Source organism: Marmota marmota, unplaced genomic scaffold, assembly GCF_001458135.2.
Source record: "Marmota marmota marmota unplaced genomic scaffold, marMar, whole genome shotgun sequence".
NCBI classification, from domain to species: domain Eukaryota; kingdom Metazoa; phylum Chordata; class Mammalia; order Rodentia; family Sciuridae; genus Marmota; species Marmota marmota.
The window spans coordinates 283382-355152 of record NW_025999880.1 but is presented as its reverse complement, the minus strand read 5'-3'; the positions used below and the strand labels follow the sequence as shown (position 1 = coordinate 355152).

Genomic DNA, 71771 nt, shown 5'->3' with positions numbered 1-71771 from the left:
AAAATACTTCTGAGATTCCCTTTGCCTATTCCTACTAAGCCACTATCCTACCATCTCATCCCCACTTGCCCACAGACGGACAGACATATAGACACACACACACACACACACACACACAGCAGGAAGGTTCATTAGGATGCACAGATGAGAAACATGTTGTTCCATCTCTGTGTGGCTTCCTCAGCTAGTGTCCCAACTCAGCACATCTGGTGTCTAGGAAATACTTTCCTTTCTTTCTTAAAGAGGGAAACTGAGATCAAAAAGGAAACAGATACAAAGTTCCTAGGGGAAAATTGCTTTGGCAAGAGTTTAGGGATTTCTTTAGAAATAACATAGTGTGGTAGAAAGTGGTCATGGGTTCAACATTGAGTTCTGCCACTAACAGGCTATGGCCCTCACCTAGTCACTTAACCTCTCTAGGCTCAACTGATCCATCTGTTCAAAGGGAGACTTCTTGGGGCAGGAAGTAGCTCAGTGGCAGAGTGTACCTGGCATCACAAGGGCCTCAATGACTGTTAGCTGCCTTCCTGATGTGAGCCACTGGGAAGAGCTGAGGCATAGACATCCAAAAAATCTGGTCTCAGGTCCCACTTATTGGTTGTGGGCCCCTGTGGATGTGAATAACCTCTTTGAGCCTCAGTTTCCCCTTCCGATGACCACCCTGCCATTGTGAGGAAGAAATGGACAAGGTCTTCCCATTCTGGGTGACTTGGTCAATCCCTGCCACTAATTACATGCGACAGTAGCTAACAAGAAATATTCTCAGTACAGGGTTACATTTTTTAAAATTTGTTTTTGTTACTGTCAATAAACACTTTTCTCTTATTCAGACGCCAATTTCAGCCCTACCCAGGCTAAACTGTCATGAACAATCACCAGCAAGCAAAGGGGTTTGGGGGGTGACCCAGTGGTCGTGATGAAAGCAAGAAAGCTCCCGCGGAGGAATCATTGCAACTCACACTGAGCAGCTCAGATCCATTTTACAGAATGGGTTCTCTCACCATCCTTGGGGACTATATGTCTAAAGGACACTCCCCAGTAGAACACCTTGTAAATGGCTCCTCCCATGTACGAGAGAAGGGAGGTAAAAATCAAGCACACACAGGAACTGTGAAAGAAACCCAAAAGACCCAGAGGCTCTGCTCCTGTCCTAACTGCCCCAGCCCTTTACCCCCAAGAGGGCAGCTTCCTACTCTCTAGGAAAGACCCCGCCCTGAAGGTGAAGCTGAGGATGCCAGCAGAGGAAGAGTTTCCATGGCAGCACCCGGGCAAAGGGGGGTGAGCTCACTCTGGACCGCAGCGAGTGAGGTGTGGAAACAGAGACTCAAATTTCCGGAGGCTATTTCAGTTTTCTTTTCCGTTTTAAGCAACTTCACTTATGATATCAGCCAGGACTTGGCCACTATTTTGGAAACTCCCCCTTGGAGGCGGGGTGCTCCCTCTACTGGCCCTGAGTCCCTATAAAAGGCCTGAGCTGCAGAGGATCCTGAGACAGCACGTGCATCACCCACAGCCTCTGCCCACAGGTACCATGAAGGTCTCCGCAGCTGCCCTCGCTGTCATCCTCGCTGCTGCCGCCTTCTGCATTCCTGCCTCTGCCTCCCCATGTAAGTCTGGGGCCTGACACCACAACCCATAGAGTAGGTCCACCCACTGCCAAGAAGGCCCACCCCATCCTACTATCCCAGCCCTTGCCCTCTTTTCAACTATAGCATGTATACTGTCTGAATCCCATTGTTTACATTCTTAAAATTGTTTTAGCCAGATGCCCTGTTACCCCTGATAGATCTCTATGCCACTTCATGTCAGGGACCCCCAGTCAATTTTTCTGAGTCTCCAAGGTCCATAGCCCTTGAGTTTTGCAAGTGCTCACTGAGTGTGAACTGATGCTGAGGATATCGGTAGGCAGGGGTAGCTGGACTGACCTTGAAAAATGAATGACTCATCCTGTCACCAGCAGGATTTCTGAGAAACTTCTAAATTCTCAACAGAGCTCTCCTGAGATAGTCATGGTCTCTCATTTCACAGATGGGAAAAAAAATGGGGCTTATAAAAGAATAATTAAAGCTAACTAAAGGCCTACTATGGGTTAGGGATTGTGCTGTTTGCTTGACCTGTCATCCTATTGAATACAAATACTCTCTGAGTAGCTGTTCTAGACTTACAGATGGGGAAATAAAGGCCCAGGCAAATTAAATAACTTGCCTAAGGGCACATCCACCTAGGAAGTATTCAAACCCAGCCCCATCCGGCTGGGATAAATACTACTACTCTTCTGGGAAGAGACAACTGTGCTTCCTAACAGCATCTTGAATTAATTGACTAACAAGAGGTTCTCTATTCAAAGCCCTTCTCCCTATAGCCCAGCCAAGGGCTCCCAGGATGCAATATGCATCAGGCCCCACTTGGGATCCTGGCTGAGCCAAGAAGCCTTAGCTTTGGAACCAACTCTCCCCAAACCTACCCTATGCAAGTTTTGAATTCATCAGGGATTCTGGAAGGGCGAGAATGAGGGCAGAGAACCCATGACAGGGGATAAGGAGGCCCAGCATGACCTGAGAGCCAAGGGCAGTGGGTTATGATATAGAAGAAAGGATATAAGCTCAGCTCAAGGATCAATTGACGGGGAAGAGATACTTTCAGTCTTCTGTTGGAATTCCCATTCGGCTACTGTGTTCCATGACCAAGTGCCTTTACCTCTCTGAGCCTCAGTTCTTCCACGGTGGATAATAGTCTTTTCAAGATCAGTCATGTAAAATGCCCAGCACAGTGCCCAGTGTCCACTGGCAATGAATAAAGGGGGGTCTCCTTTCTTCATCCTTTCTCACAGATGCCTCGGACACCACACCCTGCTGCTTTGCCTTCATCTCCCGCCCAGTGCCCCGCAACCACATCAAGGAATATTTCTACACCAGTAGCAAGTGCTCCAACCTAGCAGTCGTGTGAGTCTCAATCCCACCGATTCCTCCAGGGGGGTGAGGAAGGGTTGACTTGGCTCCCAGAGTCAGTGACCCCACACACCAGGCACCCTCTAAGAGAGTGCCCCACCCACTCCCACTCATCCTCCAGCTACCCAAGTAGCCACAGTACTTTCATCTCTAGCCTCGGGGTTTCCAGCCACAATGTAAAAGAACTAGACGAGGTATCTTTGGAGGATGCTGCCCACCTCATGGGCTAGGTTCCTAGGACTCCACTTGCTGGTGCAACTTTTATTTGAAAAGAATTTGAAATGCCCCTGCATAGAGAAGATGGACTCCATCATCCCTTTTCACTGAAGAACCCTAGAGTCCCCCATATTTCACACCTAACCAAACCAACCTAAACCTCAAAGGAACTAGGGGAGGAGGTCTAAGGTCAGGGGCAAAACAAAACAAAATAACAACAACAAACTATTTATTTAAGAAGAAATTTTTTAAAAGATAGAGGGATTCACCTCTAAATATGCAAGCTAATACATTTGGGGAAATAGAATAGTCCCTACTGCATGGGAAGTGCCTACTGTGTGTCAATGCCTTATGTGCATCACTTCTAAATTTCACATAATGGCCCTGAGAGGTAAGCACAATTCTGGCTCTCAGATAATGAAACCGAGAGATTTATTGACTTCTCCAATATTGCACAGTGAGTCTGGAGCCTGTCTCTGGAATCTCCTTAGTTACTGAAGAAATAGAAAATGATAGAGACTGAAAATGGGGCTTGACCTAGTGGCACAGACCTCTAAACCCAGTGACTTGGGAAGCTGAGGCAGTAGAATCGGAAGTTCAAGGCCACCCTCTCTCAAAATTTTCAAAAAACACCCATATGTATAAAAGCCTGGAGACATAGTTCAGTGCTTGCCTTGCATATGCAAGGCCCTGAGTTCAATCCCCAGTACTTAGGGGGAGGGGGATAAAAATAGGTCTCTCATCAAATTTCCTATGAAAATTCAAAGTTTTTAATCCAAAAAATGTTCATGACATGGTAAATTTATAGGTATTCAAAAATGGAGTTGGTGAATGGTCCTGGTGAATCAAAATACACTGGTAATATTTTGTATCACTGATTTTATTTCTGAGAACAAATATTTTTCAAAAGGAAAAAAAAACTATTCCCTAAATATATCTTATGGGCAGAGATTAATAGAACCACCATCCCTGCTCTACAGGCTCACAATCTAATAAGAGATGAGACAGACACAGCAATGACTAGAGTACCCGGCAAAGAACATCACACAGGAAGACAGGGAATGTGTCTGGTTTCAGGGGTGAGGAGAGAGGATTTAGAGGAGGTTGTGGCAAAAGGCACTGTTTGGGGCATGATTGGGATGGCAGGGGAAAGCCTGTGGGATGGAGTTTATCAGACAGAGAGGATGCCTGCAGGGTTCGACTTTGGTTTGTGTAGGGACTCCATGTAGGGAAGCCCAGAGGGCCTTGAATGTCAAGAAAATCAACAACAAAAAAAAAGAGCTATCAAATGTAAAATGAGCTGGAAACTCAGCCTAGGAAACTGGGGTCCAGTTAAAGGCTACTGTAGCTACCCACGTGTGTAGTGCTGGAAGCAGAAGGAAAGGAGAGATGGGAGAGAGGAGGTGGAATTAGCCAGGGCCATGGACTTGAGGTCAGGGCCAAAGGGGAGGGAGAGGCTGACAATGTAGCTGAGACCTCAGCCTACATAGTTAGAGAAGAGTAGAACCCCCTTAAGTCTCAAGGACAAGCTGTCTAAAGAGGAAGGAGCCAAGACAACCCTGTGGAAACAGCTAAGAGATGGAGGGGAGGGGAGTGTAAACAAAGGGCTGGTAGCTGAGGACATTCTCTTCTAGGCGGAAGGGGCCTTCCAATAAAAACAAGGCAGGGTGGCACTGCCTTGGTGAGCACTGGCTCTAAAGCAGGTCTGCCATGTCGGAACCATGCATGCCACCTGGTAAGCTTAGGTCCCTCACTTAACCTTCTGAACCTCAATTCCTCCACCAAAATGGGATGATAAAAACACTTCCCTGGGGCTGGGTTGTGGCTCAGTGGTAGAGCGCTTACCTAGCACCTGTGAGGCATTGGGTTCAATCCCCAGCACCACATAAAAATAAATAAATAAACAAACAAAGAAAATATAGGTATTAAAGATATTAAAAAAATATGACACCATATTTTAAAAAAAAATACAGAGAGAAGTGCTTCCCTCCTTAGGTCACCATGAGAATAATAAAATGCTTAGACTATTCCCTGGCATCCATAAAATAATAGGTGAAATTTAAGAAATGAATGCAATTTATTTATCTCCTTGTTCATTCAATAAACATCTGTTAAGCACCCACTGTGTGCCAGGCCTCAGGGTCCAAGACTCGGGAAAGAACATAGAGAAAAGGACAGCAATTGAGAACGCCTGCTCTGAAGGGGCAGGTGGAAGGAGAGAAGTCAGACAAGTAGAAGGTCCTGAAAATGGGGGGAAGGGAGGGAAGAGTTGGCAAAAATGGTCTGTTCTTGGTATGGCGTGCTGCAAAGAGGAGGAAGTGGAGCCTGGGCAAGGCTCATCTCAGGTGTTGGTTTCCTGACCTTTTGACTTCCTGGCCACAGGCCAAGGGTGCTAAGAAGAGAGCACTGAATAAGGACAGGGTCTATATCTGAAGCTTCCACACTTTTCCAATAAGAAAATAAACAGTGAGAGGCAGAAGAGCCTAGAACACCCCTTCCCCTATTTTTCTCATCCGCTCTGCTCACCAGAGTAAGACACAGATGGTCAAGGGTCTTGGGTGAGCCTCAGAACAGCAGAAAAGTTGCTCAAAGAGCAAATATTATCCATGAGAGAGCCCAAAGAGCAACCAGGAAATTCTCATTCTCAAAACACACCTAAGCCTTCACTTTATCTGAAAATATTTGGGCTCACAAACATGCATAATATACTTAAAAATGATTAAGACAGGGTTGGGAGTGTTGCTCAGTGGTAGAGCATTTGCCTATAATGTATGAGATATATGAGGCCCAGGGTTCAATCCTGGGGTGGGGGGATTAAGATAATGTTATATGTTTTACCACAAATTTAAAAAAAAAAAGTTTCAATGATGTTATACATAGAATCAGAATTACACAAGGTTATTGACTTTGAAAGACATATGGATAGATGCCTATAGAAAGAATGAAATCAAACTAAAAAATGAATAAGATATTTAAACGAGGTAGGCACATTGTATATCAGAACATATTTGAGCATAATACTTTATTCCAGGGAATACATCAGTATTTTTTTATTTTAATAGTTGTAGATGGACAGTTTGACTTTATTTCTTTTTATGTAGTGCTAAGGATTGAACCCCGTGCCTCATACATGCTAGACAAGCACTCTGCCACTGAGCTACAGCCCCAGCCCCTACATCAATATTTTAAAAATAAAATAGTTATTGCAAAAACAGGCTGATTTACAATTTACCTTTATTATTTCTGACACATAATTAATTCCTTTGTTAGGCCATATAATAAAATGTCATACTGTGTGACTCAACAAAATTTTTAAAATAAACTTCCAGACAGCTGCATAATAATTAACTTTCTTCCTGTGAGAACCTTTAACATATTTAATCTTATATACTAACTTAAGTAAGACCATGTTCAAATCCCCCCCCCAAAATAATAGTAGTGTGTAGGAACACTTCCTAAAGGAGAAGCCAAAATTTAAAAAGTCAAGTAGACAAGGCTATTCCCAAAATATGTGTTAATGGGCAGCTGTTACCTAACCAATAGTCTACCCTACAGAAAACCAGGCCCCCCCAGACAGGCAAGGTGGCAGCTGGACTGACCCGTATGACTAGCAACTTTTATACTTCCAATTTATACCATCAACACCTGCAGAGATAAGGCCTCCAACCTTCACAATCTTTATATTCTGCTTGGTAATTTGGTAGAAGTGCTTTGGCACTGCCAATCTCAGGTCCCTCAACCTCTCTGGGCCATGGTCCAGGACCAGGACCTTGGTCTCATGTTGTTCCAATCCACCCTAAAGCAGAGGTCTCACAGCACTCTAATAACAATACCTATACATGCATGCTATTCTTGTATAGTATTTTTCAAAACTCATTATCTCATTTGAGATCCACGACAATTGTGCAAAGCAGGAATTATTTCTGTCCATATTTTAGAAGTTAGCAAATAGGCCCAGAGACCCTAAGTGATTTGTCTATAGTGATCCAACTACTAAGTAGTGCAACAAAAACTCAAGTTCATCTCCTTCTTTCATTCACCCACCTGTGCATAGATATATTCCTGGGTTCATTTGTTGAGTGTCTACTCTGTGCCAGGCACTGTGTTGTCTATAGTCAAATCATGTGTTCCTTTAGGCACTTTTCTTAAGCACATCCTGGAGGACATCTTTTTTCTCTCTGCATGGTGAACCCAGCACAGGGCTTGGGGAAGGGGAAGTGCAGAGAAAAAGCAAGTGGTTAGCCAGTTCAACCCTAGGCTCTGGAGTCTCCCTATCCCCTTAGCATTACAGGCTGCATGTATCTGGGTGGGGTTTACAATGCACACGACTTTGCTTCTGGCTTGGAGCCCTTAGATCCAACAGAGGAAGAAATGCCTCCTAAAAAGAAATAGCACCTCATGGCGCTCCAAAAAGAACCTACCCTAGTCCCAGCACCATTTCCTTTTATGTCTCAATCCACCTCATCCCCTAATCTGGCTGTCCCAGTGCTAAGAAGGTCTCACTCTCTTCTCTCCCACAGCTTTGTCACCCGAAGGAACCGCCAGGTGTGTGCCGACCCAGAGAAGAAATGGGTTCGGGAGTACATCAACTCTTTGGAGATGAGCTAGGATAAGCGGTACCTTGAACTTCAGCTGGTGTAAACTCGCCTGTTGCTATCTGCTGTCATCCTAACCACCTTGAGAAGCCTCTCCCCAGTCCCCCACTCCCATTCACCTGTTGGAGGGAAGGTTCTACCACATAGCAGCAATTAGAAAAGGCTCCCGACCTAAGCCTGGAAGCCTTACTAAGGCCCTGCCTTAGCAACAAGAAGTCTCTAGGCTCTGAATGTCAGGCCCCTTGGCTTTGCTATGGTTCTATGACTAGAGAAGGAAGTCAGCATGTTTCTCAAGGAAAGAAGGAAGACCAGGATCCTGAAGAAATCTCCCATGGCCAAAGTTGCCATCTCAGGCCCTCAGGAGGGCTGAAACTATCAAACATAAGAAATCAGCTATTTTTTTTCTCTCTTTTTTTTTTCTTTTCTTTTCTCCCCACCCCTCACCCCCAGCTCCCTAGTGCTAGGGATGGAACATGCTAGGCAAGCACTCTACCACTGAGCTAGACCCCAAGCCCTTTTAATTTTAGAGACAGGATCTCACTAAGTTACCCAGACTGACCTCAAACTTGTGATCCTCCTGCCTCAGTCTCCCGAGTAACTGGGATCATACCACTTGATCTGACAAAAAAAAAATCAGCTTTTCATTAAAATTTTTCAGTATAATTACAAAACTGGCTCCTGGATTGATTTCCTACGTGGGAACCCTCTTCCCCCATGTACATTAAGCAACAGGGGTCCAGGCTTGAACTTACCTGATGCCCACACTAGACTTGGGGGCCATGGCCCCACCCAGTGAGCAGGGCTGGGAGCAAAAGTGCTCTCTCACTCTCTCTCTCTATCTGTCTCTCTCAGAAGTGGGCACTGGCAGGCAGAGCAGGTAAAGTAACTAACAAGTGACTTGTCCACTGGGTAGGAAGGACAACAGTCACTATGTCCCAGCCCCAACCCCCAAGAATTTATCTGTCTCCCTGTCATAGTACCTCCCTGTTTCCTCAAACTTTGGTTGGCCCTTCCACCTTAGCCTACCCTCTACCTAATCCCCAGTGGGTTTCTTTACGACTCTTGCCCTTAGAACAGGATAGTGACAATCCTGAAGGTCTCCAGTCTTTCAAATAAGAAGAATGGGGGGCATTTTGTGGTTTTTACAACTCCACCAGTACCTCTAAAGTGAACTATTCCAACCTTCCCAACTATGTGTCCCTTCATATGAATATGTAATGACAACAGATATAGGTAACATTAATTGAGCACTCACTATGTGCCAACCATGGGCTCAGCCTCACATATTCATCATTCTTTTTATGGTAGGTATTATTGTTAGCCCTGTTTACAGTGAAGAAAACCCATGGCAAGAGAGGGAAATGATTTGCCCACAAAGCCCCACCCACAGCCAAAAAAAAAAAAAAAAAAATAAGGTCTAATGCCAAAGCCCATATATATTTTTTTGTTTTTCACCTTCAAATTGCAAATTTTCAAACTTACAGAAATTTGCAAGAATTCATTCATATGTTCTTCATCTGGATTCAAATATTAACATTTCACTACATTTTCTTACCCCGCCCTCTCTCCCTCGTATAGACGTTTTATCAGGACAATTTGAAAGTTGCAGAGATGATGTCACTTCACCCCTAAAAGTTTCATTGTATTTACCCTAAGAGTAAGAACATTCTACCTAATCATCAAAAGAGCAATACACTCAGGAAACTCATCAGTGACATAATATTATTTCCTAATATAGGATCCATCATCAGATTTCCCTTATTGTCTCAAATAATGTCCTTTTAGCTATTTTTAAAAAATATTTATTTTCTAGTCATAGTTGGACACAACACCTTTATTTTATTTATTTATTTTTATGTGGTGCTGAGGATCAAACCCAGGGCCTCATACATGCGAGGCGAGTACTCTACCGCTAAGCCATAACCTCAGCCCCTGTTTATAGCTATTTTTTAAGATTAAGGATCCAATACTAACACACCACAAGGAGCGGGAAGAATAGAAGTTCCGTGGATTAGACAAAGGAGAATGAAGGGAAGGGAGAGGGACAGGAATAGGAAAGACAACGGAACGAATCTGACATGACTTTCCCATGTACACATACGAATACAGTGAATTGCCGCATCATGTACAACCACAAGACTGGGATCCTAATTAGAAATAGATAATCTCCATGTATGTAAAAATGTGTCAAAATGTACTCTCCTGTCATGATAACTAAAAAGAACAAATTTTTGAAAAGAAAATTGCACTAATGGAAAAAAACTCAGGGTACAATGAAGTACACAGTGGGTTTAGGTTTCATGTCTTTTTGGTGTCTTTAAGCATAGTTTTTTCATTTTTTTTAAAAAAAATATTTTTTTAGTTGTCAGTGGACCTTTATTTTATTTATGTATATGTGGTGCTGAGAAACGAACCCAGTGCCTCACACATGCTAGGCAAGTGCTCTATCACTGAGCCACCATCCCAGCCCCCTATTTTTTTCATTTTTAAGATACTGATAGTTTCTAGTTCTCATCAGATTTTTTTTCCCAGTACTAAGGATTGAACTCAATGCCTTGTGCATACTAGACAAGCACTCTACTACTGAGCCACACCCCCGGTCCCAGATCAGATGTTTGTAGAATGTTTTTTAATTTGGGCTTGCCTGATTATTTCCTCATAATTAGATTGAGGTTAAAACATTTTTGGTAGGAATACCATGGGCGATGCTGTCTTTCTCAATATATTATATCAAAGTACTTCATGCCAGTTTTCTGGTGATATTAAGTCTGATAGCTTGGTGACCCATGTACTCTTGCTACAATGGGCTGCCTGCTGTATGCCAGGCACTGTGGTAGGCACTGAGGGTGGGATGGGGAGACCAGAATAAAGAGGTGCATAGTCACAAGTCACAATCTTCACCTTTAGGCAGATGGCAGTCCAGTGAGGGCTATGAACAAATTAAACATATGATAAACACAGAAAGAGAAGCAACTGTACAAAAGGCTGTGGTGACACTTAGGTGGAAGAATTACATCACTGAGTGGGTGGGGCCAGGAGCCAGGGGAGGAGACTTCAGAGATAACTTTTTTTTTTTTTAGTACTGAGGATTGAACCCACAGGCATGCTATCACTCAGATATGTCCCCAGCCCTTTTAATTTTTATTTATTTTTTTAATATTTATTTTTTAGAAGTTCAATACCTTTATTTTGTTTATTTATTTTTATGTGGTGCTGAGGATCAAACCCCGGGCCTCGCACGTGCTAGATGAGCGCTCTACCACTGAGCTACAATCCCAGCCCCTAATTTTAATTTTTAAATGCCTCAGTTCCCACACTCAGGTTTAAGTTGCCAAGGCTGGCCTTGAATTGGGCCTTGAATCCTCCTGCCTCAGCCTTCCAAGTACCTGGGATTACAGACATAGGTTATCATGCCTGCCTAAGATGAGGGAATGTTTATATGGAATTCGAAAGATTTAAGTAAAGTTTAACAGGTAGAAAGGAAGGGAAAGGACTGATAGGTAGTGGGAACAGCATATGCAAAAATGGGAGGCCAAAGACAGATCTTTGATATTCTTTTTGCTTGTTTGTTTGTTAATCAGACTTAATATCACCAGAAAACTGGGGAATGAACCCACTTTATCACTGGACCACATCCCCAGCAATTTTTTTTTTTTTTTTGGACTGGGGATTGAACCTAGGGGCACTTTACCACTAAGTTACATGCCCTGCCCTTTTTATTTTTTGAGACAGGGTCTCACTAAGTTGCTTAGAGCCTCGCTTAGTTGCTGAGGATGGCCTTGAACTTAGATCTCCTACCTCAGTCTCCTCAGTCAGTGGAATTATAGGTATGCACCACCACTCCCTGCTGGTACTATCTCTTGTAACCAAGGAAGGGAGTGTGTATATAAAAGGGGTTGTCCATCACCACATCTTCCTAATGGCATATCCTGAGAACAACCCCTGCCCCTAATGTGGACTTACTTGAGTCCAACAGTTCATCAAATGCTTTGATTTTCTTTTTTAATTTATGCCTTGCCACAGACCTGGTAGTTAACCAGACAAGCATAACTTTTCCACTTTTCAGATGAGGAAAGTTAAGCTCAGGTAGGTCAAGTAACCAGTTCAGTCCACAGGCCAAGAGATGCCAGGAGTGGGGCTCAAGAATGGAACTTGAGAGTTCTATTTACCAAGGCGATCTGGTTGCTAACACTTGGAAACTTCTACCTCCAAAATCTGGACACTCAATGATCCTTCTTGTTCCAGAGGATAGGTCTTCTCCAGTTGTGCCACCATTCCCCCACAGCCCTGAATTTCTGACTGCCCCCCAGGTTGCCTCTAACCCCACCAGGAGAAGAAGATGGCCTATGTAAAATCAGCTGATATCTCTGAAATCACCAGGTCAATGCTCAGGTGCCCATGGCTGAAGGATACATACTGTACCAAAGGTAAGGCTGGAATGAACAGGAATAGAGTCAGGGACAGGAGCCTGAAAAGGCAAGGTTACCTGGCTCCCAGTTCCAGGCAGGGCACTAAGTTCAGCAAATCCACTAGAAAGGTCAAGGCAGGCCCCTGGACATATTGATGGCTCCCCCACAGCCCTCAAGGTAAGTCTCTAGCTCTGCAGCAGGATTTACAGGATCCTCTTAATTTGGGACACCTGTGTGTCTCCCCAGCTTGTGCTCCCACGTCTGCACCCTACTCTCCACCTCAACTCTCACACCTCCAAGTCTTCACATAAGGTGTTCCCTGTGTCTAACGCTATTTCCCCTGCTCTATATGGCTAACTCTTACTTGTATGAAGATTGACTTGTGTATAATCTCCTCTGGAGACCTTCCCAGATCCTCCCAGCCAGGTTAGGTGAGATGCCTGTGGGTTTATCACATATATCTGTCTCCATACTTGTTTCTCTCTGTTAATGACTAAGAAACATTTCTGTTTCCTTCATTCTCAAAATGTGGTCCCAGGAGCAACAGCATCATCATCTTACTAGAAATGCCGATTATCAGAGCCCACCCGAAATCCAGTGAATCAGATACAAAGAGTCCCAGAAATTATACTAAACGTCCCAGAAATCTGGGTTTGAAAAAATCTCTCCAAGTGATTCTTGCACACATTTGTTTGAAAAACTGAAGGAGCCAATAGTTTTTACCCTTAACTGAATATTTGAATCATCTGGGGAGCATCCTAAAATGCCTAGGCCCTTTTCCCACAGTATCTGATTCAGTTAGTCTTATGTAGGGTCTAGCTATGCTCAAAGTCCCCCCCAAATAACTCTACTATGCAGCCAAGATTAAGAATACCCGGCTAGTTTCTTAAATTGCAGTTATATAGGAATCACCTAGAATCTTGTCAAAATGAAAATTCTGACTCAGCAGGTCGAAGGTGGAACCTGAGTTTGAGCAATTATGAGAAGCTCCCAGGTTTTGGCACTGCTGCCATTCCACAGACCACATGTTGAGTAGCACAGTACTGTGAGAGTAAGACTGTGAGCCCCCTTAAGGGCAGGAATTATGCCTTACTTATTTACCTTCCTGGTATCTGGCAAAATACCTGATGCTAGCATTCACTAAGTGCTTAATGAACAAATGCCTGAATGAATGATTCTTGAGTCCACTTTGCACCTGCTGTCTTATAAACCATGCACTCTCATCCTCTTGCCAGAACTCAAAGAAGCCATGACTCATGCTCTGCTGCCCTTGTCCTACTACCAGGTAAGACCTCTAATTTTTGCTACTCCAGGAGATGTGTCAAAGCACAGGGACAGCAAACTACTCCTTTCCATGCAAATCAGTTCACAGAAGCCTGACATTCTTAGATGAGTCACTTTCTTCTTTGAGCCTCAGTCACTTTCTTCTTTGAGCCTTCTTTGAGCCTCCTCTGTCACAGATCAGCCCCTGCGCACCTGTTGTAGAGTTGCTAAGACACAAAATCTATAAGGCCCGTGCTATGCAGGGAGTGCTTACTAATGGGAGTCTTTTTTATTGGTTAACATGGGGATTTTTTTTTATACAAAATGCCCAGTTAAGTTTAAATTTCAGATAAACAATTAATGGTTTTTAAGTATAAATATGTTCAAAATTTCCAAATATTTATTACCTGAAATCCAGGTTGAACTTGAGCTTGACATTTGGGTTTTTGTTGTTGCTTTTGTTTGTTTCGCTTATTCTTTGCTAAATCTGGATATCCTGCTCACCATAAGTCAGTGCTCCATTTTCTGAAATCATGACAATCAGTTAAAAACCTCTGACTGAAGTTTCCTTTCCCTGTTGCACAGAGAGATCTGTTGTAAATATAGGAGGGCTTGAGAAGAGACAAGGATGGATCCCAGACAAACCCTTGGAGAAAGTCCTTGCCCCACCCCAAAACCCCACTACAATGGAGCTAGAGTTACGGTTAAGAGCTGGGAGTGTGCTCAGTGGTAAGAGCACCTGTGTGGCATGCATGAGGCCCTGGGCTCCATCCCAGTACTGCAGGAATGCGTACCGTACACACACACACACACACACACACACACACACACACACACCAAAGTTAAGAGCTAGATTATCTGAAGGAAGTCTGCTTTCCTAACTAACCTATTATGTTCATGAAGGCAGGAAAGATAACCGCATCCCTAGCAGATAGCAGATATTCAATAAATATCTGAATGATCAGTAGTCTATCTTTTCCCCTCCTTTAATCCACTCAACCCCAACTCTTGCCCTTTCATGTCCCTGACCAAATGACCCTTTCAAAATGCTTCAAGATCCCCAAATAACCAAACTGTATTCAGATCAACTTATAGGTTGCTTTGCAATCTGGTCCTTCTTTGTTCTTCAAGACAACCTCAAGAGGGGAACAGAAGAACAAGGATTATTAGTTCCATTTTATACATGAGAGGTCTGAGACCTTGGCAGGGTGAAATAACTTGCCCAAGTCACGAAGCGGGTTAGGAGATAGCTGTAACTCCAGCCCAGGTGGGAGACTAGAGGGTGTCTCTCTCACCCCACCCTCTTCTCCTCTACTCTCCCCTTCCCAGACCCCCAGAACTCAAGTAAAAGTCTGGGGGGCCCCTCTGACTACTCTGCCACTTGCACCTCTCAGTCACCAAAGGAAGAGTTTCCCCTAAAACCGGAGTGCTGGAGGCAGCATCTGGGCAAGCTGAACTTAGTTCCTTCCTGCTACTCCAAGAAGTTTGAGATGTACACACACTGGCTCACCGTGTATGACCGGCGAAAGGAGCGGGAGAACGAGAAGATGCTACGGAAAATGAGAGACAACGCTAGGTGTGGGTTTTTTTGTTTGTTTGTTTTTTGTACTTTCCACATCTAGGAAAGAGAAGAAGGGCAAGTACAGGGTAGGCCTGGGGGTTAGGAGGCAGCAAATCTGCCTACAGATCCCAGAGAGGACCTGGGGTAGATATCACTGCCTTTCTCTGGTCTGAACTCTGAGCTGGACTGAGTCCCTGTAGCAGAGGTGGGGTTGTGACTTGAGGAAAGAGCAAGGAAACCAAGGATGCTTGTGCAATTTCTCATACAGGTATCTCAAAGAGGGCACCCACATCCCAAACTGCTATCCCCCCATGAGTAAGTTGGCTACAAGATACCAGGTGGGATCCAGACCCTTCGAACCTATCATTGACCCCCAGAAGTGGCAAAGATTAAAGGTTAGGACCCTTGTGGGAAGGAGAATGGGGAGACTCCCTCCTGGTGGGTGCCTTTACTTTGGGCTCACACAATCCTTTAGTCCTCAGTCCTTGCCTGCTTGTGCAGAGGGTGGAAGGGGATTGGAGGGGAGATTGGTTGAACTCCTTTCATTAGAAGTTCTTTATCTTTCTCTTTCTTCCTTTCCATTGCCTGGCTTGGATGGGCAGGAACTTACAGAAATGCTGAAATCTCCGAGAGAGGATGAGCAGTCCTATGCAGCACATGTGAGGAGTGGCAAGGGTGGAGGAGGGTTGTTTCGGGTAGAGCTTGGCTGAGCTGGAAAGCCAAAAGCAGCTGGAGGTGAATGGTGGATATGGAGGTAGTGTTCCAAGTGTAAATTCCAGCTGTGTCCAAAAAACAGGAACTCTGGGAGGTGGTGGCCAAGCTCTCTTCCCTTTCCTCCAACCTCTTTCTGCAGGCTCTGGGGTGCCTGGGCAGCAGAGACAAGTTTGTCATGGAGGCACTATGGCAGGTGGTGAGTCTTGGGGCTGCATGGAGTTCAAAAAAGGAGGAAACAGGGTCTGAAATGTGCAGAGGGTATGCACACAGACACAAGACAAGACTCCCCAGGGTGCCAGACTGATAGGTCACATCCAGTGGGGAAAGAGTTACCATGCCCTTAGTTCCTTAAAGAGCAGCTTGAAGAAAGCGGAAATCTAACCTCCTTGGTCTAACAGAAAAGATGGTACACTGAAAAGCCAAGAACTGGGGCTGAGCTCATTCTCTACCTTAAATGAAACAATACTCCAGGCCTGTATCAATTTACACCTAGGAGCAAGTGTTCTAATCCATAATCTCATTTAAATTCTACAACATTAGGAATAGTTTTTAGTATCTAACCTTCTAATAAGAAAGTAAAAGCTCTGAGAATCCAAGGGTTTTTAGTGAAAGCCAAGTGGCTGCTAGATACCAGATAGAGATCTGAATAAAAGTCTAACTCACGGGTTCAGGGTTCCTTGCATTGCACCATTCTGTCTGAACCCGATTTCAGCACACACAGGTCACTCTCTAGGTCTGTTTCTTCTTTGGTAAAATTGAGAAGTTAAACTGACATGATCCCTAAAGTCTGACATTCCATCACTTGATGCTGTTTCCATCACCTGTTTCTTAAATCAGGCCCACTCTGGTAAAAAGAAAGTGAAGTATGAGGCCTATCGAACCCTGGCCATCCTAGGTGAGTCTGATCTCTCCCTGGGCAGGGGGCTGGGGGAGGTGCAAAAGTGCAGCCACTTTCTCTTTGGGTAAGGGCAGAAGGGAGTGGAGTGTGCACCCTCTCCAACCTAGCATTTGGCAGGGTCTGGAAACTATCCTAGGTGCTGTTGAGCAGAGAGAGGAAGGTGTAGGGAAAAGGGAGAATGGATTGAAGAGGAAAAGGAGAGCTTCTGGAACTGTGTTCATGCTCGGACAGCTGCTCAGGTGTCCTGGGAAAATGGGCAGCACCTTGAGACCCAGTACCAGGAACGTCTGTCTAGAGAATACAGGGGAGTTCAATGGGTCCTTGAAAGAGGAGCGGTCCTGGCAGTTCTGCCCTGACCTGAGAACCCTCCCCATCCAGGCTGCTTGAATAAGCATGTGATCCAGGCTTTCATCAAACAGTTGAAGGGGAAAAATGAGGGTCGAAGGATGGAGATGCTGATGGGCCTGCGAGCAGCTCTGAACTCCTGGGCTGCCGGCCCTAAAGACAAGGTGATTGGGAGGAGAGTCTGTAACTGGTGCAGAGCAGGTCAAGGTAAATGACCCGTTTGGCTGGGGATTGGGACAGGAAGGTGACCTACCCTTCAGATTAATAAAGCATTGTGCTTGTGGAGTCCCCTCTAGAGCTGAACAGAAGCATATGGCTTGTCCACTTGCCAATCAGACAACCTCTGAAAAGCCAGCTTTCAGAGCCACAGTTTGTTCATCTTTAAAATGGAGATAGTTATTATCTTGTGGCATTGTTGGAAAGATTACGTGACATAACATATCATGCCTATTATAATGCCTGTATTCTTTAAATGGTAACCACCAAGCCAGTTGTGGTGGTGCCCACTTGTAATCCCAGTGACTCTAAAGCCTGAGGCAGGAGGATCCCAAGTTCAAGGCCAGCCTTAGCAATTTAACAAGACCCTGTCTCAAAATAAAAAAAAATTTTAAAAGGACTATGGAACTACTATGTAGTTATTTAGTCATATAGTTATGTACTAATTATAATGCTCTCAAAAAAAAAAGCAAACTCTAAATGGTAACCATTATTGTTATCTCTAAAAAAACCTATTAGAGCAAAACCTCTGTCCATAGGGGACAAGAACCCAACTGAGTTTTCTTGACACTTCTCTCAGTTTGTTTTTGTCCCCTCCCCACCTCCTTTTAGAGTCCTCTTCCTTTGACTCTATCACTGCTTCATATGAAAGAAAATCCTTCATTCATCCATTTATTGAGCAAATATATATTACATAGTTTCCATATGCCAGGCACTAACATAGGCCCTTAAGATACATCAGCAAACCAAATAGGATCCCTGCTCTTGTGAAGCTTACACTCTAGTGGAGGGAGACATACTATAACCAAAAAACTTAGAAAATTACATAGTATGTCAGGTGACAAGTGCAATGGAAAAAAATTATATAACAGGGGGAGGGTCACCAGGAATGTCAAACAGAGATGGAGATGGGATGAAATTTAAACATAATAGGGAAGGTCTCCTTTGGAAGGTCTCCTTTAGAATGTCCATTTGAACAAAGACGTGAAGAAGGTAAGGGGGTTAGCCTTACAGGTGTCTGAGAGAAGGCATGCTGAACATAAGAGGGCCAGTAGATGAAGACAGGAGTGTGTTTGCTGAGGTCTGGGATCAGCAAGGCTAGTGGGGTAGAATTGAAATAGGAATTCAGAGGGCAATAGGAAGAGAAGTTCAGGTCAGAGAAGTTAAAACAGGAGGCTAGACTGTCTGTGGCCTTTTGGGCTACTTTAAGTACTTGGGAGGTTTTTGAGCAGAGCTGTAACAAGATCTAATTTACGTTTTAAAAGGTTTACTCTGACTGAAACTGAAACAATCCTGGTAAGATATAATGGTGGCTTGGACCATGGTAGTCACAGTGGAGTTATTAAGAAATGATGAAGTTCAAGATGTAAGTAAAACTCTGTTGGACTGGACATGAGCTCCAGTGAGGAAATCAGGGTAAAGCCAAGATTTGGGGCCTAGTAACTAAAGGGACAAAATTGCCATCAATTAAGGTTAAGGGAATTCCCAGACAACAGGTCTGGAGGTAACAGCCAAAGTCCAGTTTGAGATGACTTTTGGTAACTCCAAGGAAGATGGCAAGTAAATGGTTGGATAAGTATAATTTGGAGTTTGGGAGAGAAGTCTGAACTAGAGAAGGAAGTTGGGATTTGTAAGCATACAGATGGCACTCAACATCACTAAACTACATGAGATTTTTAAGACCAAAACTCCAGTTTGGAGCATTCCAATGTTACGAGGTCAGAGAAAAGAAGAAGGAATCAGTAACTATTGAGAAATACCCAATGAAGTTGGATGACAAACCCAAAGGGTGGAATTCTGAAAATCAAGTGAAAAATGTCAAGGAAGAACCTTATGTCAAGGAAGAACCTTATCAGGAAATGTAAGCACTGAGGATTGATATGTGGATATAACAATGTGGGCATCGCTAATTGTCTTAACTGAATCATTTTCATGGTGTGATAGTGGTAAATGACTGATTACCGTGGATTTAAGAGAGATTGGGCAGAAAGAAATGTGATAAGTCTCTATGCTGAAGATAATGATCCATTAATTAGGAAATGATTTTGAAGAAGTGAGAAGAGTTGTTGCAGCTGTGTCTTTGAGTGGGTGAGAGGGGATGAGATCTGGTATAGTTCATAGCAAAGAGCAGAAAGAAAGAGGAAGTGAGATGGAGGTAGTGGTAGGTATATTTGGAACTCCCTTTCTAGATGCTTTTATTTTCTTAGTGAAGTAGGAAGCAGAGCCATCAGCTGAGAGTGAAATAGAGGAAAAATGTTAGAGGCTCCAGAGGAAAAAGTGTGAATTAAGATAAAGGAAAAGAGAATTGCCTTAAGAAAAACTATAATTATTGATTTAAAAAAAATAGATGTACCTAAGGTTTGTGCTCATACATGTAGCAAGATGAATCATGACTATTTTTCTCCAGAAAGTGCAGACACAGAGTAAGTGAGGAGCTGGATGTAACTAGCATCAAGGTTCTGTCAAGGGAGTATAATGAAACAAGAGTGGGTAAAGAAGTTGAGGGTGAGTCAGGGTAATGACTGTAGTAGAACCATGGAATTCAAGCTGGGTAGAGGGAAGAGGAGGAGCAGTGAAAAGGTGGCAGGCTCAGGGGATCATTAGTCCTTTGTGGAACCAAACCATGGTTGGCATTGGGAAGTGAGCTGGAAAAACAGGAGGTGATGCTCAGAGAGTGGTATCCATGAAATGGAGATGATGGAGAAGTTGCTGGGATGGGTGATGATTAAGTTTCTCTGTGGTATGATTGGCTGAGGAAGAGGGAGGAAGTTATTGGAGGAGAGCCATTAGATCAATTACATGTATGTATTTTTTTAAATACCAGGAATTAAGATAGCTGAAGTATTAAAGAAGTAACAGTCATTCCTTCTACAAGATAAAGTCAGGAAGAAATCAGGAGATATGACCTAAAAGCAATTAGGTGGCAGCAAAAATAAGGTGAAGTGGATGAAATAATGTAGTGGCATGAAATTCATTTTAGAGAGAAAGGAGAATGGTTTGAATAAGCCCTTTTACAAAGCATAAAGCCTGACTGAAGACATAGCATCTCCAACTGTCCATTTCAAATACTATCTCCTTTTCAGAGGATTCAAATCGGAGATGAAGAAACTCTAGTGGATGTGCTGCAGACAGTGATAAAGAATTCATCACATGAAGCAGCTCTGGAGGCAGCCTTGTGCTTAGGTTTCCTGAGACCTTGCAGCCAAATGGCCCAAGAGTTTTTGCTGGAGTGCCTGGGCCAAAGGCCCCAGACCCAACAGATGAAGGTGTGAAAGGAAGGAGGCTGGACTCTGGGGAGCACTGGGGAAAGAGAGACCACTACTTACTTGGGTGGCGTTGGGTCCTGTCATACTCATCCCAAGAAAATATGCTTTGGCTGGAAGCACAGAAGGGGCCTCTGTGTGTTTATGAAGATATTTTTTGCATAAGTATAAGATTATGTGGACGTATAAATGTGCACATCTTTGTATATTTGATATGTATGAGAGCTCATTTATGTATGTGCACTAAGTGTAAACACGAACTTGTGTTTTCACTCAAGAGGTAAAGAGGCAGAAGGAACAGACCTGTTCCCCACCAGCTCTAGGCTGAGCCCCCAAATCCATCTGGCCATTCAGATACTTGTCGGTATACACTTGGATACCCTGCCCACCTCACCCCTCACAGGCACTTAGGATGCTGGTCAAGGTGATGCATGTACACTCAGCGGCAGTCATCACGGCCATTCTGGACCAGCTATGTTCTGCTGTTATCCTTGAGGTGAGCTCTGGGCTGCCCTCTACTCTTCTTTCCTCAGCATTTGGACAGGGTGGGATGATGAGAAGTGGGACCTATCTTCCATACCTCCCCACTCCTGCCCTCAGGACCGCTTTGAAGCTATCCAGATGCTCAGAATCTTTGGGTTGGAAAAGATCCAGGCACATGGACTAGAGGAAATCACATTTGACCTGCTCAAGAGGAAGACACATAATGAACCCTTCCATGTGAGATCACAGCTCCCAAGCCCACGCTGCCCAAACCTGTCTCCTCTCCCTTCTCTGCAGACCTTAGCTTCCACACCAGCCCCACTCATCTTAACCCATTCCGTTCCCCTAACACCACCATGTTTTCAAACCACCTTGTCTTTCACTAAGACAATCCGCAGCTCAAAGTGCCCTGAATCATCCCTCCCTTACTTAGAGAAGCAAGGTTTTAAAAAAAAAAAAAAAAAAAAAAATCTTGCCTCATACTATAAACTCCATTCTCTTCCACCTATTAAAATGCTGTTGCTCTTTCAAGACCTTTCCAAATGACACCTCCTACGGGAAGCTTTCCCAAATCACCAAATTCAGCCTTGCCATTTTCTATGTTCTTTTACTTTTTATCAATACTATCGCTTGCTACAGAGCCAGCACTCCTGTAAACATTTTTCTAAAATGTAGATCCCATTGTCACACCTTTGCATAAAACTTTTTCTTGGTGCCCTCACGCTGGCTTACTTTACTGGAGCCCTGCCTACCTCTCTAGCTTCATTTCTCACCTGTATGTCCCTCAGAGACACATGAACAACCATGTCCTGATTTCCACGTAATGTCCCAGTGTAATTACTCTGAAGAGTCTCAGTTTGGTCACCTCACTGGTCTGAACTATTTTCAGCTCTTTGTCCTCTCTGCACTTTTCTGGCCTCCAGACTTTTGCACAAACACCCCACTCTGGCTAAGTCCCACTTACCCTTCAAGTTTCAGCTGAGGCATCACCTCCTCCTCCAGGGGAGATCTTCCTTGTACCCAACACTGAATCACACATCCTCCGTATGCACCTATGCAATACTGCAACTGCCTATTCACTTGTCTGCTTCTTTCACCAGACTCTGCACTCAAGGCAGGGACAGTACATAGCAAAATGGAAGTGTTCAATAAAGATTTGTACAGTACTTTAGTGCACAACCCTGCATTCCCTCTTTTTGCTGTTCCACTTTGATCCCTCTGCAGGCTGTGAGGCAGGCTGTGGCTGAAGCTATAGAAGACCTCAAGATGAAGCCTATGATGCTGAACTTGATGGAGGAGTGAGTGGCCTGGGCTGGGAGCTGCCAGAGACAAATCCTAGGCTGTGGAAAGGGAATTGAGGGTTTGGCTGAGAACCTTGCCTATGCTGCTGGTTAAATCATACTTTGACCCTGGAAGTTTTGTTCATCTGTGAAAAGAGGCCAATAATACTACTCAGGATTGCAGTAAAGCTCAAATTAATGTAACTTGAAAGCAACTTTTAAAAAGTATTCCTGGGGCTGGGGATGTGGCTCAAGCAGTAACACGCTCGCCTGGCATGCACAGGGCGCTGGGTTCGATCCTCAGCACCACATAAAAATAAAATAAAGATGTTGTGTCCACCAAAAACTGAAAAATAAATATTAAAAAAAAAGTATTCCTGGATTGATGTGAGTCCTGATCATAGGAAGTGCCTTGTGGCAAACTATTGTACCTACTTTCCCTCTTCCAGTGCCTTTCCTGACCTGAGAAATGAGAGAGGGAAATTAAATTAGCATCACACATCAGCATTAGACCCAACTCACTCTGGGCCTGAGAAGCAGCCAAACTACCTCCCATTCTCCCTCTTAATTGGACATTTTTACTCCCTTCTGCACAGGCAACTGATGGATCCAAATCCTGCTGCACGCCAAGAAGCAGTCATTTCTCTGGTAAAGTGGGCTCTGCTTCTCTGACCCAATTCCTGAGATATGTGGAAGGCAGGGGGCATGGGTGATTGAGCAGTCATGAAGGGAAAGAAATGGCTCTCAAGTTTGGGGAGGTTAATTTTAGAATCCTAACCCTCTCTCATGAGAACTTTCTCTTTAAGTTTGGAGATGGATAGGATAAGGGACAAGAGATGAGTGTTACTGGATATTGTAGAAATTGTCTCAACTCTTCCTCATAAATAATGGGAATTAGAACCTTATGCAGTGGCTCAAAAGGCAAAGAAGGGGTAATCTCAGCTGGGAAACATCATCTCCTCCTCTCTCTAGGACACAGGGTCATCCCAGAGGGACTAGAATGGGAAAGAGGAATGGGCACCTTCCCAGGGCTGGCTACTTAGGCAGTCTCACTTGCCTCTGCCAGGGCGTCCTGGGGATCCGTGGTTCACAAGTGTTCTACTTGCTCTTGGACATGTTAGACACGGAAGAGAACCAGGCTATGAAGAAAAGTGTAAGATATTCCTGCTACTTTCTAATCTTTTCTCCGCTTCCTCCAAATCTCACAAAGGGGGTAAGTTCTCAGACACTGTCCTTGAGGCCATAGTGGCCTGTGGCTAGTTTCCCCTCTCCTGGGTAATCCCTCCCCTTCCAACCTGAGTCCATATTCAGCTAGCCCTGTCAGTTTTTGTTTCAATGCAGCTACAAGAAACATTAATTCTTTGTGCCTCAACTGATCCCTGGATCCAAAACATGCTGAAGAACAAGGTTTTCTGTGTCTATGAGGCACCTAAGACCAATGAGAAGGCAAAGCCTACAGGATTCTGGAAGGAACCTGAGAAGCCAGAAGAGTTAAATATTCAAGATTTTCGACTTGCTAAGTTGAACCCTTTGCTTATTGCAAAGTCCATCTCCAAGTCAGATCAGAAGAAAAAATTGCACGATTTTCCACCCTGTTTCCCTAAACCACAAAAAGAAACGCCACAGGTCACAGGCCCCTGGGAGCCAGGGATTAGGAAACAGTTGAGAATCCTTGCTCAATCCTCCAAATAGATCAGCTCTTTGGGCCTAACCCCCATTCTCTCCCTGAGGATGACTCCCGTGCTTCCCTGAAGAAAACAATCCATATATCTTTCCTGAATAAAGGAATATCTCTGTACTTACCACATCTCTCTGAATCACCATTGCTGTTTCTTCATCAGAGGTTGCATAGAACATACATCTTCTCACTCTTGGTAAGGGGTTCTTTCCATGTAGCCAATCACATGTCCTTTCATCGAGGAAAGAGGGAAGGACAGAGCCACAACTTCTCTGGGCCATCCTGCCTCCCTAAACCAAGTCCTTGTCTGTTTGATGATAAAGCTAGAGAATTGAGTGTCTGCCTAAAGAGGGATGCTGAGGGAAATGTAGGAGAAAATGCTAGGAGGCTTAGTTCTTGGACCATTTCTTCTTTCTAACTCCCCCGACCCTAGCCCACTAAGGTGTCTAGGACATACTTAAGCTTTAATCAGCGTCAACCAATCTTTTTGCAGCACCCACTTGCTAAGTACATTGCTAGTTTTTATTGACCTCAGAGTCATTCCCTTCAAGACCCTATTTACTCTGTAAAACAGATTTAGTTTTCCCCTTATTTCTACTAGTTTCAGTTTTCCTTTGCCAAAAGGACCAACCACATCAGTCCCCACAAGCCACCACCCCTTTCAAGAAGGGAAAGTCCAGACTTTGAAGTTAGACAAATCTGAAATTTAATCATAAGGCCCATGACTTAATAGATCTTTGACTTTGGAAGAGTTATTTAACATTTCTGATACGGTTTTGCCACCTATAAATTGAAGAAAATCATGCCTATTACCTTAGAGAACACCTATGAAGATTAATATAAAGACTAACAGTGCCTGGCATTACATGGTAAACACTCAAATATGAACTTCCTTCCTTTTCTTTCTTCAGTGGTTCACATGAGCCTGTCTCCTGTCACTCCTGTTACTCCCCAATCGTAATGAAATGATCTCATAGGAGATCAAGTTCTTCTCGCCAAGCAGAGGTCAAATGGGTGCTCTCTTCCACTTTACAACACCCCAGGCTCTAGAGCAGATCAAACAGTTATTCTGAATTTAGTATATTATGTTGTTCAGCTTTATCTCCCAATCTGCCCCACCACTACTAGATTCAAGTAAAAACTCAAAGTGTGGCTTTGCTATTCTGGAGTATAAGCAGCACTGCCTGGGGACCCCTCTAATAGAGCAGCACAAAGTCCAAAGATAGAGAAGTCTTCCTGTCTTGCCTACCCTGTAGTTTAATAAACTTGTCTCGGCCTCAACAGGCTGTAGGTGAATCCATGGCCTTATTAACCATGTTATAGGGTCTCAATGTCTGCAAAATCCTCCTTAGATGTCTCTAATCTTTCCTCTGCATTTGTGGGTATCTTTAGGATGTCTTACCACTCAGCCAGATACCAGTCTCTGGCCAGAAGCACCAAAATCCTAATTTTACCAATCCTCACCATAAGACTTTAGACAAGAGTGAACATAAACCACTTCACAAAACATTGGCTATTTGGTTCATCACAAATGTACCAGAGCCTTCCCAGTACCAAAGTTACCTAGATCAAAAACACTTGGAGCTGGGAACAGTGGCACACGCTTGTAATCTCAGTGGCTCAGGAGGCTGAGATAGGAGGATCACGAGTTCAAAGCCAACCTCAGCAACAGTGAGGGGCTAAGCAACTCAGTGAGACCCTGTCTCTAAATAAAATACAAAATAGGAATGGGGATGTGGCTCAGTAGTAAGTGCCCCTGAGTTTAATCCCCAATACTCACCTAAAAAAAACAAACAAAAAAAAAACTTAAAAGCAAACTTAATTCAAGCAATGTCCCCTTCTTTAGGAGTCCAAAGATACCCAATCATCTCAACCATTAAGATCTACTGGGACTAATCCTTACACACCATACAAAATGTTAAGCCCCCTCCAGCCTTCTTCTCTATCCTGTCTCAAATGCTCCCTCTGATGGCCACCTGGAGGCATCTACACCTCCATATCCCTCTTTCTCAAATATTCTCATCTCTTTGCTGTACCTGATATCTTGATCTCTTGACCAGGCTTCTTCCTGAAATCTCAGATGATGTTCATTTTTTTACATTCTTTCAATGTCACCACTATCCTTTACCTTAATCTGAAAATCAGTGCTTCTCTGAGGGGCCTACCCTCCAACCAACTATACCATACTCTGGTCCACTTACCCATTTCCTCTTTCATTGCCTGACCTCAATCTTGGCATCTCCCTAATGCCATTCCTCTGAACAAGCCCCTCAGCCCTTGATCTCAATGACAAGGATTTTTCCTTTCCATTCACTTCAGCCACTTCCATAGCCACACCTACCTTGTCATACTCAGAAATTGCTTAATCTCCCAAATTTTAAACACCCTACTCTTCTTGATCCAAACCTTCAATCTGTCCAGTTCTTATTATACCTACTCTTACTATACCTACTATAAATTCTTGGAATATCATATAACATTAAGGTCTTGACAATCTTACTACTTTCACTTACTTTTTTTCCTCCTACTCTGCCTGAACCCCACTCATCAATCATTCTGACCCCAGCAACTCTCTAACCAGTAAAACCCGTACACTTCTTTTCAAAGCTGGAGAAAAATTACATATCCGTACAGAATGGTACCGCCACATACTTCCCTCCTGCTTTAAGTTACCTAGCAATTTCATGGGTTCCTAGCTATAACATTTCCCCATTTCCCACTGGTTATTTCAAGCCTTCTTTCTATCCTCACATCTCTTATAGTCTCTTCAAACTTTCCATATCACTTCCCTCGAATTTTAGCAGACCATTGTACTTTGTCATCAGAAGGGGGTGGGGGAACGGACATCAGATGGAATTACCTCAAATTCCTGCCACCTCAGCTATAAACATCCTTATGTATAGAGTAAAAAGGACAGGTTGTAAAGCCAGATGCATGGATTAGAAACTAGCTGTTATTACTGGATATTTGATCTTGGGCAGGTTGCTTCACTTTTTAGTGCCTCTGTTCCTTACTGCACCCTCTGGAAAGTCCCTTTCTAATAACAATCCAAATTCTTCTGTAAAATGTATCCTACACCTTCTGGCCTCATAACATTGTTGAATTAAATAAATTAATAAGACATAAACTACTTAAAGCAGTGAGAGGCACAGAGTAAATTCCTAATAAATGTTAGTCATTTGTTATTATTATCAGCATCTGAACCTATCCCCACCTCTATTTACAATGGAAAATACATTCTCTTCTAAGGTAAATGCTCTGCCATGGTTGTAGATGCTACTCCTTCAAGGAGTTTGAACGCCGATTATCTCCACTTCCTTCCATTCTCACCCATCTTAAGAATAACTTTTCACCAGCCCCTATTCCTATCTAGCTGCTGCCTCCTCTCATATCACCCCACCTCTAACCACTCTTAGTTGTCCACATTACCTGTCTCCATTTCTCTAATTTCTATGATTCATCTCATTTTAGTTTGGATTCAGAATTCAATTCTCTCCCCAAATCGCTTTTACTAAGGCAGTGGTTTTCAATAAAGGGTGATTTTGCAACCCCCCACCCCCACCCCCGCCAGGGGACATCTGGCAATGTCTGAAGACAAACTGGTTATCACAACTTAGGAGGCAGGGGCTGCTACTGACATCTAGTAGGTAGAGATCAAGGATGCTGCTAAACCTCCTATGATACATATGGCAGCCTCCACAAGAAGGATCTACCTAACCAAAAATGCAATAGTACCAACGATGAGAATCTCTCTAAAATAATTTGCAACTTTCATACTGCTAAATGTAATTAAGGCTTTCTATCCTTCACATGACTTGGCCTGGCTTGAGCACTTGACACCTTTAGGTTCTCACTCTTTCCTTGGGTTCTATTGACCATACCTTGCTAGTTATCCCCAGTCTGTTTCCGAATTCTCTTCTCCTTTTTTAAAGTGTATATCTTAGGGTTCAAGGCAAAGTTCCTCTTTCTACACACTGTCTCCCTTAACTACAATCACCTAGTTTTTTAAATGCTCAGGTCTCAATTTTTTTGGAGTAAAACCAAGACATCCTTGTATTTTCAAAAATTTTCCTAATTCTCACATACAGCTACTGCTCTAGACAGTTTTATTTTAATCACATCCATTCTCATCGATTCCCATTTACATACACACTGATGAATCTCAAATCTGTAATAGGTTCATTCATTTAAATTTTATTAAAAACCTGCTCTGTGACTGCCACTGTTTAAGCACTGGAATAGAAAAGTAAACAGTTAATGAGGGAGAAAGAAATCAAAGACCAAAAGATCATTTCACATAGTACTAAGTATTATAAAGACACTACAAGAGGTGATGTGAGAATGACCCGTATGAGGCAAGGTAATGGCCAGGGAAGATATGGGAGTGTAGAATTTAACCCAACACTGTAGTGAAAAGAAATAGAGCTATGGGAATATTTAAGGAGGGAGAATTCCAGACCAAAAACATGTTCAAAGACACTGAAGCAAAAGCATATTTGATACTATTAAGAATTATGGCCACATTCCTCAATGACTAAAAACAAGGATGTTAGTTTTTCATTTTCTTAATGTTGTATTTTGAAGCAACGGTTACCAATTTTTGCATGGATCTCTCCCTTTTGTATGCTCTTTAAGCAATCTTGGTCCAATCCAAGACTACACATTTCTTCCTATTCTTCTAGAAGTTGTGCATTTTTAGGTCTTACACAAGCTACAGGTAAATTTTAAAAATACTTTTAATGTGTTGAGGCATGTAAATTTTTTTATTAAAAAAAAGAATTATGGCCCCAGGTAGTTATGGTAAACAAGGTAATTATGACCACAGTAAGGTAAGTATGAATAAATATTATGAATGAGGTTTGTGGGGGGAAAAGAGAGGTCAGATCATATAAGGCCTTATAAATCAGGGTAAGGAATTTATAGTCTATGTGCAATGTAAAGTCATTGAAAGGATTTAAAGAATCAAGACATACAGTCTGATTTACATTTTTATAATACCATTTGGCTGCTATGTAAATATCTAGATTTTAGAAGGGCAAGATTATGTATAGAGATCTATGAATAACAGTCTATACAACTGCCCAGAATAGATGACTGTAGCTTGTACCAAGAATGTAATCAAGAATATAAAAATGGCTTCAGGGTACCTTTTGGAGACAGAATAAAAAGAACCTGCATGTACAGGATGAAGAGAAATTAAAGATAAATTCTAAGTTTGGATCTAACATGGGTAGATGGTGAAGACCTTTACTAAGGTTAGGAACACTGAAAAGAAACTAATTTTTGGGCTGGGGCTGTAGCTCAGTGGTTGAGCACTTGCCTCACATGTGTTGAGGCACTGGGTTCAAGCCTTAGCACCACATAAAATAAATAAATAAATAAATAAATAAATAAATAAATAAATAAATAAAATAAAGATATTGTGTACATCTACAACTAAAAAATATTTTAAAAAGCTGATTTGCATGCAAGGAGATGATGAAAGTTCTATTCAGTACATGTTAAGTTTTAAGTACCTATTTTATATCCAAGTAGAAAGGTCAAGAAAGCAACTAGGAGAGGGGAGATTTAAGATCAGGACTAGAGACATAAATTTGTCATTAGATAGTTTTTAAAACCACAGCCTCGATAAACTTGCCTAGGGTAAAAGTGAGTATAAGTAGAATAGAGAAAGGTACTTAGAATAAACCCTAAGAAACTTCTAATACACAAAGGTCAAAATGAGGAGCTACCAAAGCAAACAGGTCAGTAAGGTGGAAAATCAGGGGAGCATGGCCTTCAAAGCCATTTTCTGAGTTGCAGATTTAGACATCGAGGTCCCTACTGAGTGTCTGTACTTAGAAGCTTCACAAGTGTCCCAAACTTAACATATCTAAAATTGAGTTAATTCCCATCTAGCCCTGAAAACTGTTTCCTACTTCAATGAAAGGCACATTTATCCAGGCCAGAAGCTTCACTCCTTTCCCCAATCTTACTGATAACCAGCTACATTTCATCAGATTTCCCTCTTCTAAAATTTGTTATCTCCTTCCCCTTCATCACTATCTGAACTCAGGCCAATATGATCTCTCAACTTGACTTAACTGTTCTATCTCCAGTCAGCCTTTTCATAAGGCAACATCAATAATCATTTCAGCTGATACCTCCCTCTCAAATCAGATCAGCCACTTCTATCTTTAATCTTCTAATAACTCCCAGTTTGGAGCCAGGTAAAAAATATAATGCAAGAACCTTATCATAGAGCTTGTTTACCTCTCCAGTCTTTTTCCATGTCCACCTTTAAACTCTTCCTTCCTGTCATACTATACTGCTCTCCACTTTTTTTTTTTTTTTTGAGAGACAATTTTTTGAATTTTTTTTTTTAGTTTTCGGTGGACACAATATCTTTATGTGGTGCTGAGGATTGAACCCAGCGCCCCGCGCATGCCAGGCGAGCTACGGCTTGAGCCACATCCCCAGCCCCGATCTCCACTTTTACTCAAAGTGCCTTTCCTGGGCTGGGGTTGTAGCTCAGTTGGTAAGAGTGTTTGCCTTGCATGTGAGGCACTGGGTTCAATCCTCAGCACCAAGAAAAAACAAATAAAAGTATTCTGTCTACAACTTAAAAAAAAAAAAAAAAAAGCCTTTCCTGCTCCATTAGTGGATTGAGTGTACTTTCAATGAGCCTTGAACACACTGGATCGTTTATTAAACTATGCTATTTACTTGAGCAGCAATGTATCCAGCATGTGATCCAGTGCCTTATCCGTATTTAAGGTAGGATAAATAGTTCTCTAGTAAACAACAAATAAAATACACATACAATGTCTTATTTAGCTTGCTGAATTCTTATTACTCTTCCTGCTTACCCTTCAGAATTCCAGATTCCTAGCATTTAGAACACTATCCAAAGTAAATGGTTCTCATTGTAAAATGGTGTAACAGAACCATATCAAAATCAAAATTTGATCTAAATAAATATTCCCAGTACTAATTCCTCACACCTCATAAAGTTGGAATCGGTGATTTTAACAAATTCCTCTGGTGATTCTGACTTGTAATTATTCTTGGGATCTACTATTCTAAATAGAGTAAGAGATCAATAAATATTATTGAAAGTAAAATTTTAATTTACTGGAGTAAAATTCATTTCCTAATTCTTTAGGGTTACAGTTAGTGCTGTCAATTAGTCCTTAGTGTAACAGAACAATGCATTTATGTACAAAAGTCCACAAAAACAAGCAGCCTTTATTGCAGTATTACAAAACACTTTCCATTTTGGCAATATTTTACAATGCACTTAGCTTCAAGGGTTGGGAAGAAGAAGAATGGAAAACTAAAAAAGGAATTTTCAATGGACATTTCTAAAAGAAAAACTGCCCCAGCCCTCCCACCCAAATAAAAATCCAAATGTCACTTAATTTCACTACCCAAGAGGCCACGAGGAAAGCAGCAGGCAAAACTCTGGCAATTTCATTATGAATCATGTCAGAGACAGAGAAACATTCAAAACAGTCCTCAGTAAGGTCGGTTGCGCTGATCATTTCTGTAGTCGTTTCTAGGAATGAAAAATAGAGACACTAAATTCTAATTTTCTACCAAGATACTTCTTCAGTGTACTATTAGTGATTGGCATTGCCTAGACAATTTCTGTAGTGATGACAACATACCTATTTCTATACTACTAGAAGATACTTAATGTCTAATTTATCAGCTTTGAGTCAGAAAGTTCCTAAAAGCTCTGTTATCACTCTCTTTAACTGTTTTCCACCAAGAATAAACACTCCAAACCATTTTAATATTTCAAATCAAAGACTGTGCTGGTTCCAGTCTCCAAACAGAAGTGGCATAGTGGAATAAGCAAACATGTTCATGTGTAAATTTTGGAAAAGAATTTTATTACATGACCTTGGAAAAGTTACTATATGTCTCTGACTGTAAAATGGGTGGTACATCTATCTCAGGAAATTAACAAAAGGACTACAACTGAAGTAATAAGACACTTCACAGTATTTAGCAGGTGATAATTAGGCTATTAGTAATTACTAAGAGCCAACATTTGTAGGTACTTTCTAATGGCCCAGCAGCTGTTATAATCTAATACAACTACACAAAGGAGCATTATTAGCTCACTGTACAGATGAGACTACTGATGCTCCAAAAGGTCCAATAACTTGCCTAAGGTCACACAGATATAAGTGCTGGAAACAGAACCCAAGAAGATCTGTCTCCCAACACCATGCTCTTCTCCACATTCTATTCTTACTCTCACAACCCTATACTGTCTTTGGCATATAAATCCTTAGTACAATAACTGACATTATTTTACATCATTGGCTCTTTGATTTTTTTCTGACTCCACACCATTTATATGCACAACACTCCCCCACTATCAGTGGTTTTCATCTAGAACAGGTACCAGAATCTGTGAAGAAATAATTGTGGGGTACTCCACATAACTGGAAAAGAACAAACCTATGAAAGATGTGCTTTCCCCTCACTTAGACTAAGAACGCTTGATTGATAAACAGTTTAAGTTATCTCTCAATCTCAATTATCTTTAGCAATGAGAAAAAATAACATACATTTATGTGCACATACAAATATAAAAGTTTATGAGTAAGAATTTTGAAAACCAATTTTAGAAATTGCTGAAGCAGGAACTAAATGGATCTTCTCCATCCTGAGAGAGCTACCAATGTAAAAATTTCCAAAAGTTAGATAAATGAAAAAAATGCGACAAAATGGGCTCAAATACTAAAATCTAGGAGCAATGAAGTAAAAGTTTCACAAGTACATTCTAAAACTCACCTTCCTCCCATTTTGCCTCCATAGCCACCTCGGTCTCCTCCATAGCCACCTCGGTCTCCTCCATATCCCCCTCCTCGGTCTCCTCCATAGCCCCCACCACTCCTGTCTCCTCCGTAGCCTCCACTTCGGTCTCCACCATAGCCTCCACCACCACCACCACGTTCTCCTCCATAGCCCCCCCGACTTCGGTCTCCTCCGTAGCCACCTCGGTCTCCTCCGTAGCCACCTCGGTCTCCACCGTAGCCTCCTCGGTCTCCACCGTAGCCTCCTCCTCGGTCTCCACCGTAGCCACCTCCTCGGTCTCCACCGTAGCCACCTCCTCTGTCCCCACCGTAACCACCCCCACTTCTGTCTCCACCATAGCCACCCCCACTTCTCTCTCCACCATATCCACTGCCACCACTTCTGTCTCCACCATAGCCACCCCCACTTCTGTCTCCACCATAGCCGCCTCGGTCTCCACCTCTGCCCCCACGACCTCTGTAGCCTCTATCTCCACCGTAGCCTCTCCCCCGGAAATCTGTAAGGCAAAAATGTGAACCAATGAGGGCAGAAGAATAATACAGAGCTTCCCTAGATGCTAGCCAGAAGACAAGCACCAGGTAGGAGCTATTAAAGGGCTGATGCAAAGGACAAACATACCTCCTCCTGAGGGACGAGAATCCTCTGGTCTGGGCTCATTGCACTGATTACAAGAATTCCTTCGAGCAAAGTTCATATTTCCACATGACCTGAGAAATGAAGAAAATAAAATGCTCCTAGATAGTTTCCAATAGATTCAGAACTGTTTCTTGCATCCCCCAACACCAAACTCAATCACTAATCCCACCAAAGTAAATGAAATACTTACGGATTAGGACAAACCCAATCTCCATTTTTGGGGTCACCACCTCTTCCCTGAAAGCCTCCACGGCCTCTATATCCGCCTCGGCCTGGGGAAAATAGGTAGATACAGAAGAAAAGTCAGTAGCAGACATTAACAACACAGAGGAAAAGCACCAGAAAAAATAAATAAGTGTCCATTATTTCCTGAGCAGTTACCCTCAAAAATCAACCCCTTACAGTAGGGTTTTATAAATCTCTGATTTGAGGCCTTAATTAGAAATGCAGAAAATATAACAGACCCCAGGCACAAATCATAATATAAATAATGCACAAAAAAAAAAAAAAAAAAAACTCAATGTCCACTTACTATGATATTGTTCTTGGTTAGAGAATCTCAGTGATAAACACTAAGTGAGAAAATGCCAAATTAAAGGAAATGGACCAAATAAAGAAGCCATGTCAGGGAGCATAAAAACTCAGATAAATTGCCTATGTAGATGTCATTTAAACAATTGTTTCTGATTTCCAGGTGAAAAACAAACTTCTATGCAACTTTCCACAGGAATTTCTAAAACCTTCTCCACTACTTTCTTAGCTATTATGATACTTTATTTACCTAATACCCTATTCAGTATCCAACCTTATTTTAAGATAAAAGGAAAAAGACCTAGGGAGAGAAAGGAATAGCAGCAAGTTCATGCAAGCAGGGACAGAACATGGACTCAAATTCAAACCCTGTATATACTATCCAGACCTATGAGCATCAAATATCTTACCTCGCCGCCCACCTCCACTTCCACCTCCTCTCATAAATTCAGGTCTTCTGGTGGCAAAAGACACTTTAATGATGTTGCCATGGAATTCCTTTCCTATGAAAAAAGAATGGTTTTGAAGAAACACTAATCCACATCTCCACCTCCCAACAAAAACGTAAAACTAGAGGCTAGGATTGTGGCTCAGTGGTAGAGTGCTTGCCTAGCACGTGTGAGGCACTGGGTTCAATCCTCAGCACCACATGAAAATTAAATAAATAAAATAAAAGTATTATGTCCATCTACAACTAAAAACAATTTTAAAAATAAAGTAAATAAAAAATAATACTATTTTAGGAATTTTTAGTTTCAGAGGAATAACTGACATGCCCTCACAGAAATTTTAAACATGGTAGAGTTCCAAAAAGTCAAAGTAACTGCTAAGGCATGACAAAATCTAATGAACAGAGCTGATGTGAAACAGTCACTTCTTATTATTTTTACACGAAAAACCAACCATAGAACAGTATGTGAACTATGCCACAATTTGTTTCATGAAGGGAGTGAATACACGTGCACATGAACCCACATATTCACATATATGCACTGCCCACTGTGTTTACCCTTTTTTGGCAGGGAGGTAGGAATCAGATAATGGGAGAGGAAGCTGCCAAACTCAAGAAACTAATTTTTCACCAAATGCACTTAGTACAGTTTGAAATTGTCTTCCACCATTTGCCCATGTATACGTGCAATTACTTATATACATGCATATATATATATATATACATATATATATATATATATATATACATATTCTGATGCCCCGGTGTCTTAGGGATAAGAATTATCTTTTTACTTTACATTAAACAAGAGAACCAGAAAAGTACTCAATGATTCATAAAATGGTTATAAATCTAGAGGCTGTGGTTTCCTGACCAAAGCTGTAGTTTTTATACCCGGCAACTTCCCATGAAGTCAGGTGTTATGACAAGTACTTTGACATAAGCAGCAAATCATATATCAGTCTTCTAAAAGCCATAAGATGACTTGGTTTAGCTGGGCACAGTGGTGCACACCTATAATCCCAGTGGCTTGGGAGGGTGAGGCAGGAGGATCATGAATTCAAAGCCAGCCTCAGCAATTTAGCAAGGCCCAAAGCAACTCAGCAAGATCCTGTCTCTAAATAAAATACAAAAAAGGGATAGGGATGGGGCTCAGTGGTTAAGTGCCCTTGGGCTCAAAGACTTGGTTTAAAAAAATAAAATAGAGACACAGACAGGAAGAAGTAAAGAAATACAACTGGGTTCTGGAAGATACAAGTACAAAAATCTCATAAGTAGAAAGGACCTCAAGTACCTGTCAATCTAGTATGGTTAAGTACTTTGGAGACAGTGAAGTCAACCTGTTTAAGTTTGAATCCTGATGTTGTCACTAACTCTGTGACCTTAGAAATTACTCAATTTCTCTGTCCTTAATTTCATCATCTGTGAAATGGGAGTAGGGTGTATGTCTCATTAGATTACTATAAGGATTAAACTGAGTTAATGCATATAAAGCTCTTAGAATTGTGTCTAGCTCTGGGAGTCTACGTAAGTAGTAGAGCACTTGCCTATCATGAGCAAGGCCTGGGGTTCAATCCTCAGGACCAAAAAAAAAAAAAGTGCCCATCTTATAAATATGCAGTAAATGTTAGTTTTTATTAAGATAAGGTACTGTTGATAGCCACAGCCGAAGGGGCCCCAGCAAACTTCCAGCTGCCAGCTGATTAGCTCACAGCGGCCCCAGGAAACTTCTAGCTGCCAACTGATTGGCTCCTCTGCGGTGATGCTCATTGGGCTGTTTCCCCGCCCTTTCAGACCACGGAGTTGCTCATTGGGGGACTTTTTTTTGGCTCCGCCAACGCGACCCAGCCAATCGGACTCAAGAGCAGGAGTGGGGGAGGTTGAGAGGCTTGTGGGAAGCCGGTGGTGGCAGTTGAGCTCTGAGGGTTTTTCCTGAGGAGCTGTGTGGTGTGGGTTGTGTGTTCTAAAAATAAAGTTCGTTTCTTTTGACAAATGGCTCCTGAATTGTGCCCAGCCAGACTGCGGCATTTGGTGGCCCGTACCTGTAGGGGGAACGAACCCGCGACCTCCGCAACCTTGGCGTTATCGGCATATTTGGCAGATGGACGTCACACACTTGCCAGAATTTGGAAAATTAAAATATTTGCATGTTACAGTTGATACTTCTTCTGGATTGTTGATGGGCTCCCTTCATGCCGGACAAAAAACTAAAGATATTATAGCTCATTGCTTACAAAATTTTGCCACTGTGGGCATTCCAAAACAGTTAAAAACAGATAATGCCCCTGGTTATACTTCCACCTCTTTTAAACAATTTTGCTCATCATTTGGCATTACTCATATAACAGGAATCCCATACAATCCACAGGGACAAGGCATAGTTGAAAGAGCTCATCAAACTATTAAAATGTACTTATTAAAGCAAAAAGAAGGAATTGGGAAGGGGTATATATTCCCCAAAGATAAACTTAAAAACACTTTTTACTCTCTAAACTTTTTAAATTTGGATTCATCAGGACTTAGTGCTGCGGAAAGGCATATGTGTCCAAAAAATGTACATAAGCCCAAGGTACTTTGGAAGGATATTCTAACAGGACAATGGAAAGGTCCTGACCCAGTAATTGTCTGGAGTCGGGGGTCTGTTTGTGTGTTTCCACAGGGAGAACAGCAGCCGATTTGGATTCCAGAGAGATTAACCAAGGTCCTGACCCAGTGATTGTCTGGAGTCGGGGGTCTGTTTATGTGTTTCCACAGGGAGAACAGCAGCCGATTTGGATTCCAGAAAGATTAACTAAAGCGATTTCTACAGACCAAAAAGAAGATGATTTGGCTCAAATCCATAACAACTGATATCCAAAACTCCAGTTTGGCTATTCTTACATCTGCAACAGAACCAGGATGCTTTTTTCAATATCTATTTTATTATTGCCCTTTGCCATATCATGAAGTTCTATTTTGTTTTTTGAGCTCATACAGACCTAGGTTAATGTTTTGCTGATCAGTTCTATTTTTTGACTATAGAGTTTTTAAACATTGCAATGGAGATTTCACCTGTAAAAAGTTATAAGGCCTTTACTATAATGTTATGTGTTGTATGTATTATATTATGTGTGCACACTTGTGTTTTGTGTTATATGTTTGAATGTATGTATGTCCATATATCATATATGATGAGCGCTCATGAAAAAATGGATCCAAATTTTTTTTATTCACGTGATTTAAATGATTTAATTTAAATTGGGTAAACAGCTGTTGAGGATTGTTTTAATATGTGAACAACAAAGGAGGTTAACAGATCTGTTTGTTTACTTTCACCTTTCCTTTTCATTATATTTAATAATTCTGTTCAAGATAATGTAAATTGTTCAGAAAATTGTTTTCTTTTAGTGCCTTCTGGAATGTTACATAATTTTTTTCTTTAGCCATTATTGCCAGAATTCCTATCTTCATCCCAGTGCCGGTGAAGACAAAGATAAAACCAATCTACAGCTTCTGCAATAGCCACCACTGAACTGCTTGCAGAACTTGCCTGGACCATGTATCACTTGTATGCATTGTGAACTCACTTGTATGCATTGTGAACTATCTGTTGGTGCAGCGACTTGTGGTAGTGTTGGGGTATTTTTGCTGATGGTGTCATCGGTGATACAATTTTTCCAAAAGGAGCCGTCAATTGGCTTGGTGTATCTTCCTACCTTCTGCTTGTCATGGTCGTTCAGCTAAAATTTGGGGGCCAACAGAGGTGAGGCAAAGAACCTCACCCCCCGCCCTCCGCTGGTACAAAGAACTATCCACAGGTGTGGCTGTATGCTGGACAGGTAGTCAACGACGGGTAAGATCCAATTGCAATGGTACCAACCTAAGACAGGAGGCTGACGCCCTGAGGTCAGCTCATCCGATGATGTTAGGACCATATGTACTACTGGACAACCTAAGGCAGGCACGGTCCCTAAGCCACATGCTTGTTGTTTAAACAGAGAGTGGGAGATGTTGAGAGCCACAGCCAAAGGGGCCCCAGCAAACTTCCAGCTGCCAGCTGATGATTGGCTCACAGCGGCCTCAGCAAACTTCTAGCTGCCAACTGATTGGCTCCTCTGCAGTGATGCTCATTGGGCTGTTTCCCCGCCCTTTCAGACCACGGAGTTGCTCATTGGGGGACTTTTTTGGCTCCGCCCACGTGACCCAGCCAATCGGCCTCAAGAGCAGAAGGAGTGGGGGAGGTTGAGAGGCTTGTGGGAAGCGGTGGTGGCAGTTGGGCTCTGAGGGTTTTTCCTGAGGAGCTGTGTGGTGTGGTGTGTGTTCTAAAAATAAAGTTCGTTTCTTTTGACAAGTGGCTCCTGAATTGTGTCCAGCCAGAATGCGGCAGGGTACAGAAAAAGTATGAAACAAAATCGTGGAATATCATGAAAAACTTTATGTTAAAAGACTGGAAAGAAAATTCATATTATCAGTACTATTTCTGTATGGAGATTATGGATATTTTACTCATTTTCTCTGCTTTTCTTCTCTTCAGTGGGGGAAAAGTCTTACTATTTCTTCAAAGTATGCATTAATTTCATATTGAAGAGAATCGACCTGAATTTTAAAAGACTATAGCATCAACCAGGCCAACTCTCTATACTTATACTAAGGGTTAGGATTAGGCTTCATGTGTAAGGCATGATAGTAGAAATAAAAACTACAGACAGAGATAAAGCTCATCTCAATCCTAAAGTTATATACACACTCTGGCTTCTTCCAGTATTGGGGATTGAACCCAGAGTTACTTTACCACTGAGGTATATCCCCATTTATTTTCACTTTTTATTTTGAGACAGGGTCTCACTAAGTTGCAAAAGCTGGCCTTGGACTTCCCATCTTCCTTATCTCGGCCTCCTAAGTTACTGGGTTTACGTGAGTGTACCACCATATTGGGCAGCCCTATTTACTTTGAGGCAGTCTCACTAAGTGCCCAGGCTGGCCTTGAACTCAAGATCCTCCTGTCTCAACCTTCCCAGTGGCTGGGATCACAGGCATGTACCAACTTAACATGGCTGGCCTAAATGCTTAATATCTCTAAAAAGAAGGAATATAACCACTTTCTCCCAGTACATATTTTGACTTTCAGACTAAAAAACATACGCATAACTATATGAATGAGGCATACCATCAAACCAGTCAATAGCTGCCTTAGCTGAAGGAGGATCATCAAATGACACTGTTGCCTCCCCTTTTGGTTTTCCTGTGTCTTTGTCTGTGTAAAGATTTATCATTGGCTTTCCAGTCTTCTTGTTTGTCTGAGGGAAAAATAAGCTGGTGTCAGCATTTCAAGAATAATTGATCAAGTACTATTTAGATATTTAAAGATTTAATTTTTAAAATGAATCTATACATCCATACTACAAAGTATATACATCTAATATAAAAATGAAGTTATATTTGGACAAGAAAACTATCCAAGTTACATTAAGTGAAAACCAAGTAATAATAATGTTATAAAGGCTGGGGATGTCACTTAGTAGTAAAGCGCTTGCTTACTGAGACCCTGGGCTCAACCCCCAATACCATACATACACACAATCTCTCTCTCTCTCTCTCACATACACACACACACAGTTACAGTATACTATTTATCTATGTATAATTTATTTAAGCCCACAAAAATTAAATGTAGATAATGCTTCATTGCAAACAATACTCCTTGTAAAATATTTACAAGTCAGGAAGAATGTTTACTAAATAAATCAATAGGCTACCACCAAGGAATATAATGGGATTTGGCTGGAATGGGAGTAGAAGACAAGAAGTTTTACTTTGTCAAAACTGTGTGAACCTCTTAAATATTTCATGTGTAAATAATTTCTTAAAATATTGTAACTCCCCAAGGACAAAAGGAGTAATTCCAGACACCAAAACAAGCAAGGACAACTACAATTTGATTTCAAACAAATGCAAACTAATTTCAAGCAAGTGCTAATATTTATTTAACACTGCTCTAAAGGCTTTCTAGTTAAAGAGACGAAACTTGCATGAAAGAATAGACAAGACAATTAAATAAACAATAAATAATTACAAAGTAACATATTATATATTGGGATAATATGTAGTACAGACATTAAATACCAAAGAGTTGTTAATAACAACTTGAAGGGCTGAGGTTATGGCTCAGTGGTAGTGTTTGCCTAGCACATGTGAGGTACTGAGTTCAAACCTCAGCATCAAATAAAAATGAAATAAAGATACTATGACCACCTACAACTAAAAAATAAATATTTTTAAAAACCTCTTCATTTTAAAAAAAAAATAACAACTTGAGTTTGCATATACTGGCATTTCAGAATCTATAAAAATGTTTTCACTGGGCTGGGGCTGTAGCTCAGTGGAAGAGTACTTGCCTCCTATGTGTGAGGCACTGGGTTCAATCCTTAGCACCACATAAAAATAAATAAAATAAAGGCATTCTGTTCACCTACATCTACCAAAAAAAAAAAAAAAATGTCTTCACAATCCCCTGTGCTTCTCACTGAGAAAAAGTTAGGCAGAAACTATTTTTAGAGTTCTAGGATTAAAGCTAAAGCACAAGTGCCTGGTGCGGTGACGCATGCCTGTAAGCCCAGTGGTTCAGGAGGCTGAGGCAAGAGGATCGCAAATTCAAAGCCAGCCTCAGCAAAAGCAAGGTGGTAAGCAACTTAGTGAGACCTTGTCACTAAATAAAATACAAAATAGGGCTGGGGATGTGGCTCAGTGGCCAAGTGCCCCTGAGTTCAATCCCTGATACCCTCTCCCCCAAAAAAGCCCAACAGCCAGAGCACAGATAGGCTATATAAAGATAGACACAAGCAAGGAATAAAATCTTCATAACTTTATCAAAGGCCTATAGACATGAGTGAGCATGTCCAATAGAAGATTTTAAGAGATAAACCTTACTGAAATATACAGGCTTACTATATAATTTATATATATTAACCAAGATATAATAGTAAGTATGACATTTTCAACATAAACCATACTTTTTACTCACCTTGATGATACCTATTTGCTTAAAGAACTCTCCCACTTGATCAGTAGACACACCCTCCCCAAGTCCTTGCACAAAGATTGTGTTGTTATCTGAATTATCAGATTCTGAATCTAGGGGGAAAAGATTATCATTAATTTTACATATTCCTTGGTGTTATTACATCCTGTTCAGTAATCAAGAACAATAATTTATTGTTTGATGTTCAACTGTTTCTATGACCAAAGTGAAATGAACAATGTAAGAATCTTACATAAACATGCAACAATTATATGGTAGATCAATTCTTATAACTAAACTTCAAGTCAAGTCCATCATGACAACACTCTATGAGATACTTATAGACCAATTAAGGGAGATCCTAAAAAATCTCACTCCTTAGATTCAGATATAGGACTAAAGCTCATGAGTTATTTTGAAATTAACATTCCTTTCTCTGAAATACTTTTAATTCTTTATGACAAATCAATTCTTTTAAGGCTCACTAACACAAAATTCCCCCAAATCTGATATTTTGGACTTCCAAGACAAGCAGAATTGCTGGTTTCCCCTTCACTGCAATAAGCCTTGTACACATCAGAGGGTAAGAGGCACCTTGTACACACACCTTACCTTACACGCACACTTTTGGATTAGTACAACAAAGTAAGAAAGATGTACAAAAATTCAGTCCATCAAGGGATAATTCAGAAATTGCCATCCATATAGAATACTTTGGCATCTTAATAAAAACAAAAGTTCTGATTTCAATATATATTAAAAATTTTTGGATTAAGTAGATTTTTAACCTCTAAATCATAACTTTCAAAAGGTTCCATGAGTAAAATCTGTTGTCTTGAAATGCATTTAAAAATAAAAAGCCATTTAAAATTAGTGACCTCTCCTTATGACAATTCTCTCATGTATGACCTCAGGTTTCTTAGGCCCAGTAAGAAATCCAACGTAGGATTTTTTAAAACAGTTTTTCTATCTTTAATTTCCCAACAATACCAATCCTTTATAAACTCTAATTTGCAACAATTAAATAATTAATACTTATAGCAATAAAAATTCAAATATTTCCTCAAAGAAAAAAAGTAGAGCATAGGAAAGTACAAACATAGCAATTTCCCAGCAAACTTTCCCATCAATCCCCTGAATTTTTCTTTCTAACCTTTAAAAATAAAGCTTCCCAGTTCTGGCAACACTATCAAATTAAATCTTCTTTCTGTACTAATCCCTCCAAATATACACTTTTCCCTTCAAAAAGTGAAAACTAACATTTTCTTAACTGCAAAATCACAAACTACCATAAACCTTACCAGCATCTGGTCTCGGTCCATAATCCCTGTGACCTAAGGGAAAAGAAAAGAAAAGCTATTTAAGGCAACTCATTTGAAATAATAAAAAACAAAACATTAATAATAACCAAGTCATGAAAAGTCAATACTTTCAAAATCCTTCAAAGTCAACCATCACAGATTTATAAAGTAACTACATAAATTAGTTCTACTAAAAGTTTAAATCAAGATGAATGTCAACATTTCCTTAAACACCTGCCACTTTGGCATTATGCTAGTTTCACTTGTTAAAGCTTTGATTATGAAGGCTGATTGAAAAACCCTAATAATTTAAGAACACCATGTCAGCTACCTTTATTTAACAAACAAAAAAAAAAATTGTCAAAATCCAGTGAAGTTCTCATTCATTGGTCACCACAGACTCTCTCATGCAAATACACTGCATAGAAACCCATTGGACTTACTGAAATCAGCTTTGACTTTTTAATATTTACTTTGATATATATATATGTGTATACATATATAATTTTTTTTAAAAAGCACACAACACACACCAGCCTCAACAAGAGTAAGAAAGGGCTTAGACTTCGTCTGCGGGACATTGGTGGCTTTTAGATTTATATAGCATTTCCACTGAAACATTTTGGGATACTCAGCACTTACCACCAAAATTTTTGAAGCCACCGCGGTCACCACCACTGCAGAGGAAAAATTGAAGAAATGATTTCTTCCTTAAGTCTCTAATGTGCTGAGCCCTGGGCTCAATCTACACTTAACTGTCACAAGTAGAGAGCCTAGGAAAACAGTAGCACTGCTAACTTTCCAGTAAATTCCATTACAGACTTCAAAATGTTTCTTCCATCTAAGTGTTTTTTCCCAAGGATGTATTTCCACAAGCTGACTTTTCAAGTTATACAACATATCTTATATACCCATATTTTTAAATCTTCCCAACCCCAAGCCAAAAGGTCACTATTCAAACCATAGCTTAAAGCTGGAAGGAGTGTGTATACTTTCCAAAGGTCTATTTTCTAAATGAGGAAGAATAATAATTAAAAAAAAAAAAAATGAACACGAAGCAAGCTTAAGATTCTGGTAGAAGAGAGGTAAAAACTTGAGTACTAGATTCTGCTGTGATATCAAATTGTGGGTTTTATGAGATGAATAAAAAAAAGTGATATACAAATATACACAAAAGACTGAATGAAAATAGTCTTAAAATTTTAAATCATTCAGAAATCTGGTAAAATAAGGACTTAAAAAAGCATAACTTAAAATTACCCTCCTAATCCATATCCACTATAAGATCTTCACGTCCCAGCTATTGAGGTTCATGCTGACAAATGTTCTGTACCAAATCCATAACAAAACACTTCGGACAGAATGCATCATAGCCAAAAATTACAGCTGCCCATAGGACAACTTTTTTGGCAAATTTCCACTGCCAGATAAATCAGTGGTCCTTGTGCATGTAGCTTTATGTAAGAGATCTAAAACACTCTTCTCTAATCAAGAAACTCTTAAAAGCTTGCTTCTCTTGACTAAATGACATAATCCTTGAGATTCCTGTGCTGATACAGAAATAAACGCAAAGCATTCAAATGGTGATCTGATTTACTACTAGTAATAATCTTATTCTACTACAGCTCAAAAAGCTAAATCAATATAGTAATGTCTCACTGCTTAAAAAGCCTCTGCTTCAATGATTACCCTTACCTCTAGTAGACTTTTCTGAACCATCCAGAGAAAAACCATTCTAAATAAGAACAATTTCTCCCTTTATAACAAAGATTTCCCCTTGCAAAAAAAAAACTATGCATTTTAAGTTGCTTTTGATTTCTGATTCCCAGGAAGGCTTTTTAACCAAGAGAATAAGGCTATTTCAAGGCTATGTACATAATAGTAAACTCAGGCCGTTCGTATACACTGTTCTGTACTGAGTCTCTGAAAACCACTGTTCAGTATGGTACCCAAGCCTTTTCTACACTTTCTTCTTTTCTTTTTAACAAGAATTGAATCCAGGACACTTAACCATTGAAACATCCCCAGCCCATTTTTGAGTTTTATTTTTGAGACAAGGTATCGCTAAGTTGCTGAGGCTGGTCTCAAACTTGCAATCCTCCTGCCTCAAGCTCCGAGTCACTGGGATTACAGGTGTTCACCACCATGCCCAGCTCCTTCTCTACATTCCTAAATGCCCCACATACATACACACACACATACATATATATATATCAGTGTGTGTGTGTATGTGTATCATTGCTAACTCTTTAAGAAATGAAAACATAAAAAAAAAAAGAAAAGACAAATGAAGGAAACCAAAAGAGTTTTTGAGATTAATGTTAAATATTAAGCCCACATTCTTCTTTCTGTCAGGAGGTTCAAGTCCTCAGGAAAATGGAGATTTTCAAAATGAAAAACTAGATATCATATGTTTACAACCAAGTGCTAGAAAAGGGACCTCTTAATTACTCTGGTGACATTTAAACAGTACCAACTTTAAACAGCTACAATGAAAGAGAAATATGCAATTTCATATTTAAATACCCTAGTTCCTATCATTTCCACTCTGACCAACAATATAAATTTGAACAATCTTAAAAAAGGACACGCCTGAGCAGTTAACAAAGGAAAACAAAATTAACCACATCTGAGTAAGTTTCTAATTCCCTATTCCTCCATATGATACTATTTTGTAGTCCTTACAGAGCATTTCCTTTGAAAATATAACAGCCTAAGATTTCAAAACAAAGACTATGAAAATGGTAATATCATAGCACATGGAAAAAGAACAAATCTTCAAAACAAGAGACCAACTTAAGTTGCCAAGGCTAGCCTTGAACTTGGCATCCTCCTGCCTCAGCCTCCTACATCTCTAGAATTATAGGCATATATATGCCCATTGTGCCAGCCAGAATCTGCATTTTAATAAGATCCCCAAGTAACTTAATAAATTCTATATTAATTAGTTCTATTACATAATATATATTCCCTCATAAGGAAATTTATTATATTAAGTAAAGTAAAAAAAACCTCAAGTGGTAGTCACTATTAAATACTAACAGAAAAGGCTGTCTCTTCCTCTGGAAATAGTCCGAATTTCCCCTTGAATGCATAGTCCTTGCTTTACCCTACAGGGATCTCTCTTTCCTAAATATGTCTATGCCTCTGGGGGAAAAAGAAAACAAGGTATGTCTGTGGTTAAGAATCTTTCTTTCAAACCTATAGTCAAATTACAAGTCCTTTTTCCACATACTACTAAGGCCTCACAGCAAAGACATGAAAATACTTCAGCAATGAGTCAAGATGTTGCCACAACAAATTTAGTTTCAATCCAAAAAAAGCAGAAAATGTGTACACATAAAGAATTCTTAAAGTACATTTTAAGGTGAAGTAGTAAAGATATTTAACAGAGACATAAGCAAACTCGATTCTATTGCCTGAGTACCCCCTGAATAAGAAAAACTAGTTGCAATATCTTTGACTCATCTGGAAAAGGTTCTCCCAATTTCAAAACCAAAATGAGCACCTTACCCTAGGTAGTAGACTCAGAGTTCTTTCACTGTCATAGCATTACATAGTAAGAAAAGGCCATCAGATTCAATTTCATGTGCTTGTCAAGAAAGAAAAGGTTCTTTGACAATATCTAATCCAAACCTTCAATTAAAAAAAACAAAAAACAAAACAAAAAACACCTTACATTTATCTATTCAAGACTAAAACTGCCCAAAAGTAAAAGGACAATGGACAATGCAGGAAATCTTTATTCCTAGAAAATTCAAAACCGAGAGAGAAAAGGCTTAGCTAAAAATTTTTTTAAATTAAAAAAATCTACGTTGTGCTTTAATTTACATACTAGTAAATCCAGAATACCATTTTTTACATTGTAAGGAAATGACCAACATTAATTCCAAACGTAAATGAGTCACTAAATTTAAATATCACTCAAAAGTAGCTGTATTTATGTTTTATTTCCTACAATGCAATTTATGCATGGAAAAAAGGGCTTTCCAGATTCAGTATTCACCAACATTTTAGGAAGTCAAGAAGCTATCATTCTATAACTGCACAGTCCAAAACATTATCCAATCTAATATCCAGAATATTATCCTGCAACTGTTGAACACCTGATATGTAGCTATTCTAAATTGAGATGTTTTCTAAACATACAAAATATAAAATGGAATTTGAAGTTCTAGGATGAAAAAAAGAATATATACAATCTCATTAAGAATTTTTACACTTATTACATGAAATATTTCAAGTGTACTGAAGTAAAATCTATTATTAAAAGAATTTAACCTACTTCCAATGGGTTTTTCTTTCTTTCTTTCTTTTTTTGCAGTGCTGGGGATTGAACCCAGAATCTAATACATGCTAGGCAAGCATTTTAACAGAGTTATACCTCTAGGCTTCTGTTGTTTTCTTTTTTAATATGGCTGTTAGAAAAATTTAAACTACATATATAGTTTGTATTTGTGGCCCACATGGTATGTGTATTGGCCAGCACTACTCTACACTGTCACTACGACATATACACATTTTAGAAGGAGCCAAATATCATTCTTGTAAGAAGTAGAAGATACTTAAAATTTGGAAAATTTGGGGCTTGACTTATGAAAACCTGAAATAGTTACTTAACTTGATGACATACAATGAAAAACAATTATTTAAGAACTTCTTGCAATTTGCAAAGGAATAATCATAATGTTAAAATTTTAAAAACATAGGGAGAATTTACAGCCTTAGATTTTAGCCCACTAAGATGTCAATGCTTAATTATAGATGACAATAAAAAATTCAACTATTTTTGCTTTTTCAAAGATAAAGTTTAGGTTTTCTAGAATCCCTTAAATCTTCTCACATCTCTCTTCCATGTTTGGAAAGCTGATGACTTTCAGTCTGAGTTTTTTCTCCAGCCAAGTAATCATAGAATTTAAGTCTAAAAGTAGCCCATCTTTTACCACATATTCAACCCTCACCCATACACTATCCCCTACTTCTTTAAATATAAATACAACCAATGCCAGTTAGTCTTAAAACGATAGTAATTTTCAATACACTATTAAGAAAGATGAAACACAAATGGGAGTGTTGATGAAGACTAATGAAAAATGACTGGGTATTTTTTGTACTTAAATGCAAACCCAAGAATAAGAAAGTCTTGAATTCAAAATGCTTTCCCCCAATAAATAAGCTAAAAAGCACATCTTAAACAAGATATGAATTTCTAATTTTAGTATTCTAAATGAAGTCTTATTGGAACACAACCCTGTTGATGCACTTATACATTATTTATGGCTGCTTTGATGCTCCAAGGGCAGAGCTCAGGAGCTGCAATAAAAACCATGTGGTGTACAAATTCTAAAACATTTACTATCTAGCCTTTCACATAATCTGCCAACCCAACAGAGTTTAATCATCATCCATAACGCTTTCTAAATAAGGCTTTTTTTGAACATTTCATTTATTGGGGTTGGGGGGCAAGACTACAGACCCCTTCCTCTCCCAATCTTTACCCCCAAACCAGATCAGCATCATTTTGACCAAATATATATAATGGAATTCTGCACAAGATTTTGTATGAAGGGGTTTCTATGGGTAAATAAAAGGTTTGAAAATACTTGGTCCATGAACTGGTATCTGGGTCACAAATTATACTGAAATGTATTGCCAAGGAGGTTATATTGTTTAAAAATGTGACCCCTAGGTTGGTTCAGGTACTCCTTCATTCCTATCAGGAGACTCATTAAAGGTCCTTTCAACACTGTGTTTATGAGTACTTGTTCACAGATGAAAACATTTATAAATATGTTTAGATATTAAACACTTCTACCTGTTCCTTACCCTCTTCCTTCTAAAGAGTGGAATTCCACCATCACAGTCACACTGTCATAGTTTAACAGATAATCTATTAGGTTACAATTATAACTTCTTTTTTTTTTTAGTTGTTGATAGATCTTTATTTATTTATATGTGGTGCCAAGACCCAAACCCATTGCCTCACACATGCCAGGCAAGTGCGCTACTGCTGAGTCACAGCCCCAGCCCACAATTATAATTTCTTTATGAAGAAAATTAACCTATGATGTACTGTGAAATGTACAGCACTCCAAGGTAGTCAATTATCCAAAATACATCACCCTGGAAAATCAAATCTATCTGACGATTGTCTTGTTTTAGGATTCTGTTTTAGGTAGGACGGAGGCTATCGGGTAGAAAGTTAACATTATGTCACTTAACATTGTTCATTTATGCTGATGACAGTCTGCTCTCTTTGCTAATGAAGAGGTATACAATGTATTTGTTTTACCTTGTAAACTGACTACCAATCAAAAGACTTAATGTGAACTCTCACAAAATTTTTCAAATGTGTTTAGAACTTGTTTTTTTCTATAATATCAAAGCACTGTACTCTAAAAATAGAGAAATACAAGTCAATGAAACAAATTCCTGGCTCACTTGAAGAAATAGCAGTCCGAATATACTGGTTTTGTTTCTCAGGTTACCTCAGGGAACTGAAAGCCACTATAGAGCAAGAGAGTCAGTACTAATACACTACTAAGTAACAGGCACTGACAATTTCAATTTCCAATGAACATAAATGATCTTTAAGCCTGTATATTTTATAAACAAATTTGCAACCCTATTTTAAGTCTCACCTGAGAACAGAGGTGAACTACTTTTTCATTTGTTTTTAGGGTTAAAGTGCTAACCTTACAGATATATTTAAAAGTAATTTTGAAACCAGCTTTCTTAACATATGTTACAGGTAAACTCCAGAACCTGACGATACTAGTAATGGGGAAAAGAAAAGCAAAATTAAGAAGCCATTCCTTTTCCACAGCTTAGCATAAATAAAAAACACAATGGTATGTGATATTTCACTAATTATTTCAATATTTATTTAAGAAGGGGACAACATAATTACATTAAATCTCTTTCCTACTTGCCAATCCCACCTTTCTACACTGCCTTGTATTTTCCCTGTTCAAGGGAATTCAAGATTAAGGAATAGTCTCTCTGACATCTAAACTATAATTAACTTACCTTTTATTTTTTAGATATTAAATACTTCAATTCCCAGAGTCATCTTTTAAAGAAGTCTATATTCTAGATCTGGCAGAAAAAAACTAGGCCAGCGGTTTAACCACAACCTCAATAAATGACTTTCTCTACTGGTGTTTTAAACATACACCAGATAAAAAAGCTGCCAACATAGCCTATTCTAAAGTAATTTATGAGAGATCTTAAGACCAAAAACAAATTAATTTCTACTCTCTTCTCTATAACATAATCCCTTGAAATCTTTAAACTAAATTAGATACCAGAGTTAAACCAACAAACACCAAAAAAGAGAGAGAATGAAATATAGGCATCTGTATCTAAATACTTACCTTGATCCTGTCATAGGACCTCTTCCATCCTTGTCATATCCCCCACGCCCTCTACCTCCTCCCTGTGACCCGCCATATCCTCTATTATCTTCTCCATACCTACTCACATCACGACGGTCATCTACGAGAGAAAATATAACACATGTAAATTAATAACTACTGTCATTCCTGATAAAATTTTCATGTAACAATCTTAAACAGTTTTTCAAAACACACATTATTAATGTTCTTTGGAAAAGACACATATACACAGAACTGAAATGCAAATCATCATATAACCATCTGAAATTAAACGTGTTTGGGAATTGTACCTGGTTCAAATTCCATTCTGCTAGAAAATCAGACAGCAAAATGTTAATGTGGAATGGCTTGAGTTAAAATACCACCTTAGGTACAGAATTCTAATAACTTAGATAAACAGCACACTCTTAATCTTGGAAATTACTACTTTTTAACCTCAAAAATATTTAAATGTACATCAAGCATAAACAAGACTCTCAATTATTCAACAGGGTTGGGAGGTACAGCACCTGCTTACCATGTACAAGACCCTGAGTTCAATTCTCAACAGTGGAAGGAAAATCATCAAATGTTCACTGAGCATTTACTATGGATAAAGCCATGACTAGGCACATAAGGTACAGAAATTAATTAAGATGGACATTTGCCCTTTAGTCATTCATTTTCATGATGTGGAAAGAATCCTAAATATCAGTGGTATATACAGAAAGCTATGGAACAAGAGCAAATAATGACTGGTCCTTCTTACATGAGGTTAGAGAGGGTTAATATAGAATAATTTCTCCAAATCAAGTATAACGCCTTCACCAAAAGAACTGTCAGCAAAAACACTGTCAATGATCAGAGTTCACTGAGATAAGAAAGAAAACTTATATAATCAGCCATCAAAAAGTCACATGAGGGCTGGGGATGTGGCTCAAGCAGTAGCGCGCTCGCCTGGCATGTGTGCGGCCCGGGTTCGATCCTCAGCACCACATACAAACAAAGATGTTGTGTCCGCCAAAAACTAAAAAATAAATATTAAAATTCATTCTCTCTCTCTCTCTCTTTTAAAAAAAAAAAAAAAAGTCACATGAGACCACTGGGGAGTCTCCAACTAGTTTTAAGGAAGAGAAATCTAATCCAAATTTTTAGAATCAAGTAAAATTCCGCACAGATCCTTTAATCTAAACTCAAATATACAAATAATTCTTAGGGAAAAAGAAAAGAAGGTCAATATATCTTACCTTGTGTGTGGTGGCTATAGTTTTCCCTTTGGGAATGATATGACTGCTGGTTTTGATTATAGGAATCATGTTGCTGATCATAATTTGACTGCTCGTTATATGAGCCTTGCTGTTGATCATAGCCTAATTGCTGGTTATATGAATCTTGTTGACCATAGTCTGACTGGTCATACGAAGGCGCTCTTCCACCTTGGCTAAACAGAAATCAATGATTTGAGAAATTTTATAGAAGAATTATACTTACTACTGCAAGTCGACTGAGACTGACATAAAAGGTCTAGTCAGCTAGAACTCATCTATATCTACTACAATTTTGTCATGGATATTATTTGACTCTTTTATCTACAAAGGCACCTTATCACAAACAGAATGCCCTTCAAAAAAGACAATTTTACTATCACTGAAGAGGTACCACCAAAAACAAAACAAACAAAAAACAGTTGCCACATTACAGGAAAAACCACATGTACCTTTGAAAACTGTAGTAAAATAAAATAACTATGGTTTTTATTTCTCTTTAAATTTAAAAAAGGATGCTACAAAGTATGGTAATATGTCTGACTCTTAACAAACATGTCACAGGTGATGAGTTCTTTTATAATAGTGACACTGAAAGACAATATCATCTTAATAAAACAGTAAAACAACATTCATATTTTAAGTCTGATGAGTTAGAGGAACTTGCTTTGTGATGTCATATTTTTGTCTGAAAAGACTACCACTGGGGCTGGGGTTGTGGCTTAGCGTAGAGCACTTGCCCTGCATGTGTGAGGCACTGGGTTCGATCCTCAGCACTACATAAAAATAAGTAAATTTAAAAAGAAAAAAACTACCAGTTTCATATTTTTGGCAATTCAAAAGGAAAACTCAAGCTGAGTGCAGTAGAAAGTACCTGTAGTCCTAGCTATTCGAGAAGCTGAATCAGGATTGCTTGAGCCTAGGAGTTTAAGGGTCAACACAATGGGACCCTACATCAAAAAGGAAAAATCCTAAGGACAGTCTGAGCAATATGACTATTAATTACCTGCTCTCACCATGGGAATGTTAAAAGCCAACACTTAATTGGATTTGAACTTCGGTAGAAAGAAAAAAAAGAGAACAAAAAAGGTCTCATACAGTCACATGTTATTCTGCATCAGAAGATCAGAATAATAATAAAGGCCGTTATATTCCTCAACTCCCTACCCAAAGCACAACTAAACTGTGATCCAAGTCCTAGCCCTTTACTTTAAAATGGTTGTCAAACCAAACCTAACATTTCTCTTCAATCTGCATTTATGTCATACTTTTAAACATTTGCCCTTCATAAAAGGATTCTCCTTAATACTTATTCCCTAAATTTGCACTTTTTTACTTTTGAAAGCACTCTCATATCTCATATCTGTAAGACTGACAATTTGACACACAATTCTTTCCCTAAAGCTTTAATTGAATTTCACTTAGAATAATTTCCTTCACTGAAGACAAAAAAAAAAATACAAAAAAAACCCTGGCTGGAGACCTCAGTTTCTGCCTCATTTTTTAGCTGTGTAACTTAACAAGCTGAATCATCTTAAAACTTTTCTGTGCCTCTACAAAATGAGAATAACTACTAACACCATCCCAGAGTGGTATCTGAGGATCAATTACATTAGGGAATGAAAAACCACTACAGAAAACATAACAATCAATAAAAGTTGCTATTAATAAAAATAAGCACAAGCCCTTCAAAGCTAAAATTTTGAAAACTTTATAAAACCTACAATTCATTGGCTAATTTCACCTATGTATGTTAACAAAACAAATTCTAGATTATCTGATACAGTTATATAGTTTTAGCACTTTTTCTAATTAATATTTTTGTCCCTGAAAAGCTGGACATTCAAATGGCTCAAAAATAAAATTGAGGCGGTAGCGGTAGAGAACTTGCCCAGCATGTGAGAAGTCCTGGATTTGATTCAGAAAGAAACTAACAAATAATTAAATAAAGTAGAAATAAAAAAGCACTGAGAAACCTAAAGCTAGGATTTTGGTAATGAAAGCTGTTTATTTCCACTGCCCAAAACAATCTCATTACTGTTTTCTTACCCTCCTGATGATTCCGTGTTTTGTTGTCCTTGGTTATTATATGATTGCTGGCCATATGAGCTGGGCTTTTGATTCTCATAACCACCATAGGACTGTGAATAACCTAAAGATTAGACAGGCATACTACTTAGTAAAGGTTCCGATTTATGAATCTCTAAAAGAGCAAATTTAACAAGCCAGTCCAACCTGATTGGCTCTGTCCATAACTGGAGTAACCACCATAGTTCTGTCCATATGAAGAATCAGTCGTTTGTCCATAGCCAGAATAGCTCTGAAATTTAGGTAAATTTACTCAAGTTTCATTGCCTACTTAAGACAAAAAAAAAAAAAAACATAAAGAAGACAATTTACTTTTCAACCTACTTGTGGTGCTTGTCCATAGCCTTGGTTGCCTTGATTTCCATAGGAAGAGTAACTGTAAAAGAAAAATGTAATACTTAAAAAGAAATTTGCTTAAAGAAATTTAAAAATTTAAATGAAAAGCCCTGCCTTATTTTCAACTCTACTCAAATACAAGCTTCTTTTCTGAGAATTGTCAATTGCCTGTCTCAGATTCTAAAGTGAAAAGTGATGACCAATGACTCAAGACATAACTTAAGTCATTCCCAGACCTCTTCAATGTCAAATACCAAAAGGTTTGCTTTGATAATTTACCACCAAAAAAACCCCCCAAATACAAAAAACAAAACTTCACCAGAGCTATAGAAAATTCCAAGAGAATTATGCTTTGGGATAAATAATAAAATAAAAATAAAAAGATAGGTTACTGACAAGTCTCATTCTATAGGCAAGTTTTTATTTAATCTCAGTTTAAGCAGAGGTCCAAATTTTTCCAATATTTAAATCATATACAGAAATTTATAGCTACACAATGGTCTTAAAAATAACACTTAAGAGGGCTAGGGTTGTGGCTCAGCGGTATAGTGCTTGCCTAGCACATGTGAGGCACTGGGTTTGATCCTCAGCACCACATAAATAAAGATATGGTGTCCGTCTACAACTAAAAATTAAATGAATAAATACATAAATAACACTTAAGAATGTGTTATTTCCAAAAACAGCATGGTAATATATCCATAATAAATATCTAAAGCAGGAAATATTAATCAATTTAGTTACATTCTGACAGATTTCTTCCTACCATCTGCCTTACATAAAACATCTTTAGGGATGGGTTGTAGCTCAGTGGTTGAGTGCTTGTCCAGCACGAGTGAGTCACTGGGTTTGATCCTCAGCACCACATAAAAATAAACAAAATAAAGGTACAATGTCCATCTACAACTAAAAAATGATTAAGGGAAAAAAAAAAAAAAAAAACTTTAGCTTCCTAGAAAGGGCCTACGCAGTACTAAAAGTCCAGTTTAAATGCCTCAGTAATTAGAGGTATCTTCCAGAGTACTATCACAAAATGAAATTATACTGTATCCCCAGTATCACAGCAGAATCTGACAAGTAGTTCAATATTTGTTGACTGAATGAATGAATGAATGTACCTTCCCAGAGTTGAATTTTCTTTAATTTTGTAGAATGTGAACTCTAGCAAGTAAGAAACAAATTTTCTGTATATATCATGACTAATATCCAAAGAAAAATAAAACATTTGAAAAATGTTTTTTAAAAATACTATTATTTTAAAGCTATTACATGCTAAGAGAATTCCTTTAACTTTAAAAAATACATTTCACTGAATAAACACTTGTCAGTTGCCTACTAAGAGATAAATACTATCTTATGAAAATAAAAAATTTGAATCAGTTTTGCTTTTAGGAAGCTTAAAATCTGATGACAGAAGATATCTGACATGCTATTCTGAATATCTCACATTGGGCTGAAAACTGTTTATAGTATAAGCTGAAGGTTACACTCTGGTAAACAAAAGTAGAATATACACATTCACATAAACTTTCTTTTTATTGTGGACTTGGAAGGACTCTAAAAATGTTAAACATTTCTATTATAGTGCTTCAGGAAAATCTGCTTTATAAAGACATTAGCACACTATATACTGTCAAAAAATGGAAAGCTTTTTCTAAGAACCTATTAATAGTTCAACTACTTAAATCCCCTTCATAATTATTTCTTCTAAGAAATTTTCTAAAGAAAACAATCTTTACAATATCCAGGAGATTTGTTTTAATCTCCAGGAGAAATCTATATTTATTGTTACAAACAGCCATTGAAAAATGGAATGTTTCCCAGATATTTACATAGGGCAACTCTCTTTCCCATAATAAGCTAATATTTAATTTTCTTTAGACATCCAAATACCAAGTCTCAAAAGAAAAGCTTAACAAAATTCATCTTATTTTTCTCAGTTGTAGCCTTTCATGATATTAAAGTGTATGTATACTTTACCTTTGCTGTTCACCCCCAGATTGACCGTAACTTCCAGAATCTAAAATACATAAAAACAATTTTAAATCTCACTTGAAATTGTTTTCAACCCTTAGACTGATGTTAGCCCATATGGATGAAACGCGGTAAGAAAATGTCAAAATTTACTGCAGAAACAAAAACTACAAATTAAATACCGTACAAGAAGAAATCTATACAAACAGTGTTTGTTTTTTAACATAACTACATCTTTGAAAACAACTGCTCTACAAATGTGTGCTGATGGTCACAAGAACCAAATGAACAAACGTGAAACAAACAATTAAAACGCATTCTTTAAAAAAGCCAGGCTGGTGGTGCCTATCTATAATCCCAATGCCTATAATCCCAGCAACTCAGGAGGCTAAACCAGGAAGATCCCAAATCAAGGCCAACCTAGGCAATTTAGCAAGATCCTTTAAAAGGGCCAGGGATCATCCTGCCCAAGTCACCATGGAGCAGGGGATGAGGGTTACCACAATGGAACTGAACACTCAAACATTTCCAAGTGTCTGCTGTGGGGTAGGCCTGGGCCAAAGTCCAGGAAAGGCACTGACAAAAGAACCCTAATCCCGGTGCTGGGACTTTGCTGGGACTTTGCGGTATAGAGCAGTTTTCAAATTGCAGGTTTCAACTCACCAAAGGTCATGGGGTCTATGTAGTGTGTTGCAACCAGCAATTCCTAAAAACAAAATTTGAGTCTATACGAGGTTAAAAATAATAATAATAAAATAAGGGGACCTGGGATGTATTAGGTGGCAAAGTACCCCTGGGTACAATCCTCAGTAACAAAACAAAACAAACACCCAAAGCTCAAGCCATATTTCATATTTATATATGAAAAGACACCTGCTAAAACTAATCATGTTCCCCCCCAAAAGGGGAAAGGTATGCCAGGGTTACATTTACTAACATATCCTTACCACCCCAACATATACACCATTCTCTATATTGGACTGCTGTCATTGTCGGCACCAATAAAAGAGTTTCCAAATATTCGCTAAAAATTGCTCAGTTAATTTAACTCCAATTTTACCATGCTTTCAAGGACTCAGCCAACTAGTATACTAAACAATACCTACTTCTAGACTCAATTATAGCAATAAAAATTACCAAGGACAGCATGAATTAACATGCCAAAAAAAAGAGAAAAAGTTGAACTGTAAGTTTTCTTTTCTTTTTTTTTTTTTTTTTTGGGGGGGGGGGTACCAGGGATTGAACTCAGAGTACCTGACCACTGAACCACATCCCCAGCCCTATTTTATATTTTTATTTAGAGTCAGGGTCTCACTGAGTGTTTAGCATCTCGCTTTTTTGCTGAGGCTGGCTTTTGAATATGCGATCCTCCTGTCTCAGCCTCCTGAGCTGCTGGAATTACAGGCATGTGCCTACCGCGCCCAGCTGCTTTTCTCAATATTTCAAAGTGTCTAACACATCAAAAATTATTGAAGAGCTGAGGCCCAGTGGCGCATGCCTATAATCCCAGTGACTTGGGAGGCTGAGGCAGAAGGATTACAAGTTCAAAGCCAGCCTCAGCAACTAAGAAAGGCCCTAAGTAACTTAGCAAGACCCTGTTGCAAATAAAAAATAAAAAGGGCTAGGGATGTGGCTCAGTGGCTAAGTGCCCCTAAATTCAATATCCAGTACCAAAAAAAAAAAAAAAAACCTTTTAGCTTCTAATCAAGTCAAATGTATGGGTTCGTTTATTTATAATGAATAGGATCAAATTTTTATGAGACTCTTGTAACTGCAAAATTACTGTCTCAAACTGCTGACCATTAAGCCCAACTTCACTCAATCTTAAACAAAAAATGTTGTTCAATAGTTATGAAACTCACCCAAAATTAAATTCATCCAATTTATACATATAAAGCTACTATATGAAAACATTGACACTGGCTGTACATATGGGTGACAATAAATTTGACACTTGTCTGCAATAAAGATCTCCAATCTGACTTAAGATTTTTTAAGATCCTTAATTTTAATAGTAAATATAACCTTAACACAAACTATTTTATGAATATGAAGGGCATAAAACTACTTAAAACTAAAAAAAAAAAAAAAACCCACTGTATATTACTGCTATGCCCATAATAACTACTGACTAAAAGTTAGTAATGACCAAAGAAAAACAGGAAAAAAAATATGAAATCTACTGAACCATGAAGAGATTAGAAGCATCTATCCAATGGCAAAGGAAATTAGCTTCATATAAATCAGAGAGTGAAAAGGATTATGGAGGGAAAAACTGAGCAAAACTTAAAAGACACTTGGAGAGGCATGAAGCTTCAGGTTAAACTGTAACCCAAGACATAGATACAGATTCTCCCAGAGACAGAAAGGAGTACCAGAGACAGAAAGGAGTACAAGATCCCAATGTATTTCCTTTTGGTTCAGGCAAAACTACAGAAGTACATAGCACCTATACCATCATGTGACCCTACCTCAAATCTAGTAAGTATTAAGGTCCTTAACCTTTATCCAGTCCCTTCAACCCTCTGAAATACTGACATCTTTAGCTGGCTGATTTTGTATAAGGGCTCATGAATTATTTAGATATGCTTTTAAAATTTCCAGTGTATAGGGTTTTCTCTTTTTTTTTCCCCTAAATATTTTATTAAAACCCAAAACGGTACTTTATCATTTTTGGTATAATAGAACTTACTGGGTTCTCCCCCTGCACCCACACATGTCCCTTATATGCTTAAAAAGAATTATAAAGTTTCTAAATTTGGGGTGAATTCTATATCTACAAAATCATGTTTGCTGTCTCTTTGGGCTCAGTCCTGTCATAGCAACATGACTAGTCACCAAGAAGGTCAGAATGGTCATTAATATGGGAACCATGATGGTTTCTCCCTCCGAAAAATGAAAACTGAGGTCAGCTAGCACACCAAATACACGTTTCTTACGTGGCAAAAGAAAATGAAGGGACAGGATATGGGGATCTGGCACTGTGATGCCTGGGCCTATACCACTACTTCTTCCCTCACAGTTAATTCTATCAGAAGACTGAAATAAATAATATCAGAATCTACCATTTAAGACAATCTCCAGCCTATAATAAATGGGTCAATTTATATGGCAAGAAAGAAAAAAATTGTTTAGTAGTTGTACCACTTAGATTTTATTAATGTTTGGTCATATTCTTATTGCTTGCCTTACCTTCAAGTTTTAAATCTTCCTGACTATAAACTTGTCAATTTCTCATACCATAGACATGTCATTTTTTTTTTCCTTTTGAGGGTCTATAGTTAGGCATGTGATACTACATACATATCTTCCGTGAATTTTCTTTCAACGTCACACGAAGACACCTTTAGGGTAGTGTTTGCCTGGTCTTTTTCCATCTTACTTTCAACATTTGTTTTGTTTTTGTTGTGTATCATTTCTGAACAGCATATCGCTAAGCCATTTTTTCTCATGTGAACCTTTGTCTATTAACTAGTGTTTTATATTTTTCTATTAGATTTTTATTTATTCCTCCCCTTTTAACTTAGAGCTTTTACATAACATAGTTTTTCTTTTCCTTTTAACTCCTTTCCTATTTTCTTTACTCCTTTTTCCTACTGCTTTAGAAGTTATATTTGTGTTATATTACCATTTTTTTTCATGAGTATACTCATTTAAATAACATTTTCCTGAAAAAGTTCAAAATTATCTTCAACCTCCATTGAAATACAGACCTTTATACCCTAATGCCAATCACAACTTCTACCTATTATTTTGTTTTCATTTCATTTTTAATCATCTTAATGTTCAATGTTATGTATGTCAGTATTTCTTATTTACCATGCTTTTTTCTTCAACATTGATTTTTACACTCCATTCTGACCTTCTAGATTTTATATATATTTTTGTTGTTGTTTTGCAGTGCTGGGGATCAAACACAGGGTCTCACACAACCAAGTGTTCTACCACTGAACTACATCCCCAACCCTGGATTTCACATTATTAGTTCTTTCAATAGAGGACTCAAAGTGGTATTTGTAATCTGAGGTACATATCTGTATGAAAAAGTTTTGTTTTTTTTTTTTTTTGTGGGGGGATGTTGTGCTGCGGATTGAACGCAAGGACATTTTATCACTAAGCTATATACATCTCAGCCCTTATTTTTTGAGACAGGGTCCAGCTAAGTTGCTTAGGGCCTCACTAAATTGCTGAGGCTGGCCTTGAACTTGCAATCCTCCTGCCTCAGTTTCCTGGGTTACTAGGATTACAGACATTCATGACCACATATAAGATAGTTTAAGTAGAAAATTCAAGGTCAAAGGCTATTTTCCCTCTGAACACTGAGGATTAGTTCATTATTTTCTATCCCCTTAAAATTTTAAGAAAACTATTATCAATCTTACAACTGTTCCCTATTTTCTCTGGTAGGTTTGTTATTTGCAATTCATAATTTACACTCCCACATTAACTTATATAGACATCAACGTATTTTTGTCTCATATTTAAGACTAGTGCTCAATTCAAAATGTTCATCTACTTTGGAAAAGTCTCATCTTTTAAACTACTGATTCTTCCACTTTTTTATTATCAATCTCATTATTAGATATAACAGAACTTCCCAACCTTTTTCCCATGTTTCTTATCTTCCATTTTCACCTTTTTATCCAAGCTGAATTCTGGAAGATTAGATCTACCATCCACATTTACTATTTGGAAGACAGATCACATCAACCATATTTGTAATTATTTCTTTGCCTAGGTCTTATATTAAACTTATCCACTTTTTTCAACTCCAGAAATAAATGGCTCTTTTTCAAATTTATGTAGCCTTTTACTCTTTTAGGTTTTTAATAACCTTAAACATATAATAGTTTCACATTATCATGAGTTCTGTCACATAATTCTCATTTTGGAAAATTTTTCCCTCATGTTCTACAATTTTTTTTTAAAACTGTGAACTGGTTTTTTTTTTTTTTTTGACACTTTTTTTGGATTCCTTGTGATCTAAGCTGTGAAATTTCCTTCAGAAAAGTTTTACTCATTTGTTTTTTACCAGAAACACCACTTATTTTATCAGCAAAGAAGTAATTTTTAAGTTAATTTGTCTTAAGGTTTCCTGAAACCTAAATGAATACTCAGATTGTGTGAAGAGCAGGCCTTATGTTACAAATTGTCAAGCAATGCGTTTTACTCAGTGTGCAAGCTTCCTTTTTATCTCTTATGCTAGCAGGAAGCATTTTTCTAGTTCATTCTTTACTGAAGATATTGTCCTTCAAATATATAATCTGTAAGCATAGGATTTATTTAAGGGTTTCCGTTCTCACTACCTGATGAAACATTCTCAAGGTTTCATCTCCTGTCCTTCCATAGTTACTTGGACAATAAAACCCAATGAGATTTCAATGACATCCACATCCTCCTCTCCAGGATAACTACCAAGTTAGTTCTATGCTTATCAAGGTGGTAGCTTCATTTTTGGCAACAGGGTTTGCCCCTTCTTTTCCTAACTTTTTGCCTTTTTTGGATTGGAGTTGTAGATTTTCAAGATATTCACCATACTGCCAGAATAAGAGGAACCCTGACTTATTTTTTTTTAATGCATAATTGATATTATACTTATGATTTAGCTCAAAACTCACCTTTGTATTTGAATGTCAGATTATGACAATTTTCATTTATTACTTAACTGCTTATATTTTACTAGGTTTATGCCAGGCTTAGTGGCCCACGCCTATAATCCCAGCAACTCAGAAGGCTGAGGCAGAATGATTTCAAGTTCAAAACCAGCCTCAGCAACTTAGTGAGGCACTTAACAATTCAGTAAGACCCCTGTCTCTAAATAAAATATATGTAAAAGGGCTGAGAATATGGCTCAGTGGTTAAAGTACCTCTGGGTTCAACAATAAAAAATAAAAAGTTAAAAAAAAAAATTTCACTAGGTTATAAGTCTATCCTGTCAGGTATCTGGAGTGACTGAGTCAATTTTATAGATTAAATTTACAAGTGCAGTCTGGAATGTTTATGGACATAAAATTAATGTTATTAGTTGCTTACGGGAGTTTAATATTAAGTTTGTTAATTTGAACACCCATCAAAGAACAAGTCAAAAGCACTATTTTATACAGCGACAAAAGTATTTTATACATATTACAAAATGTAGAATAGTATAACAAGGCTAAATAAAGCTTAAAGATTCTAGCTTTAACTGAATGTTAAGTTAGAAAAGAACGCATATTAAGTAATGCTTTGAACAATTAAAAGGCCAATCTCAGCATTTAAAAAATTACTAAGTGACAAACACATGGAGTTTTGGTAATCTGAAGACCGGCATTAATCAGCTCCTACACTAATATGATACATAGAAAAGCCAGAGTTTTACAATGCAAACCCCTGAATTTTAATTTTCCATTAAAACTATCCAGTCTCATAAAAATAAACCATTTTTACATCAATAATATTAAAAATAAAAACAGACAAAAATGTTAATGAACACTATTCATTTAAACTTGATCAACTTATCCATAAGAGCAAAATTTTAATATTTTCAAACATTGATAAGCTACACAACTCCTGAGGAAATACTTGTATGCACTGCACTCGAGCTTTACCAGACTACATGACAAATTATTTATCTGGTAAAAGATGCACAAATGTCTACTCTGAAATAAAAAATCATTCCTCTTGGAATAATTAAACGAATTGAAGGCAAGGGGTAAATTTAATGAAACTATTGCCTCTTCCAGCAGGTGGGTAGATTCTATTTAAAAAAATCAATATTCTGGCTCCTTAACATCAACATTGATCTAAGGAAAGTACATCAGTCTCCTGTCCACTCTTTCTTACTAATTTGCACATCTTTCCATTCTTCTGCAAGACTGGATTCCAGATTGGGGCAGCTGTTCTCTAAATTCTAACAGATTGGCTCATAATCAAAATATAACAGGCTGCCCCAACCATATGGCTTCAGGAAATGTTTTCACACAAAGTGATATCTAATTCTCACGATGTCATGTATCAAGTGGATACCTGGGTCTCTGTGGCCTGTGATGTAGTCCAACAGCAGAGGGCCATCTGTGATCTGCTCGAACTGCTAAGTCAAGAGGACCTCCAGGTTCAGACTTTTCATTCTGGTCTAACAAGATCTCAACTGGATGTCCGAAAGTAACTAAAGCCTCTTTTTCTCTTCCACAAAACAGACAGCTACTGTCAAGCCTAACTACTTGGTGGAAGAAACTGCCTTTCCTTTGCTCTCTAGTTACGCACAGGAGCTTATCAATAATAGACAAGGCTCATCCTCAAGCTCTTTCAGAACAAACAACTGGAGGGGGAAGAACGACAGTGAAAAGGAAACTGAATTATATGCAAACACCCCCAGCTTGAATGCGGGTGGTTACTGTACAGGGAATGACATTAGGTACGACTTCGTGTAAGGCAATGTACTTTGAAAGGGCTCCCAGAGCGTGAAGGCCCCCACCTGATGAATGGGTGAGTCAGGAAGGCCCAGCTCCACTTCGCGGATGGGGAAATTGAGGAACGAGGTGGCGAGATGACTGGCCCGAGGCCTCGCTGAAAGATCTGAGGCGGAGCGGAGAACCAGAAGCACCGGTTCTCAGGCTGATGCTCGGATCTCGGATCCCCCCCACCCCGCCCCTACGGTGGCGTAGACGGCCTCCGCCCCCGACTCATACACACCCTCCCCGGGGAGTCGAAAGTCTCCTCAGGTTCCAAGGACAAGGCGAAAAGACCGGCCCCGAAGCGCTCCCGCCGAGATTTGGAGCCTGGGAGCGTTGGGAGCGTGCGTGCCTCCAGTCCAACATGGCGACGCCGCGTCCGCCCCCCCACCCGAACCTCCCTCAGGCCAGAGGCTTTCCCACGGGGCCCTCCGGTAGGCGGGAAGACAGCCCAACCCCGCCAGGTCCCTTCTTGCCGCTGCCGCTGTTCGCTGAAGCAGTCACCTACCCGACATGACTAACGGCCGCGGCGCGGAGCCCCCAGAGCCCGCCGACAACAAGGAATACAAGAGCCAGGCGGCGCGGCGGCCGGAGCTGTTCCGAGCGCGGCGCGGCGGGCTGAGGCCGACTGCGGGGCCCCCGCAGCCAATCAGAGGACAGTGGACGATACCACCGCGCCACGACAAGAGGGGTGTTTCTGCAGTAGGGCTCCCTCCGAAATCTGAGGACTTCACTGTCCCTCTTTGTTCTCCCCTCCAAGAGCCATACCATTATTGAGAGGGAACAGAGAGGGGAATGTACCAATACCCTTGGCAGGCGGAGGAGGAAACTGGACTGACTCGCTCTGTCTTGTTTACAATCCTATTTCTCACTCCTGATAGAATTTGAGTTTAGGAAGCTAAAGGGGGATTATCTTATCAAAACAAACTATTTGGTTAGAAAGGCCTTTCTCTCCCTAAAATTGTAAATGGTATATTCTAGTTCACTAGGTTTTTGCAGCGGAGAGCTTGAACCAACCACCTGGGGGCGTTCAGATTCTGAGGAGCTCCGGGACCTAAAGTCGTGAGGACTTCTGGTACCCGACCTGCACAAAAGTGTGCATTAAAATGAAATCACGCCAGACACAGTGGCACACCTGGAATCCCAGTTGTTCGGTGGGCTGAGGCAGGAAGATCACAAATTGGAGGCCAACCTCAGCAACCTCGCAAGACCTTGTCTCAAAATAAAAATTTAAAAAAGGGCCGTATGTATAGCTAAGCGGTAGAATGCTGCTGAGATCAATTCTCAGTATTGCAAAAAAGAAAGAAACAAAGCACACCTGACCCCGAGAATTAGGGAGGGCAGCGGATAAAGCTCTATTTTCAGTAATAACAGCAACTCTTCATTGTGTACACCTTACATCATCATATTTAATTCTCACAACAGACTGATGAAATATTTTCTTCAGGTTGCAGATAAAACGAAATTCACTTGCCCAACGACTTGCAGCTACTAAATAGCCAAGGTGAAGTTTAAAGTCAGGTAACTAACCATTGCTGTGGGTTTAATCAGACAGGACTAAGGACATTTTCCCAGAGGATATGACATCTGAGCCAAACCCTAGCTGTTGAGCATAAGTTGGCCTGGGTGAAGAAATGGGCAAAGGATCTGTCCAGACTAGTTGTAGAACAAGTAAGCATTGGAACATAAGTGTGGAGTATAGCCTCCAGAGAAGAGTAGTAGGAGATGATGTCAGAAAAGTAGGAGGCTAAATAGCTGAGGCCTTCCTTCTAAAGTACATTCAAGTTTGAACTTTATCTTCAAGGCAATGGGAATCACCCACCAGAGGACTTTAAAGGAGAAGAGTAAGATCAGATTTGTATTTTCTAGCTGCAGAATGAAGGATGCACAGAGAAGAGAGGTGCCTAAGAGCAGAGAGAAAAATTCCATGACAGATGCAATAATTCTGGTGGAAGATCATAGTGCCCTAGATTCAAATAGTAGCTGTGGAGAGAGAGGTAAGTGTAGAATATATCAGATATATTCAGGGGTGGACCCAGCAAGAGTTGGTAATCCTTTTGAGTGGGAGGGGCTAGTGCAGAGAGAGGAGTCTGGGGTGAATTCTGAATTTCCTACATACACAAGTGGTCAGATGGAGATGTCATCCATTATCATAGGAAACAAGAGAAACAGGTTGGGATGGAGGAGGAGAAGTAAATTCAGAATTCATGCCTTCAGGTCAGGAAAAAAAAAATGAAGTCACCTTATTATATCTGCAGTAATTGTGCCCTCATCTCTAGACAGAGAGGATCACAGAACCCTCTGGACAGGTCCAAACAAGCAAGGCTAAAAGAATAAAAAATATTTTTTAAAAATTATTTTATTATGCATTTATCTTGAGACAGGGTCTTGTTATGTTGTCCAAGCTGGCCTCAAACTCACGATCCTCCTGTCTCAGCCTTCCCAGGTGCTGGGATTACAGGTGTGCGCCACCATACCTGGCTAAGAATAAAAATTCTTTCATTAATAAAAGCCACTAGATTTTTTGGCATCTATATTAAGGAAGGAAACCCAGAAGAGATAAGAATATGCACTATTAGGAGAGAGTTGAGTAGTAGGGGGAGGAAGGAGATCATATTGATTCTATTTTTTTATCATTGTTTTTAAAGAAAGAAATGCAGAACGTGTTGCTCATCGTTTCTCCTTAAATTTGTATCCTGATCCATCCATTCATTCATTCTTCACTCAACTACCATTTCCTGGGGTCTTCTTGGAAAGCCTTGGAAATAAAAGTTCTTCCAGGAACTTCTCTTTCTTAATAGCGATGATACAAACCTGTGGCTCAGATCAACTGTTGAATGTGCTAGCGAAGCCAGATTTAAAGTTAGGTAGTCAGTGTAGTTAGGTAAATCGGGTCTAATATCGAGTAAGATCCAAAATGGAGGCCATGTTAAGAATGAATTCCGGAAAAGCAGAACAACTCTTGGAATGTTAATGAAGTCCGGGAAAAGCCCAAGGCCTTCCCACCTACATTCCATCACTGAAAGAACTATAAAAAGGGGAAACAATCGCACTTCCACGGATTCCACCTCTTGGGTCCCCTTCTTCCTCCGGGAGAAGTCTTTTCTGCTGTCCTTTAGTAAACTTCTAATTTCCACTCTGACCTTGCCTCAGCGTGCTTCTCTGGTGTTATACTTCAACATTGAGGAAGCAAGGACTCGTCACCGGTCTACAGCGGTAACTAGGCTTAGAGGAAGCAGAAGTTGTTCTAAAAACACAGGTGAAGGGAACCTCATCCCTGTAAAAGTGAGGGGATATCAAGGAAGGAAGCCTGTAGGAGGTACCTGCCACACTGAGCTTTGAATATTTATTTAGCAGGAGTACACCAGGAACAGTATGCTGTATTTGCTAAACAGCAAAGGGCCTGTATTTGCTATACTGGGTGAGTACAGCTTTGGGAATTACAAGTGATTCCCTCTGGCTGATCTGTGGAGTTGCAAGGATGGAGAGTTGTAATAAACAAGAGTGAAAGATGTAGGCAGAGCCACATTCTGAAGAGCCTCTTGTGCCTTATGGGGGAGTGTGGACATTAAGCTTAAAACAACGCATTTAAGAAGTTAATTGAAGGAGTAACATTTAGTTTAGTATATCCATTATCTCTTTTAATCTTCTGTACAGGCTTATGAAATAAAGACTGTTGTTATTCATGTTTTGTAGATGAGAACCCGAAAGCTCAGAAAGGTAAAATTCACAAATTAGAGACAGAAACAGAGTTCTTACCAGGCCCTTGAGTCAAGCTCAGTGATCTGTTCATAGTGTCCCAAACTTGAAACAGAGAACTCACCCCAGGTCTGCACTGCTTAGGAGCTTCTTTCCTAGGGTCTTTTTCTACACTGACTCAGATTGACTTGTGTATCCTGCCTTCGAGGCTTTTGCCTCACAGATGATACCCCTGGGAATAATTATCTGCAGCAAGGCTTTAATCTTAATCCAGTTATTCTTCATACCACCAGATCCTGCTCTCTGGACATCCTGACCCTAGGCTACATGTTAAGGGAAGAGAGCAGGTGTATTTCACACATCAGTTTTAGCAGATGTTTCTGGGAAGATCTTTTTTTTTTTTTCAAAATATTTATTTTTTTTAGTTTTAGGTGGACACAATATCTTTTTTTTTTTAATTTCAATATTTATTTTTCAGTTTTCGGCGGACACAACATCTTTGTTTGTATGTGGTGCTGAGGATTGAACCTGGGCTGCACGCATGCCAGGCGAGCGCGCTACCGCTTGAGCCACATCCCCAGCCCCCTGGACACAATATCTTTATTTCACATTTTTATGGTGCTGAGGATCGAACCCAATGACTCATGCATGCTAGGTGAGCACACTACCACTGAGCCACAACCCCAGACCCCTCTGGGAAGATCTTATTCCTGGATCTGTTTGCCCTGATCCATACCTCATATCCTCACATAAGAAGCTGCCCCTTTGCAAGTTGTATAATTTCAGTGTCAGAAATTCCCTCAGGCAGAGCTGGGCCTGTGGTTCAGTAGTAGAAGGCTTGTCTAGCATACTCCAGGCCTGATTCCATCCCCAGTAAAAACACACACACACACACACACACACACTCACTCACACAATAGTCACTTTCAGCCAATGGGAGATCTCGTGGGAAATTAGATGGGAGAAGAAAGAAAGAGGAAGAAAAGGAGAAGAGGGTTCTTTCTTCCCCTCCCCTTCCTCTTCGACCTCAGGGGATGCCCAGAGGTCAGTTTCCCTGGTTCCTGGGCTCCAGAACCACTTCCTCCTCTTGTTCCTCCAGCCTATGACTGGAAGAATCTTGTTGCTACTGATAATTTCTGAGTTGCCTCCTTCTCCTGTTGAGCTTCCCAACACTTCCACCACTGTCCTGCAGGCCTTGTAAGAACATTGTGAGGACAGTGGATTTACCTACAGTGAGTGAGAAAAGAAGCCATCAGAGGGAACAAAAAGGCCTGGCCTGTTTTACCAGGATTTCTCTGACTTCTGTTTTAAGAATGCAGTAAACTGGGGGCTGGGGTTGTGGCTCAGTGGTAGAGCATTTGCGTAGCATGTGTGAGGCACTGGGTTCAATTCTCAGCACTACATATAAATAAAGAAAATAAAGGTCCATTAAGAATACATATATATAAAGAATGTCATAAGCAAGTGTGGAAGTAGGGAAAGGTCATCGCTCAGACCAGAGTAAAACCCAGATTGCAGTGAAACCCTGTGGAACTCACAGTTGTACCACATAATTCAAGGCTTTCCTGTTTTGCCAACTTGTTCTGGCTGGGTACCATAATTCTTCTCTGAATCTCCAGTGGGTAGCACAATACCTGACAAGATAAGCATTTTTTTAAAGGAGGGAAAAAAACTTGCATTTAACAACTGAATAAGCAAATGACAACTACAGCAATAAAAAGAATATGCCGTGTCTCTCTGGCCTGTTTTTAAACTCCTCAAGCTTCAGGACTTATAGAGGGCTGGGGTTGTGGCTCAATGACAGAGCGCTTGCCTAGCATGTGTGAGGCACTGGGTTCAATTCTCAGCACCGCATATAAATGAATAAAATAAAGGTCCATTGACAACTAATATATATATAAAGACTTATCTAGGACTTTTCTGTGTCTCCCAAGGGGTACAAAGTAAGTGTTCCCTGAGCAAGTGTTTGTTGAAATACTGACAGTCACTTTGTGCCAAGTGCTGTAGGCAGTGTGTAGCCATTGTCACCACCTCACCCCTCCAGGAAGGTGTCCCTGGAGCTCTGTTCCTGTGGCCTTCCTCGAGAGCAGGCTTCCAGGATGATTTCCCTGACGTTCCAGCATTGCAGCTGGAGGCTCCTTGTAAATGAGTGGACTGCCCTGCCCTCCCGACTGTGGCAGGCGCTTCCTGTTTGGGGTGGAAAGGAACCAGACATTTTCCTGTTGGTAGGTCTTTTAAGCAAAGCACCAGATGCTGAGCAGGTCCTGGCCCAGCCTTTCAGGCCAGATGCCTGGTGGTTTAACAGCCTTTATGTGGAAGGGAAGTGGGCACAGCGCCAGATTGGCCAGGCTTTTATTGTGCTCCTTGCAAGTCCCCTGGGTCCTGGTGTGAGTAAAAAACAAACCAGAAGAGGCTGACGCCTTGCTAAACCGTGATGAGCATTAGGGGAAATGGGCTGCTTCGAGCCAGTGAGCATTGCCTAGGGAGAAGGTGCTTCTGCGACTGTGCTGGGGCTGGCTCTGGTGTGTCATCTGAATGCCAGCGTGCTCCAGCATGAACCTGTGCACCGAATATCCCAGTGTACACTTGTGTCTGCGCTCCACTATCCAATACTTCACAGGATTGAAGTTACTAATTGCCTAGCTTGCTCCCCATAGCATGGCAGGGTAGTACACAAAGACAAAAATTCTCTTTGTCCCATTTAAAAATGGCAGTAACTCAAGAGAGGTTAGTTAACTTGCAAAAGGCACAGTGTGAAAAAGTCAAGATTTAAAACCTGGTCTGTCCCGCTCCACATTTCTTGCTTTTCCCAGACCCACACGAGCACGTGTGTGTGTGTGTGTGTGTGTGTGTGTGTGTGTGTTTTCAGGAGAAGGCAGGCAGGTACACTTGTGAATGTGATCCAGACTGACCAGCTCACACCCGTGTCTGCTGGAGAGAAGACATCTGTCTTCCACAGGCAGAGGTGGCTGCCAGAAAGTCAGGGCTTCTGGAATTGCAATTCAGCCACAAATGTGAAGGCTTCAGCGAGTAATGGCCCAAATGATCCCACAAGATCCTCCTGCCTCTAACATTCTCAGGACTCTGGGGAAAGCCTCTCTTCGACTCTGACTAGCTCATCTCTTGTCCTCATTGTTCCTCTATTCTTCCCATTCTTGTGGTTTCCTCGGGTTGGTCTTCCCATGAGTGCCTTTCTCCAGAGCCCAGAATTCCTTCCAATAAAATCTACTTTGTTTTCTACACACTTCCTGGGAAGGAGGAAAGGGCAGAGACAAAGCTGATTGTTCCTCTTATTATCAAGAGAGAAACTGAGGCCTAGAGGTTTCTTGTCCAGGCTCATACATCCGGCCTGATTCAAGGGATCCAGCTGTGGCCTTGTGTCAGAGGAGGAGCAATGGCCCCGAGTGGCAACTGCCAACCACTCCTTTTGGCAGACAACATGCCTAGACCATGGCAAGAGTTCCTCAGAAGTCCTGTCCACTCTGGGAGGCGCTGAGGATCTGAGCCAAACCACGGTGCTGAAGGAGGAAGGGAGGGGAAAAGGCTCTTTGAAGAGGCATAGCCCAGCGGGCTTAGAAACCACTCAGCCAAGATGGGGTGGGAAGGGAGGTGAGAACTAGACCATTGGAAAACCCAGAGGTCTCTCTCTCTCTCTTAGACACTACTAGTTAATAGTTAGTGATTCTGTGGGTCTGGAATCTGAATTTCAGTACAGGAGGATGATGGGGATTGAGCCCAGGGCCTCTCATATGCTAAGCAAGAGCTCTACCACTGAGCCCCCAGCCCAACAATCTGAATTTTTAATAAGTGCTTCTAGGTGATTCATTTCAAGTGACCCAAAAATCACATTTGATAAACTGGACTTGGGGCAAGATAATATAATATTTAAGGGTCCAAGATCTGGAGTTATACCATCCAGGTTTGAATCCTGGCTCCTTTACTCACTTTGTGGACTCAGATAAAGGATATAATCTCTCTCTCTCTCTCTCTCATTTTATTTATTTATTTATTTATTTATTTATTTATTTATTTTTGTGGTGCTGGGGATCAAACCCAGGGCCTTGTGTATACAAAGCAAGCACTCTACCAACTGAGCTATATCCCCAGCCCCAAGGATATAATCTCTATGCCTCAGTTTCTTCATCTTTAAAGTAAGGCTATTTATAATAATAGTGGATTTCTCATAGGGAAGTTACAAAGATTCTATGACATGAGTTATGTGAAATACATAACACATACACAGCATATGTTAAATTTGCAACAAGTATTAAGCATTATTATTTGTTCTGATTCCTCATTCCCGTTCCTATCCCCATTCCCACTCCCACAAGAGGAAGAAATAATGATATTGGATCAATATAAGGGCTTGTCACTGCAGCATTGCTTTGGACAGGGTTCAACTTTTGAGCACATTTGAATATCCCTGCTTCAAAGCCATCTTCCTCCCACTACTCTCCAGATACCCTCACTGTGAAGGGAGTCTCTTTCCAATGAACTGACCTGCCTTTCTCATCTTCTTTCCTCCTTGGATCCCTTTCCAGTCCCCCAAGCCTGCACAAAGTTCGAAGTGATTTGGCTCACGTTGTGTCCTAGAAAGTAAAAACAGACCACAAGTCATTTGTGAGGGTTTGTGGGTTCCTAGGTTTTGAAGAAGATCACAGAATTTGGTGCTTGAGGATTAATAAATAATCTTCAAAAATGGAAGGAAACCAAAGCCTCCTGCTACCCAAACACTGTGTCTCCCTGGGAAATGGAGACATGAAAGGTATCGTTGAAGCCCAAGGCAAGCGTAGGGTGTGAGGTGGAGAGTGTTCTGCCTAAACTTTCGTATGCACTTCAAGTTGAATGGCACCTCAAGGAGACCACAAGCACAAGGAAAGTGGTAAAATGTCAGAATGTGAAAAAATGAACCAACCAAGGAGACAAAAGGGAAACAGAGGAAATCACTTCTCAAATGCAGCAGTGGAGCTAACAGGTAGGTGCAGAAAAAGGCAGGATCAGTTC

At 40.0% G+C, this 71771-nt stretch overlaps 3 protein-coding genes across 4 annotated transcripts; 2 read left to right on the top strand and 1 right to left on the bottom strand.

The window, feature by feature from the left end:
• Positions 1 to 1449: 1449 nt before the first annotated feature.
• Ccl5 (C-C motif chemokine ligand 5) lies at positions 1450 to 8430 on the top strand. Its single transcript, XM_015495318.2, has 3 exons — positions 1450 to 1607; positions 2831 to 2942; positions 7685 to 8430. Exons 1-3 carry the CDS (start codon positions 1532 to 1534, stop codon positions 7770 to 7772), a joined length of 276 nt encoding a protein of 91 aa, XP_015350804.1. The 5' UTR covers positions 1450 to 1531; the 3' UTR covers positions 7773 to 8430.
• A 3113-nt stretch (positions 8431 to 11543) lies between these two features.
• Positions 11544 to 23994, top strand: Heatr9 (HEAT repeat containing 9). The gene is made up of 15 exons (XM_048787825.1): positions 11544 to 12186; positions 13404 to 13453; positions 14826 to 15007; positions 15261 to 15387; positions 15595 to 15651; positions 15846 to 15902; positions 16544 to 16601; positions 16983 to 17113; positions 20249 to 20431; positions 20832 to 20924; positions 21029 to 21148; positions 22136 to 22209; positions 22788 to 22839; positions 23258 to 23344; positions 23533 to 23994. Exons 1-15 carry the CDS (start codon positions 12099 to 12101, stop codon positions 23881 to 23883), a joined length of 1710 nt encoding a protein of 569 aa, XP_048643782.1. The 5' UTR covers positions 11544 to 12098; the 3' UTR covers positions 23884 to 23994.
• Positions 23995 to 31076: 7082 nt separating this feature from the next.
• On the bottom strand, positions 31077 to 63723 carry Taf15 (TATA-box binding protein associated factor 15). 2 transcript variants are annotated; one of them, XM_015495315.2, is made up of 17 exons: positions 63577 to 63723; positions 55645 to 55684; positions 53653 to 53704; positions 53476 to 53560; positions 53290 to 53392; positions 51223 to 51416; positions 49976 to 50096; positions 43242 to 43276; positions 42600 to 42632; positions 41302 to 41411; positions 39448 to 39577; positions 34261 to 34353; positions 33510 to 33591; positions 33302 to 33390; positions 32952 to 33179; positions 32660 to 32906; positions 31077 to 31406 (listed from the first exon to the last, which is right to left on the bottom strand). In XM_015495315.2, exons 1-17 carry the CDS (start codon positions 63581 to 63583, stop codon positions 31367 to 31369), a joined length of 1689 nt encoding a protein of 562 aa, XP_015350801.1. In that variant the 5' UTR covers positions 63584 to 63723; the 3' UTR covers positions 31077 to 31366. The 2 variants fall into 2 exon arrangements, with proteins under 2 accessions (XP_015350801.1, XP_015350800.1); XM_015495314.2 differs by having other exon boundaries at positions 32660 to 33179.
• Between the last annotated feature and the right edge of the window lie 8048 nt (positions 63724 to 71771).

Coding starts and splice junctions, on each gene's coding strand:
- Ccl5 (XM_015495318.2), top strand. CDS start 1,532: ATGAAGGTCTCCGCAGCTGCCCTCGCTGTCATCCTCGCTGCTGCCGCC. Junction 1,608..2,830: donor TCCTGCCTCTGCCTCCCCAT/GTAAGTCTGGGG, acceptor CCTTTCTCACAG/ATGCCTCGGACACCACACCC. Junction 2,943..7,684: donor TGCTCCAACCTAGCAGTCGT/GTGAGTCTCAAT, acceptor TCTCTCCCACAG/CTTTGTCACCCGAAGGAACC.
- Heatr9 (XM_048787825.1), top strand. CDS start 12,099: ATGGCCTATGTAAAATCAGCTGATATCTCTGAAATCACCAGGTCAATG. Junction 12,187..13,403: donor GGATACATACTGTACCAAAG/GTAAGGCTGGAA, acceptor TCCTCTTGCCAG/AACTCAAAGAAGCCATGACT. Junction 20,432..20,831: donor CCCAGACCCAACAGATGAAG/GTGTGAAAGGAA, acceptor CACCCCTCACAG/GCACTTAGGATGCTGGTCAA.
- Taf15 (XM_015495314.2), bottom strand. Junction 53,705..55,644: donor TCTGGGGGTGAACAGCAAAG/GTAAAGTATACA, acceptor TTTCTTTTACAG/TTACTCTTCCTATGGAAATC. Junction 42,633..43,241: donor TGGCTTCAAAAATTTTGGTG/GTAAGTGCTGAG, acceptor CTTTTCCCTTAG/GTCACAGGGATTATGGACCG.